General features: G+C 36.8%; 1 protein-coding gene across 3 annotated transcripts; it reads left to right on the top strand.

Moving 5' to 3' along the window:
* Positions 1-26,106: 26,106 nt before the first annotated feature.
* Positions 26,107-33,934, top strand: LOC107951053 (F-box protein At3g07870). Of its 3 annotated transcripts, none has more exons than XR_005906668.1 (3): positions 26,107-26,439; positions 28,997-29,593; positions 30,755-33,934. XR_005906668.1 is itself a non-coding variant. In XM_041084096.1 (3 exons), the coding sequence occupies exons 2-3, from the start codon at positions 32,406-32,408 to the stop codon at positions 33,685-33,687; spliced, it is 435 nt and encodes a 144-aa protein (XP_040940030.1). In that variant the 5' UTR covers positions 26,134-26,439; positions 31,666-32,405; the 3' UTR covers positions 33,688-33,934. The 3 variants fall into 3 exon arrangements, 2 of the variants coding, with proteins under 2 accessions (XP_040940030.1, XP_040940029.1); XM_041084096.1 differs by lacking the exon at positions 28,997-29,593 and having other exon boundaries at positions 26,134-26,439; positions 31,666-32,826; positions 33,674-33,934; XM_041084095.1 differs by lacking the exon at positions 28,997-29,593 and having other exon boundaries at positions 26,134-26,439; positions 30,755-32,826; positions 33,674-33,934.
* Positions 33,935-72,089: the final 38,155 nt, after the last annotated feature.

The raw sequence follows: 72,089 nt of genomic DNA, 5'->3' as shown, positions 1-72,089 counted from the left end.
CTTATTTTGAAATCAATTATCGTTTTTGAAAACACGCCCTAAAGCTATCCAATTCCAACAGTTAAATATAAGTATTACCTACCTTAATAAAACATATTAAAACCATCCAAAAATAATTAAGCGGCCTTATTACAATTTAAAAAAAATGGAAACCTTAAACATAAAATAAATGTCCAGTTCACCGGAAGAGAGTCAAACTTGCAGAACGTGTGGCCACTCCGAATCCCTCACAGCTCCAAGCCCACTATGGTTGGGGATTACCTGCGTGGATGAAAATAAATGGGTGAGTTTGGGGAAACTCAGTGTGTAAATTAACCCAACCATAGCCTATATCGGCTCAACCACAGAAACAGAATAAGATGGCCTTAGCCCAGAACAGAATTCAGAATAAAGCCCATAGGCCCATAACAGAACAGAACAGATATCACAAGTTTATGCAGTACCCAACCCATATCCAACCACATGCACCCCCATACCAACCTTTCACCATGTGGGGAGACTACTCGACCCACCCAACCGTTACACGCCACAGAGATATGCAGCATGGCTGCCAAAATAGATAATGTGACAGAGTCACCAGAACAGATAATCGTGGCAGAGCCACCAGAACAGATATATGTGGCAGAGACACTAGATCAGATATATGTGGCAGAGCCACTAGATCAGATAATTGCGGGCATAGCCACCAGGACGCTTCCTCCATAATATAACCGATCTCCCCATGCAACAAATATACAGTCATGGCATACATCATACAGAATTAAATCATCATGCTTTTCAGTCAAAAGTAACCCTAGGGGTATAATGGTAATTTTGCACCTAAGGGTATATCAATAATTTCCATACATAGGGGTATTTAAGTAATTCAACTATTCTTAGGGTTTTCATGCATAGCATAGCCATTTACGTACGACCAGAAACACTTACCGCATTTTCTTACCGAATTGGGCCCGTTGGCCCACTATCCCGACTTTGGCCCATTAAGCCCAAAAATATCGAAACGCACAGAACCGTGCATTCTACAGTCTTATCACTTTAATCTACCATATACATCAACTATTAATCTCACGAGCATTCGCACACTCGCATGTTCTCAAAATACCGGCTTTTCGGTATTTCGGTTTTTTGGTTTTTCCCAACTAGTCTATAAGAGGGCTTAAGTTACACACCTGTTTGCGATGATATGCTGACGAGATCCACACACGTACTGCCTACAATTGAATTACTAACACGTTAATCTAACTTAGCGAAAACGAACTACGTAATAACCCCTTACCACATTCGGCCAAAAGCACCTTAGGCACTAGCGATCCTACCTTCGCCGAAGTTAGCGATTATGTCTAGATCCAGTCGTTCCGTTTGTCCAAGCCTTCGATCAGCAGCCTTTAGATCCTACTATTATCAAAATAAAATAGTTATAGCATCCCTTAGAGCTACATGCCCAAATCGACAACCCCTAACCTTTAGGGGTTTCGGCTTTTCTAAAACCCGAAATAAGGATTAAGTTAAAAAAACTTACCACCGTTTCCCCCCAGTCAATGATTCCAATTGACTCCTACTCGATTTTGATGCAGATCTACCCCTCAAATGATAACAAAATTCGAGCCTTTAGTGATCATAAAATTCGGCTATGACCCTATGGCTATGCATTTTCGGCTTTTTGTAACAGTGAAGAAAAGTTGAGGTTTTGTAGTGGCTTTGTCGACAGAAACTTGGGGTTCAGAGGACAAGAGAATCGGTCAAGAAAATGAGGGAAAAATAAGAGGGTTTTGCCTAGAAGAAAACGGCACAAAGGAAGTCAGGCCTTTAGGATTTCGGCTTTTTGAGGCAATCGACTATAGGCTTAAAACAATGGTAAGAAAGTAGTGTAGGGTAGAGTGGTAGAAGGATTCGGCTATGGAGAAAAGAAGAGGAGAAAGTAGATGGAGAGAAAAAGAAAAGAAGAGAAGAGGAGGAAGGATGGTCAGAAAAACGTCACAACTTACCCCTACTGCCGAACTTATACTGGCACTTAACCTAGTCGAAATTGCCCCCCCAAAGCACCCCTTGGCCGGCCAACTCTTGCTCCTCAAAAGTCCACCATTCAGCCAACACTGTTCTCCCTAATCAGCTCCTAAACCCTCTCCCTTATTAGCTCCTAAATCCTCTCCCTTATCAGCTCCTAAATCTTCTCCCTTATCAGCTTCTAAATCCTCTCCTGACAGACTTTCACTTCAGTTCCACTGCTTACCTTTTCTGTACATAAAAATTAATATCACTAATTTGCTTACCTTGCGACTCGAACCTTAGCTCTCCTTGGTCATCCACACGCCACCTCTAAAGTCCCCCCAAGTGGCGTCACATGCCAACTTACCACAGGCTTCCTTGTGTTTTATTTTACCCTGTTAATACCTAAAAGCCCAGTTAACTAGAACCTCTTTTCTTATGGAACTAGAGTTAACTAAAATTACCGAGTTTTAACTTACGCTTGGGCCTTCTAGAGGCCCCCTAACATAATTAAACCTACACGCACACGGACAGAACACAGGAATTTTAAATTTGCCAACATACACAGAATTCCCGAAAATTAGGGCGTTACAACTCTACCCTCCTTAAAGAAATTTCGTTCTCGAAATTTACCTGATCCAAACAGATGAGGGTATTATTGTTGCATCGCCTCTTCTGGCTCCCACGTAGCTTCCTCTCTGCCATGATTACACCAAAGCACTTTCACCAATAGGACAGATTTCCTTCTGAGAACCTTAACATCTCGTGCCAATATCTGCACAGGCTTTTCCTCAAAAGTCAAATCAGCCTGAACATCAATTTCTGCAACTGGCACAACATGAGCAGGGTCAGAACGATAACGCCTTAACATGGAGACGTAAAAAACATCGTGAATCCTGTCTAACTCTGGAAGCAATTCCAATTGATAAGCTACTAGGCCTACTCGCTTCAAAATCCAATAAGGCCCAATGAACCGCGGACTCAACTTGCCCTTCTTAGCAAACCGCAATATCTTCTTCCAAGGAGAAACCTTTAAGAAGACCATATCACCTACTGAGTACTCAATCTCCTTACGCTTCAAATCTGCATATGACTTTTGCCTATCAGATGCTTCTTTTAACCGATCCCTAATTATTCTGACCTTATCCTCAGTATCAGCTACCAATTCTGGTCCAAGAACTTGTCGCTCTCCTAGTTCAGTCTAACAACTAGGGGTACGACACCTTTGTCCATATAGTGCTTCATATGGTGCCATTCGAATACTCGCCTAGTAACTGTTATTGTATGCAAATTCTGCCAACGGCAAGTAATCCTCCCAACTACCTCGAAAGTCAATCATGCATCCCCTCAACATGTCCTCCAGAATCTGAATAACCCTTTCCGACTAACCATCAGTTTGGGGATGGAAAGCCATACTAAAGTTCAATCGCATCCCCAACGCCTCATGCAATCTTTGCCAAAACCAAGATGTGAATCTGGGATCACGGTCAGAGATAATCGAAATTAGGACTCCATGAAGTCGCACAATCTCTGCCACATACAGCTTGGCTAACTTTTGAAGTGAGAAGTCAGTACGTACAGGTATAAAATAGGCTGATTTAGTCAACCTATCCACAATCACCCACACCGAGTCTTTCTTCGATGGTGATAAGGGCAGCCCACTCACAAAGTCCATGGTTACCCTCTCCCACTTCCAAAGTGGTATCTTCACCGGCTGTAACAGTCCAGAAGGTAATTGATGCTCAGCTTTCACTTCCTGGCATGTCAGACATTTTCCTACAAACTCCGTTACTTCTCGTTTAAATCCAGGCCACCAATACAATTCTAGCAAGTCGTGATACAACTTATTCCCTCCAGGATGCATGGCACAAAGTCCCCCATGAGCTTCCTTCAATATTGCTTGCCTCAAGTAAGAGTCCTTCGGAACACAAATTCTTCCTCGGAAACACAGAACTCCTTTGCCATTTAACCCAATCTCAGAAGTTTCCCCTTCCTTAACTTGTTGAAGACGAGCGACCAATGACTCATGTTCAACTGCTTTTCCTTAATCTGATCCACCCAGGTTGGCCTTACTTGCAACTCAGCCAACAGACTTCCATTATCATACAGACTCAGACGAGCAAACATTGCTCTCAGCTCAGATACAGTTCTATGACTTAGAGCGTCGGCTACCACATTAGCCTTGCCTGAGTGATACTCGATCGAATAGTCATAATCCTTAAGCAACTCAATCCATCTCCTTTGCCTAAGGTTCAACTCCTTCTGAGTCAACAAATACTTATAACTCTTGTGGTCTATGTATATAATACACCTCTCTCTGTACAAGTAATGCCTCCAAATCTTAAGTGTAAATATCCTTGCCGCCAACTCCAAATCATGAGTAGGATAGTTCCCCTCGTGAGGCTTAAGCTGTCGTGATGCATATGCAACTACCTTACCCTCTTGCATTAACACATAGCCCAAACCTACATGTGATGCGTCACTATACACAGTAAAATCCTTCCCAGACTACGGCTGATTTAACACAGGTGCTTCCGTCAGAACTTCCTTCAATTTCTCAAAAGCTTCTTGCTGCTTCTCAGTCCATACAAACAGTACTCCTTTTCTTATGAGTTTTGTTAGAGGTGCTGCTATCACAGAAAAACCTTCCACAAACCTTTTGTAGTACCCTGCCAATCCTAGGAAACTCCGTATTTCTGAGACTGACCTAGGCGGCTTCCACTCCAAAATCGCTTCAATCTTTCGAGGGTCCACCTTAATCCCCTCGGCAGAGACAACATGACCTAAGAAGGTTACCTCCCTCAACCAGAATTCACACTTACTGAACTTCGCATAAAGTTTCTTCTCCCTTAACACTTGCAGCACTATACGAAGATACTCATCATGCTTCGCTTCCGTTTCAGAATATACCAGGATATTGTCAATAAAGACGACTACGAACTGATCCAAAAATGGTTAGAACACACAATTCATCAGGTCCATAAACGCTGCAGGAGCATTCGTCAATCCAAATGGCATAACCAGAAACTCGTAATGGTCATACCGAGTCCTGAATGCCGTCTTATGGATATCTGCCTCCTTGACCCTTAACTGATGATATCCAGATCGAAGGTCGATCTTGGAAAATACAAAAGCTCCTCTAAGCTGGTCGAACAGATCGTCAATCCTTGGCAGTGGATACTTATTCTTAATCGTCAGTTTGTTCAACTGGCAATAATCAATGCACATCCGCATCGTACCATCCTTCTTTTTCACGAATAGCACCGGTGCTCCCTATGGAGACACACTTGGCCTAATGAAGCCCCTATCCAACAACTCCAGAATTTGTGCCTTTAACTCCACTAACTCCTTCGGTTCCATCCTATACGGTGAGATGGACACGGGCGCCGTTCCAGGCAACAAGTCGATTCCAAACTCAACTTCTCGGTTCGGAGGCAACCCTGGAAGCTCCTCTGGAAAAACATCTTGGAACTCCTTTACGGTCCTAACCTTATCCACTGTTAGTCCATCCTCTTCCAACTGACTTACAAATGCCAAATAGGCCTCACAACCCTTCCGAATCCACTTTTCGGCTCTTAATGCCGACACCAGATTGGACAAATAATCCCTTCGTTCACCTATCACCACAACCTCCTCATCCTTTGTGGTCCTTAACACCATTCGTTTAGTAGCACAATCCAAAGTTGCCTTATGCTTAACAAGCCAGTCCATTCCCAGAATGAGGTCAAATTCCCCGAATGGTAACTCCATCAGATCTCCAGGGAAAGTCCTACCTTGAGTTTCTAAGGGTACATCCCTATACAGTTTGTCTACCCTAACCGAGTGACCCAAAGGACTTAGCACAGATACCCCACTCACAATCTTCTCAGAGTGCACACCCAACGACCCAGATATGACACATGAAACATAGGAATGAGTAGATCCAATATCCACCAAAGTAGTATACGGCATGCTAGAAACCAAAAACGTACCAGTTATGACGTCAAGTGCGTCGCCCTCCTCTCGAGGATGAGTTGTATACACCAACGATGGCTGTCGAGCTTCAGCATTTCCAGCACCCCTGCCAGGTGCCCCTCGACCTCGATCATTTCTATTTCCATTTCCGCCCCTACCTTACCCACGTCCTCTTGGTGGTTGTGGTCCACCTCTCATGGGTTGAGCAACCCTCTATACAGCAACCTGAGCCTGATCAGCTCTCTGAGGATAGTCCTTAACTCTATGCTCTATAGATCCGCATCGAAAACAAGCACCGGAACGTTTCCTACACTCGCCCAAATGTACCTTACCACAGTCTCCACAGATTGGTGGTCTAACCACATTCATCGGCACTGCTCGAACTGGTTCCTCCACTCTTGCTCTTTTAACATTCCTATTAGCACCACCCGAGGGTCTTGAATCCCTCCGAAAACAGTTCCGATCCTTCTCCCAATTCTGCTTTTCAGCCCGCTTAACCTCCTCAGCTATCTTTGCCTTCTCCACCAAGACCACAAAGTCCCGCTCCCTCTGCGGAGCAATCAACACCCGAAGGTCATCCCTAAGACCATCCTCGAAGCGCACACTTCGCTCATATTCTGTAGTGACTATGCCCACGGCATACCGGCTCAGCCTTAGAAACTCGGCCTCATACTCAGCAAGTATTTTACCTTCTTGTACCAGATTCAAGAATTTCTTTCTGCGAGCGTCCACATAACTTGCCCCAACGTACTTCCCTTTAAAGGTCGTCTTAAACAGTTCCCAAGTTACCGTATCAACTCGGGTCCCTTTTCTCACAGTGAGCCACCACTGATAAGCCTCGTCCCGTAACAACGATACGGCTCCCTTCAGCTTCTGCTCCACAGAACAGTCCAAGTCGTCCATAATCTGTTCTGTGGCCTCTAACCAATATTCCGCCACATTCGAGGCTACATCAGACACACCCTTAAAGATTTCCGCTCCGTTAGCCCGAAGTCATTCAAAAATAGATCCCCAAATTCCGTTACCCGTACTTGCCACGGCAACCCTTTCCAGAACACGAAGCATTGCCTGTGATAGGGCATCATCCCCGGCACCGCAGTTATGAGACTCCACCTCTGTTGCTGGTGGTACCGGTGCATCTGCCACCGGCATATGTCTCGAAGATGAAGGTCTCGCTTGAGCACTTCCTCAGCCCAGTCCACGGCCTCTTCCACGAGCGGCTCTTGTACTCATATCGTATTATCTGATTACGAATTTTATGCATTAATTCAAAATTCCATTGCTTATTACGGATGTTTTATGAATCAGACAGTAATTCAAAGTTTGTTTTCTAAGAATCGAAGTCTAGCTACAGTTTCAGTCTCTTATCAAATTTTCCTATGGTTTCAGTATCATCCTATCTAGAGTATCCTAGTAGGGTTTCAGTACAGACAGATAATTCAGGAAAATATTCAAAAAAGTTCAGAGTAATACTTACAGGCTTGGGCCAGAGGTTCAGAATGCCACCTTCTGAAAAACGAGTTTTTTTTTCAAAATCTTTATTTTTGTAAGCCCATTCCACAGCCGAGTTGTTGCAACTTGGCTCTGATATCACTAAATGTAACACCTCAAAACCGGCCCAAATGTTATGGCCGGATCCGACATGCCACATCGAAGTGTTCAAAACATTTCAGGTTGTTGTTCTATAAAAACTTACTTGGTGTTTTAAAAGATAATTTCAATGCAGGTTAAAGTGAATGGAAGCTGTGCACCAGGTAGGAAACCGAAAAAGAGGAGGTGAGTCCATCGGACTGCTTAAGTACCAAGCTCCCTTCGGATCCAATCCGAGACATGCACACCACCATTACCACACCTTAACGTCACGTATATTTCCAGGAAACCAACTTGATTAAGTTCTTTTTAGGAAAAGTGATTAATTTTGGAAAAAATATTTTCATTGCGGAAGCTTTACTTGATGTCGTGTTATTTTGAAATCAATTACTGTTTTTGAAAACACGCCCTAAAGCTATCCAATTCCAACAGTTAAATATAAGTATTACCTACCTTAATAAAACATATTAAAACCATCCAAAAATAATTAAGCGACCTTATTACAATTTAAAAAAAACTGAAACCTTAAACGTAAAATAAATGTCCAGTTCACTGGAAGAGAGTCAAACTTGCAAAACGTGTAGCCACTCTGAATCCCTCACAGCTCCAAGCCCACTATGGTTGGGGATTACCTACGTGGATGAAAATAAAAGGGTGAGTTTGGGGAAACTCAGTTTGTAAATTAACCCAACCATAGCCTATATCGGCTCAACCACAGAAACAAAAAAAGTTGGCCTTAGCCTAGAATAGAATTCAAAATAAAGCCCATAGGCCCATAACAGAATAGAACAGATATCACAAGTTTATGCAGTACCCAACCCATATCCAACCACATGCACCCCCATACCAACCTTTCACCATGTGGGGAGACTGCTCGACCCACCCAACTGCTACACGCCACAGAGATATGCAGCATGGCTGCCAGAACAGATAATCGTGGCAGAGCCACCAGAACAGATATATGTGGCAGAGCCACTAGATCAGATATATGTGGCAGAGCCACTAGATCAGATAATTGTGGCATAGCCACCAGGATGCTTCCTCCATAATATAACCGATGTCCCCATGCAACAGATATATAGTCATGGCATACATCATACAAAATTAAATCATCATGCTTTTCAGTCAAAAGTAACCCTAGGGGTATAATGGTAATTTTGCACCTAAGGGTATATCAGTAATTTCCATACATAGGGATATTTAAGTAATTCAACTATTCTTAGGGTTTTCATGCATAGCATAGCCATTTACGTACGACCAGAAACACTTACCGCATTTTCTTACCGAATTGGGCCCGTTGACCCACTATCCCAACTTTGGCCCATTAAGCCCAAAAACATCGAAATGCACAAAATCGCGCACTCTACAATCTTATCACTTTCATCTAACATATACATCAACTATTAATCTCATGAGCATTCGCACACCCGCATGTTCTCAGAATACCGACTTTTCGGCATTTCGGCTTTTCGGCTTTTGCCGATCTAGTCTATAAAAGGGCGTCAGTTACACACCTATTTGCCATGATATGCTGACGAGATCCACACATGTACTGCCTACAATTGAATTACTAACACGTTAATCTAACTTATCAAAAATGAACTACGTAATAACCCCTTACCACATTCGGCCAAAATCACCTTAGGCACTAGCGATCCTACCTTTGCCGAAGTTAGCGATTATATCTAGATCCAGTCATTCCGCTTGTCCAAGCCTTCGATCAGTAGCCTTTAGATCCCACTATTATCAAAATAAAACTGTTATAACATCCCTTAGAGCTACATGCCCAAATCGACAACCCCCCTAACCTTTAGGGGTTTCGACTTTTCTAAAACCCGAAATAAGGATTAAGTTAAAAAACTTACCATCGTTTCCCCCCAGTCAATGATTCCAATTGACTCCTACTCGATTCTGATGCAGATCTACCCCTCAAATGATAACAAAATTCAAGCCTTTAGTGATCTTAAAATTCGGCTTAGGGCTATGCATTTTCGGCTTTTTGTAACAGTGAAGAAAAGTTGAGGTTTTGTAGTGGCTTTGTCAACAGAAACTTGGGGTTCAAAGGACAAGAGAATCGGTCAAGAAAATGAGGGAAAAATAAGGGTTTTGCCTAGAAGAAAACGGCACAAAAGAAATCAGGCCTTCGAGATTTCGGCTTTTTGAGGCAATCGACTATAGGCTTAAAACAATGGTAAGAAAGTAGTTAGGGTAGAGTGGTAGAAGGATTCAGCTATGGAGAAAAGAAGAGGAGAAAGTAGATGGAGAGAAAAAGAAAAGAAGAGAAGAGGAAGAAGGATGGTCAGAAAAACGGCACAATTTACCCTTACTGCTGAACTTATACTGGCACTTAACCTCGCCGAAATTTCCCCCCTAAAGCACCCCTTGGCCGGGCAACTCTTGCTCCTCAAAAGTCCACCATTCGGCCAACACTGTTCTCCCTAATCAGCTCCTAAATCCTCTCCCTTATCAGCTCCTAAATCCTCTCCCTTATTAGCTCCTAAATCCTCTCCCTTATCAGCTCCTAAATCCTCTCCTGACAGACTTTCACTTCAGTTCCACTGCTTACCTTTTCTGTACATAAAAATTAATATCACTAATTTTCTTACCTTGCGACTCGAACCTTAGCTCTCCTTGGTCATCCACACGCCACCTCTAAAGCCCCCCAAGTGGCGTCACATGCCAACTTACCACAGGCTTCCTTATGTTTTATTTTACCCCGTTAATACCTAAAAGCCCAGTTAACCAGAACCCCTTTTCTTATAGAACTAGAATTAACTAAAATTACCGAGTTTTAACTTACGCTTGGGCCTTCTAGAAGCCCCCTAACATAATTAAACCTACACCCACACAGACAGAACACAGAAATTTTAAATTTGCCAACATACACAGAATTCCTAAAAATTGGGGCGTTACAGTGTTGCAACCTCTGGTAGCTTGATTCACTATACCCGATCCTCCCACACAAATAACACACCAGAGGAATTTGTTTATAGCTAAACGAAACATCAAAATACTCTTCACCTCTTTTTCGAATCTTTTTCTCATGCATAAATGGTTCACGAATATAAAGATGAACCACAATCCTCATATAGTTATTCATGAAATTACAATGACCACTGGCCTCATGCTCGAGGAATTCACTCATAATAATCCCCAAACTTTTAGCTGAATTTTCTGAAGCAAAACCCATCTGAAGATTATGGATCTAAACCATAAATCCTCATGCATAAACTCAACCTGCTCTAGATATTCTCCTTTTTTTCTGGTTTATGAATCAATAACAAAACCCATCCGAAGATCATACTCTTGTTGATGTATTTTGAGTTTGATATTAAAAATCAAATATACCTTTTGTGTGTCAGTTGTTTTCGGCCTTCGGTAATAGCTACTAATTGTTTTAAGTTTAGTTTTTTTTTTACTGTTGTAAGTTTTCTTTTACTTTATGTTTTACTTATTTTTGCTCTAGTGTTAGGTAGTTGTGAAATATTTTTCTTAATAAAAAGGTTGTGTGTGTGTGAAGTGAAGAGATAGTTCTCTCCATTATTTTCTAAATTTGGCTTTCTTCTCTCTTCTTCTCTTCCTCTCTTTGTAACAAAAATTACACTAAAAATGGTTAATAGAGCTTCTTCTTGAGGGTTGTGAGGTTCTATTGCTATTTTTTAGTGATTTTAATGGCTTCTTCTAAAGGTCTTTCAACATCTATTCCTATTTTCACATGAACTCATTATCATGTTTGGCAGTTAAGATGAAAGTTTATTTGCTATCTATTGGCTTGTAGAAACTAATGAAAATCCATCAGCATTGAGACAAAATCCCACCATCACTCAACTCAAGGCTTATGATAAAAAAAATCTAGAAAGAGGATAAAGCTTTAACATGTATTCACTCCAGGTTAGTAGATCACATTTTCATAAGCGGTGTTCGGGATAAACTCAAGAAAACTTATGAGGGAGGTGATAAAGTGAAGAAAACACAACTTTTAACTCTAAAAAGAAAGTTTATAATGCTGCAAATGAAATAGGATGAGTTGATTAATGATTATTCAACCAGGTTGATGGTTATTGTAAACCAAATTAGACTTTACGGTAAAGAGCTACTTGATGAAAAGGTGGTTGAAAAAGTCATGATCAATGTTCCTCAAAGATTTGAAGATTAAATTTCAACTACTGATCTTGTCAGCAAGCTAGAAGTGCAAGAACAATATGTGAGCCCATGAGGCAAGTAAATGTGCTTTTCTTCCTGCTCACAAAGTAGTAAAGTTCAACAACTCCAGGAAGAAATTTGGAAGCTCAAGCAAGGGCAAATTTATTGTTTCTTCCACCAGTGGTTAGAATGGAAAGTTTCCACCATGTCCTATTTGTAAGAGAATAAATCATGTTAAAAAGGATTGTTGATTCAAGGAAAAAGACAAGTCCAAATTCCAATGTATTTTTTGCAAAAAGTCTGGACATACTAAAAAGTTTTATTGGGTTAAGAAGAAACAAGCAAAAAGGCAAGATCAAGCAAGTAAATGCAATTGAAGAAAACCAAGAGAAAAGTAAGCATCTGTTTATGGTTTCTCATGTTGTTAAACCATCTCATAACTCTATTTGGCTTGTGGATAGTGGGTGTACTAGTCATATAACACCTGTGGATGCATACTTTAACTCACTTGACAAGTCCTTTAAGTCAAATGTGAAGTTGAGAAATCGTGCTATGGTTCAGATTCAAGGAAAAGGTTCAATTTCTGTAAATACTCTACAAGGTAAAAGGACAATCTATAATGTTATTTTTATTCTTGATTTGAATCAATTTTTTTTAGTATTCCTCAAATGATTAAAAATGGTTTTAGTGTTCAATTTAAGGGTAATGTGTGACAGCCCAATTTTGGGCCTAGTTGGAACAATGGTTTCAGAACCACTATTTCGAGGCCGGAAAAAATTATTTTGATGTTATTTTATGTGATATAGCATGTTTATAAAGGTGCATAAAAATTTTGATATATTAATTTTAGTGATTTCTAGTCCAATTTCGAAAAAGGACTAAATCGCGTAAAAGGTAAAAGTTGTGTTTTAATGCCTAAATGTGTTAAATGGCTAGAGCACTAAAATTGGGGGCCTTTAAAAGGAAATTAGACCCATTTTAAGTGTAGTGGCCGGCCATGGGACAAGGAATTTCAAATGGTCAACTTGTTAGGTGGGTGATGTCACTTTATGTAATTAAATAATGCCTAACCTAGCTATTTCTTTTCTTTCTTTTCATTCTTCCTCTTATCACCGATTTTTCCAGCCAAGAAAATGGTTTTGAAGCTTTGAATTTTCAGCAAATAAATTCCCTTGGTAGTAAGTGAATTTTAATGTCTTTCTTGATAATTTTTGCACTTTTGGAACCCCTAAAGCATGAGCTTTCAAATGAGGGGACTATTTTGCAAAATGATTAAGAGTCTAGGGTTTTTCCATGAAAGAATATGTGTTGTTTTCTGAGTTTTTATGGAAGAATATAAGTCTTAGATGTGTTATAAACAACTTTCATGAAGGAAGTTTGCTTGAAAACACCTAAATGGGCTATTTTGTAAAGTTTGTAAAATAGGTGTAAATGTGTGAAATAATTGAATTTTTGAGTTGCTATAGTTATGAAAATGGTTTTTATAGGCTTAATGAGTAAGAAAATATGATAAAAATCATTTTACGAGCCTAGGGGCAATTTGGTAATTTTGGCAAAGTATAGGGGCAAAATAAAAAATTTTACCAAAATGTGTCATTGGACTAATTTGATTAGCATATTGTGTTAATAAGTTAAATGTGATGTTATAGATGATGAAAAATACGATCAGGCTTAGAACGAGGAAAAACGAGAAATTGATGTTTAGACCTCTTTTACCAATTTGTGTCGAGGTAAGTTCGTATGACTAAATAAGTATGTTATCCATGTTATCGTTAATATACTTGAAAATCTATCTTGCCATGATTGTATTAAATTTTATGTTGATGATATTGCATATAAAAAAAAAGGAGATGTCAAATGTAAATAACCTTTATGTGTTGATTGAATGTGTGGTGATTTAATGGAATATGATATTCCATTGAAACGAGTAAGTCATATGTAAATAATATAACTACATCATTATTACACGTATTTGGATTGATATAGCATAAATTGCTTGATTGTGGAAATGATTATGTATGATAAGAATTGATGTAGAGGAACCTCCTGGTTGAACCTTAGGAATAAACGGATATTCATGCCATGACATTGGGCGATGTGTGTGTGCTAGTGTAAGACATGTCTGGGACATGCATCTGCCACATTATGAGAGTCAGTGTAAGACCATGTATGGGACATGGCATCGGCATTGAGACGAGAACCAGTGTAAGACATGTCTGGGACATGCATTGGCTACGAGATGTGTCAGTGTAAAGACCATGTCTGGGACATGGCATCGGCATAGGTATGTGAGAGCTAGGGTAAGACCATGTCTGGGACATGGCATCGGCATTATACCCTATGTTTGAGGCTTAGTGAATATTCGATAGCTTTCCAAATGGTTCAACGGTGAGAGTTACGGTTTAAGTTAAATGAGAAAGGTTATGACCATATTGTGAGTGGTACAGGTACTTACATGAAATTGATAAGATGTAAATTCAATTCATGTTATATGATTAGTAAGGAATGAAAATGAGTATGTTGAGTAACACAGGTATGTATGCCAAGCTCATGGGAAATAATTTTAGTTTATAATGCACATTTGGTGAAGATGCAAATAGGTAATTCATGCCTATGAGAATTATTTTGTGATGACCTTGTGATCATAGGTCTATACTTATGATGTATGAATATGTAGCCTTACCAATGTGGTGGAAATGAATTAATATGGTGTGATAAACTTAGTATCTTTAATTTACACTAAAATAGTTTTGGATAGCAACCATAGTTTGATTTTGAAAATCCACTAAAAATAGTGGAAAATGAGTTAGAGGCTGAATAAAATACGGAATTAAATCTTATTGATTCTAGGTTCTTATAAAAGAAACCTTGTAAGTAAAATAATTTCTTATAATGAGATATTTGAAGTTGTGTGAGACAGAGTCAGAATGACTTTGAAATCCCCTATTCTAATTTGAGAAAATCATTATAAATTGTACAAAAATATTTATGGGTTATAATTGATATTTTTATAATCCTTAATAAGTCTATTTTCAAGAGAAATATACAGGAACATTATTCGAGTCCTGTGCTATGAGATAATTGAACTTTAGTGCAGAAGGGTCAGAACTATCATACAGTGAATCAAGGGTAACTTTGAGGAATAAACTGTACTATTTGGCTAAACCAAAAATTCTGAAAATTTTATGGTAGAATGGTATATGAGTCTAGTTTCAAGGAAAATTAACAAAACTTAATTTGAAGTTTCTTAGCTCCAGATATAAATATTTTATTGACTATTGTACAAGAAGACAACTTATCATGAACTTGAGAATATGATGGGAACATTGATAAAACATGTTAATAAGTTGCTTATTGTTTTCATATGAACTTAATAAGCATAAAGCTTACCCTCCCTTCCTTTCCCATGTTCTCTAGTGTTGCCAGGTTAGCTCAGGTTAGAGTTTGTCGGAGATATTATCACACTGTCAAGCTATCACTATTGATGTAAGTGATTTCAAGTACTTTGAGTCTATGGCATGTATAGGAGTTTTAAATATTTGAGTATATGATATTGCTTTAGCCAAATGTATTGGCTTATTTTGATTATGGGGTTGGTAAACCTATTTATTTATGAAGAGTCTTTAATGGCTTGGTATGAATGGCACGTGGATGTGATGAAAATGAGGTTTGATGACATGTTGATAGCTATAGCATTAATATGGTAATGATGAAGGTAAAATCTATGATATTGGTTGCATGTGAAATTGTCATCGTCATGACATGTTAGGAATGTTTAAGTACCAAATTTTCCCATGTTGTATGTTATTGTATAAGTATGCATGCATGTGTTGTGAGGGTGACAAAATGGCTTGGAAAATAGCATTGTATTTGTCCGTACGGGTAGACACACGGGCGTATGTCTAGGCCGTGTGTAACACACGGTCCTCCCCATGGGCATGTTGTCCAGCTGTGTGTCCTCTCCACCTAAGTTTTTCAAGTCAGTATGCATGGTAGTAAGCACACGAGCGTATGGAGCCTTAAAGCATGAAATTTTTCCAAGTTTTTCTTAAGTTCTCGGTTTAGTCCCGAACCGTCTCTAATGCATGTTTTGGGCCTCGCAAGCCCGTTTAAGGGAAAAATGTATGTGAAATGAAAAGTTTTAAATTGATCAAAATTTTACGGCCCGATTTTATATAGTTGGTTGAATTTAAGTCCGGTAGCACCTCGAACCCTGTCCCAGCATTGGATACGAGCGAGGGGTGTTACATATTGTCTGTAACATATTTGATGGTTGTGGTTCTAAGTTTACTGATCTAAAAAAGAAAAATAATGGTTTTTATTTAAAGCTTGATATTTATTGTGAATGTGTGTGCTTTCCTAAGGATAATGTCAATCCTCTTTGGCATAAAAGGATGGGGCATTTTAATCTTAGAACCTTGAAATATATGCAGTCAAATGGTTTTGTAACAAATTTACTTGAACTGAATGTAAGTGATGATAAATGTGATAGTTGTTAGCTTGGGAAGTCACATAGGTTGTGATTTCCTCATGATGGTGTAAAGAGAGTAACTATGAAATTAGATTTAGTTCAACCTAATTTGTGTGGTCCAATGTAAACTTCTTCTATGAATGGTAGCAAATATTTTGTGTTGTTTATAGATGATTTGACAAGGATGTGTTAGGTGTATTTCTTGAAATCTAAGATGAATGTATTATCAACATTTAAAGAATTCAAGAAACTCATTGGAAATCAGTGTGATTGTAAGTTGAAGGCTTTAAGAACGGATAATGGTGGAGAGTATGTGTCCAAGGAGTTCAATGATTTTTGCAAAGACTCTAGGATTCAACATTAGCTCACTGTTCCTCACACTCTTCAATAGAATGGAGTTTGTGAATAGAGAAATAGAACTACTTTGGAGATGTCAAGATGTATTTTATTTGAAAAACATCTTCCAAATTTGTTCTGGGCAGAAGTTGTATCAACATATGTGTACTTTTAGAACAAGTTAGCAACTAAGGTTGTGGATGGGAAAACTTCTCTTGAAGTTTGGTCTAGGTTTAAGCCTTCTGTGAAACACCTTAAAGTATTTGGTTCTATTTGTTTCAGCCATTTACCTGCTAATATGATAACCAAGTTAGATGAAAGGGCTTGGAAAGGAATCTTTTTTGATTATTCTTCTCAATCCAAAGGGTAAAAAAACTATGGTGAGTAGAAATGTCATCTTTGATGAAGATTCTTATTGGAGTTCTAAGAAGAATAATGTGCAAAAGCATGATTGTGGGCTAATGCCTGAAGAAGATGATATAATTGATGATGTTGAACATGGTGTGACTAGTAATGAATTTGGTGTAGCTAATACAACTGATGTTATGGTTATCAAAACTAAATCCTTAGTAAATGTGTATGAGAGGTGCAATTTTTTCTTTGCTAAACCAACAAGTTTTGATAAAGTAGCAAAGGTACCTAAATGGATTGATGCAATGAAGGTAGAAATTTTTACAATTGAGACAAATGATACCTGGTTCTTAACTAATCTACCTAGTGGTAAACATGTTATGGGCATGAAGCGGGTGTATAAGACTAAGTTCAATTTTGATGGAATTCTGTTCAAGCATACGGCTAGGTTAGTCGTAAAAGGTTATGCACGGATAGGTGGAGTTGACTATGGTGAAATTTTTTCGCCAGTTGCTAGACACGATACCATCAAATTACTTATTACTATTGTAGGTCAATTAGGCTGGAATGTTTTTCATTTGGATGTAAAATCAACCTTCTTTAGTAGAGAGCTTGAAGAAGATATCTATGTCAACCTAAAGGTTTTGTGGTTTTTGGAAAGGAACATCAAGTGTACAAGCTTAAAAAGGCTCTTTATAGCCTAAAACAGGCACCAAAGGCATGGTATTGCAGAATTTATTCTTATTTGCAGAAGTTTGGTTTTCAAATGAGCATTAATGAAGCTACTTTACATCTTAAGAAAGGTATGAATGTTGACTTGTTTGTTGTTTCTCTTTACGTTAATGGTTTGTTGGTGATAGGAAGTAATGATGAAGATCTTTCAGAATTCAAATTAAGTATGCAAAAAAGAATTCGATACGTCTAATCTTGGCTTGATAAGCTACTTTCTTGGGATGGAAATTAATCAAAGGATGGCTGGTATCTTCATTTCACAACAAAAGTATGCCTTGGATGTCATAAGGAAATTTAAGCTAGAATTTTGCAAATGAGTTAACTCACCAATGCCTCTAAACTTAAAGTTGTCAGAGAATGATGGTGAGAAACCTTGTGATCCTTCTATTTACAAAATCATAGTTAGAAGCTTACTTTACTTGACTACGAAGTTATCAAGGTTTATGAGTTCACCTACTAATGTTCATTTGGGAGTTGCCAAGAGGGTTCTCAAGTATGTGAAGGGTACAACAAGTGAAGGGTTGAATTGTTTAAAAGTAAGAAGTGTGAAGCTGACTAGGTTTTCTGACGGTGATCGAGTAGGGAGTTTGGATAACATGAAGAGTACATCTGAGGTATGTTTTTAACCTTGGCTCAAGTGCAATCTGTTGGAGTTCCAAGAAGCAACAAGTTGTGGCTCAATCAAATGCAAAAGTAGAATATATTGACGTTGCTGCTGCAAACCAAACAATTTGTTTGAGAAATTTGCTTTCTGGTCTTGGTTTTGAGCAAGAAAGTGTCACTATTCTTTTGTGTGACAATAAGTCATCTATTTCCATTACTAAAAATCCAGATAAGCATGGTAGAACAAAGCACATCAATGTGAAGTTTCATGCTATTCATGAGGTTGAGAAAAATTTGCTAATCCAAATGGAAATTTTTTTTTTTGAGATGCAAGTTGTTGATTTGATGACAATGTCTCTTTCAAGGAATAAAATTTCTTTTCTCAAGCATGGGCTTGGTATGTCCAATATCAGCCTCAAGGTGGAGTGTTGATGTATTTTGATTTTGATATTGGAGATCAAATATATGTTTTGTGTGCCAGTTATTTTAGGCCTTCAGTAGTAACTATCCGGTAGCATTTTATATGTTTCGGATCTATTTACTTACTTTTGAAGGACATTTAAACGTTCATTTTCAAAAATATAGTGGCAAAAAAGTAGCTCTTTCTATTCAATAAAACTATGGGGTAAAGAAGAGCAAAAAATAATTAACAGAAATTTTCGTTTATTTCCTTTATTAACATTAACAATGAATAACAACGAGCAGCCATATACAATTGGTGGAAAACAAGAAGCTCTTATTACTATTACGAATTTTGGCTACAAGAAGGCTTTTTCTTATCCTCATGAATCAGATAATACTATGCTATTTCCTATGCTTATATTGCTTCTATTTACTTTATTTGTTGGAGCTATAGCAATTCCTTTTAATCAAGAAGGAATGCATTTGGATATATTATCAAAATTATTAACTCCATCTATAAATCTTTTACATCAAAATTCAAATGATTTTGAGGATTCGTATCAATTTTTTAAAAATGCAACTTTTTCAGTGAGTATAGCTTGTTCCGGAATATTTACAGCATTCCTTTTATATAAACCTTTTTATTCATCTGTACAAAATTTAAACTTACTAAATTCATTTGTGAAAAGGGGTCCTAAAAGAATTTTATTGGATAAAATGATATATTTGATATATGATTCGCCATATAATCGTGGTTACATAGATATGTTTTATTCAATATCCTTAACAAAAGATATAAGAGGATTGGCCGAACTAACTCATGTTTTTGATAGGCGAGTAATCGATGGAATTACAAATGGAGTAGGCATTACAAGTTTTTTTGTGAGAGAAAGTGTAAAATATCTAGGGGGAAGTCGCATCTCGTTTTATCTATTATTGTATTTAGTTTATGCATTCATTTTTTAGTAATTTCCTACTTTATTTTATTTTAATTTTATGCAATTTATATATTAATATTAAATTTATAGATTTTTATTTTTTTATTTATTTTTTTTAGAATATTAAAAAATTATTATATAATTCGAATATCAATTCGAATAATAATAAAATTTAATATTTAATTAAAATTAAAAAAATTAAATATTAAATATTTTGTCCGACCATAACGACCGAATTGATTATCGTCATGTATAAGGATATTAGATTCCCTGGTATAAAAGATTTTAAAATCATCATTAACCTCCCTTTTTTCTTTTCTATTTCTGGATTATTATATGATGATTTTTGAACTTTCCATATACATATATAGAAATAGAAAAAGATAGACTAGAACCGACATCTCTTATGTCATGTAAATGACAATATAAAAATGGAATTGGGGTCTGGATGGAATATAATGAAATAGAGCCACTTTGAGGTTCCCTATGAAATGAGGCATGGAACGGAGCCACTATGAAGAAGTTCCGGGGGTTACGAAGGAAACTTCGAGTTCATATTGGTCATGGGTTGAGAACGATAATTAAACTCTATGAGATCTAATCTCCTGTTGTTCCTCAGTAGCTCAGCGGTAGATCGGTCGGCTGTTAACTGACTGGTCGTAGGTTCGAATCCTACTTGAGGAGATTTGATTCATTCTGAATTAAAGAATTCAGAATGTCAGAATGAAAGGGTTCGCTTTGACCGTTAAGAGCAGGTAACCCGTTCCCTGTGTCTTTGTTTCTATTGCATTCTATCTCATCGTATCATATTCTATTCTGCGATATTTGAGAATCACCGTCAATACCTCGATGTAGGTGTCCGAGATAATCCTTTGTTCCATAGTCCCGGGTATTTACAACCAGCCAATTAAGAATTCTCAGATGTACTAGTACTAGCAAATGCCTCAAAGATGCAGTCATCGATTCTCTTAAGAGGCCATAATTACCGCGAGCAAACACATTAATTTAATGACGAGGAGCGCATTTTTTCTATGCTACTAATACTTGTCCTTGCTCTGCTATTCTGCCCAAGCCTGGCTGAAGAAGAGTTACGGGGCGTAAAACAAAAAAAAATATGCTTATTTTATTTTGTTTTGGCTGGTAATACTATATATAAATATAAAATAGAAAAGTAAATATACGATAAATAATAAATAAAAGGCCACTCCATTTCGGCAAAAGACCCACGCCCAAGTTCCATAGCTTTGGGTCCACTATCCCGATCATGATTTTCCTACCCCCAGAGGGAAAGGTCCTTCCCTTTTGGGCTGGTTGTGGGCGAGGAAGGATTGGAACCCCCGACACCGTGGTTCGTAGCCACATGCTCTAATCCTCTGAGCTACAGGCCCCACCTCGTCTCCACTGGATCTGTTCCCAAGAGTACCTTAAAAAAAAGGAACATTTCCTCTCCTCATCCATTTCGAGTTAAGAAGATGTGAAAGTGCCTTTCTCTCTATAAGAATTGTGCGTTCTGATGTGTGAAGTGGGAGAGAGGGGATTTCATAATTGGGTTTTGAATAAGAACCTTTTCATTTTTCATTCTTATCACTTTTTCATATTGAAAAAGTAATAAGAATGAGAGGTGTTAAGCTTTTTATCATCCTGGCGTCGAGCTATTTTGCCGCAGGACCTCTCCTACAGTATCGTCAATGCAGTAGAGTTTAACCACCAAGTTCGGGATGGATTGGTGTTGTTCCTCTACGCCTAGGACACCAGAATATCGAACCATGAACGAAGAAAGGCGTGCGAGAAAAGGAAAAGCATATTGGCTAGTGATTATGAGGCCCCAATTCTTGACTGGAGGGGACACCAAAGGCCTCCGCCCTTCCATCCCATGGATAGATAGAGAGGGAGGGCAGAGCTTTTGGTTTTTTCATGTTGTCAAAGAGTTGAACAATGGATTTTTCGTGTTGTCAAAGAGTTGAACAATGAAAATAGATGGTGAGTGCCTGATCGAATTGATCGGGTCATATAGGAACAAGGTTCAAGTCTATCGGTCTGTTAGGATGCCTCAGCTACAGTGATGTGCACCACCTGTGTCCGCGTTCCCGAAGGCACCCCTCTCTTTCAAGAGGATTCGCGGCATGTCAAGCCCTGGTAAGGTTCTTCGCTTTGCATCGAATTAAATCACATGCTCCACCGCTTGTGCGGGCCCCCGTCAATTCCATTGAGTTTCATTCTTGCGAACATACTCCCCAGGCGGGATACTTAACGCGTTATTGTTTCAAGTTTAGTTTTTTTTTTCTGCTGTAAGTTTTCTTTGAGTTTATGTTTTACATTTTTTTTATACTCTAGTGTTAGGCAGTTGTAAAACCTTTTTTAAATAAAAAGGTTGTGTGTGTGTGAAGGTGAAGAGACAGTCTTTTCTATTATTTTCTAAATTTGTTTTTCTTCTCTCCTTTTCTCTTCCTCTCTTTGTAACAATAATTACACCAACATCTATAACTCCCTATCCTCCTTTTCTTGTAAAGACAAGTTATGAAACTCCACATCCATATCAGCAAACCTTATAGAATCAAAACAAAAAAAAATCTTGCATAAAGAAAAGCAAAACTAAAACAAAGACAAACCTTGCACAAAGAGTAGAAATACCCATGCACATAAACATGAGAACCTTACACCCTATAAATCTCGCAGAGCAAACTAGGGCAAGACACCATTTTTGAAATAACTTTATTATTTATATATTGTTTTTTAATATATATATATATAATTTTCGCATGTTTGAAAGTTAGTTGTATATATATTTTGGCATATTGTGCATGTTTGTAATACTTACATGACTTTCATATTTTTACATAATTTGTTATACAGATTCAAATTTATAGAAAAAAAAAACATATATATTCAAATTGTATTGCGTTATGTAAATCTTAACACATGATATTTGTCATGTTCATATATTTTTTATGGCACCATGAACATATGTTTAATTATTTTACATTCTTTTATTAAGTCTTAAATTATGTCATATATCCTATAGCCTTTCATGATAATTTAATTTTAATTTTAAATTCATTTAGCTAAAATTTCATAATAACATTATATATATTATTAAATGCCTAAATAAAGCATAATCCCCCAATCCTTGAAGTAGAGATAATACGCATTCGAATTCACATCCTTCAAGCTGTAATAATAATGATATCAGTCGAGCTAAAACTCAATTATCTATACTTATCATTTATTAATATAAATAAAATATTTAAAACTTTAATTTATTTTCTCGAAGAAAAGTGAGAGTATATTCTGATTAATAAAAAAATTAGAAATAAATTATGTTTTTAGGCACCAATGAAATAAAGTAATGCCATTAATTTTTACGCACATAAAAGTTTTGAATTAATAAAAAAGGAACATTGAACAACTCTCTTAAGGTTTATTGGAAAAATCATCACCAGTCAAATTTCAATTCTAAAAAGGTACAATTCTATTTTTATACTATTGATCCATAGCTTTAATATCTTTCCATATTATGATGTTCTTGATATATGATTTATACACTACTGAAAGCATGCATTCCTTTTTTTTTGTTTTGAATTGTTTTGAGATTCAAATGTCCCTTTTAATAGAATTTTCTCTAGAATTTCATGCGAAGAAAAGGAGAACACTAATATATGTTTTTTCTTTTTCTTTTTTTCTTTTTGAAGTTTATACCTAGTTTAATATCTCATTGTTTAGTAGTATTTCACTCCTCTCATTATTTTGAAGACATGGTAATATAGGAACTTTTAATTTTCTATTCATTATTTTCGGATGATTTTTTAACTATATTTTATAAAAAATTAATATTTGGAAATTCTTATTCTAAAATATATTTATATAATAATCAATTAAAGGTTTATAGTCTATATTTCCACCTTGAGCTTAGTTTAGCTTTGTAGGAGAGTTCAAAAATTTTAGTTTGGGAAATTATGGTAAAAAGAAGAGTAGTAACTTTTAAAATCAATTCATATTACAATTACAAATAAAATAGATTTTTATGTACTAATAATATTTTTATACACCACTCAATCACCAATAGTAGTTGAATATGTATTAATAATATTTTTATACATAATTTTTATTTGAATTATCAATATGTGTTGTATATATTTTATTTTCAATCTTATATTAGTAATTGATCACATAAAAAATATAGAGTTATGGCAAGCGGTCATTCAGAGGAGGTGAGATTATTATTGATAACAATTCCCTTGAAGAAGAAACAAAAATTGGGATTGAACAACAAGATGAGATTGATTTTAATTCAACTGAAGACATTAATGGGAAGCTAACTCAAAAATTTTGTGCCTGTGGTGGATCATTATCATTAGAACCATGCAAACGAATGCAATTTGATGACCTGGAAGATGCCGAGACATGTTATAAGGTATATTCAATATGAACTAGTTTTAGTATACGAAAGAATCACACTCGTTTGTCTCGCATTAATAAATCTTTAATTGGTGTAGATTACACTTGTTCTAGAGAAGGATCGATAAAAAGATTGTAAAAAAAGTGATGCAAAATGTATGAAATGTTAAGAAACAAGAATTGGTTGCAAAGAGATGATGGTTTGAAGAAAGTTGAAGGCAAGCAGATTGTAAGTAAGTTTGTAGATAAATACAATGGCAAACTTCTTACACCTATAAGTGCAAGTTTTCTTCGTGGGCAGAAAAAATAACAACAACCAAAAAGAATTTGATCAATACATTGAATGAAGTTGGTGTATCAACTCAAAAAATTGTATTAGTTTTAAGTCAAGAATGTAGCAGCCATTACAATATTGGTTGTACGTCGACTAATATCACAAATTATTTAGGAAATAAAAGAAAGAAGCTTCTTAAAAAAAGGGATGCACAAAGGTTGTATAAGTATTTCAAAGAATGTCAGACAAAAGATCCTGGTTTCATTTATGCAATTCAAGTTGATGAAAAGTGGTCACATGGGAAATTGTTTTTGAGTGTATGCGAGATCGAGAATGGCATACCAATATTTTGGAAATGTTGTCAGTTTTGATGCTACATATCTTACAAATCGGTATAGTATGCCTTTTGTACCATTCACTGTATTAACCATCATAATCAATCAATAATGTCTGGATGTGCTTTTGTAACAAACCGCCTGGCAGATATTATATCAAGTTATTGTTTGATGTGTAGTTGTTTACACTAAGAGTAGAAAACAAGTAAGTTAGTGGAGTATTTGTTTTTGGCGGTGTGTGCGGCTTATTCTAATTTTATTACAATTTTTTTTTGAAAGATTTACAGTTTCCTATCATTTCAACTAAATCAGTTTTCTAAAAGGGTTTATGTTACAATTTCTCCTTCTATAAATGCTTTATTACTTCCTTTGTCGCATATCAAATTTTTATAGTGTAAACACATTTAGATATACAATATATATGATATATTATGATATGATATGATATGTACATATGATATATGTATATATTGGTGAATGTACTTGAGAGGTCCCTCTATTATAAGGGCATTATCAAATTAGTTCATCTATTATTAAATGAATCAATTTAATCATTGTACTGTTAAAAAGAACCAAATAAGGCTTAATTGGAATGAAATTAACATTTATTGTTTAAAAAATATCATTTAATGTTTAATATAGTTAAGATTTTTAAAGCTTTTATGATTTTATAAATGAAATCTTTTGTTTGGAATTAAAAACAAATAATTTTCAAGATATGTTTTAGACAGCAAACGTTAACAATATTACAATTTGGATTTATTTGATTTTTTTAATAATATAAAAATTAAATTAATTTATTTAATAATAGAATGACTAATTTGATCTAATTCTTATAATACAAGGACCACTTAAATTCTTTAATCCTATATATATACTATTATTCATTTTAATATATTTTATATTTTAATATGCATAATTTATTACATTCATCATAATAACACTAATTCTTATACATTTTTATGTTAATATACCTTAAAAGCTTATGCCAATAACAATTATAGTGCATTTAGTATTATTAGTTTAATATATTTATATATTTAAATTTCGTTTTACTTATAAATTAATCTAATTTTTTTAATACCGTATTAATTTTATGTGTTATTATAATTAGTTAATTTTAAATTATATATTTTATTATTTAATATATATTGTTTTAAAACATACATCTATAATATTCTCGAGCACACCCACGTGATAAAATTTTTAATACTTATATATATCATATTTATACTCGTAAGAAAGAAAATTATTAAACGTAACTAGTCTCGGAAAAAAACAAATTTCAGTGATTGCATTGCCGTCACCTTTTTCATTTCCATACATAGTGTAACAGTCCTTATACAAATAATAATTCCGGAGTATCTACCGGTAGAAGAATCTGGTAGAAGATTGAAAACTTTTCTACATACATGTACCCGAAAATCCTTATCTATTATTATACTTACATTGAAGTAATAGGTTTATTATTATTTATTTTAAGATTTAAAGTAATCAATTTATAATTCAACAACAAATGATTTGCATTATTTGAATTCTTATTGATAAAAAAAAAAAGAGATAAATATAGCCGATAAAATTTATATTATATCTCAAATCATAAATCCTTTCATTTTCAATAGGCAATTATGGATAGCATTGTCCTTTAATTTCCATGGATATATTGGGATAATGATGTGCTGACAAACCTACAACCCCAAAACCATGTCCGATATCCATCGTCCCTCATTTCCCCTTATATTTTCCATTTGATTTCATCTTCTTTTCCTTCAACCAATTCCCTTTCTTTCCTTATCTTCTTTTCCTTTAGTATGTAAAAGCTTGAACCAAAGTGAATCAAATAAGTTCCTTTTCTTGGCTTCTACAGCTTTTTCTCACTATATCCTTGAAACCCAGTATTCTTTGTGCTGTTGGAGAGCAAATTTTAAGGTATAATTTCATTAACTTTTAATTTTTCTACAAATTTATTGATTATCCAAGTTTTCTTCATCAATATTTCTATACTTGAAAGCCTATTGCTTGAATAAATTTTTGTATGAAAAATAAAGCTTTCTATTTATTGCAAAAATAAGGGAAAAAAAACAGAAGAATAGCATTATTGGGGAAAAAATTAGCAATAAAGTGGGCATAAAGTTGGAAAGGGATGATATTGAAAATTTGAGATGCTGTCGAGGGTGTTTTGGTGAATTTACATGAAGGCGGTTTGGTGAATAGGACGTATTAGGACAAAAGTAGGATTTATATGTTTATTTATTTTATTAAAATCTGTTGGTAAATAATAGGAAAATATGATGATGGTAGTAACACGTGTCATGATGCGGAAGCTTATGGAGCAATAATACGACAAAGAGATATTAAAATAATTAAGTGGGAAATTATTTCATGTAGCTTAACTTTATTGGCTCTTTTTTCTTAGCGCGCTTTGCTTTATGAGTTGCTTATTTGATAAGATCAGAATTTTGGAATTTTTCAACCAATTCCTTGAATTTTATTAGAAAACGTAGTTTGAAATTGATGGATGCTATTTTATTCCGACATTCTTTTTATTTTGTTATTATTTTTTGAAGTATGTTTGTTTACTTGTCATATTCTTGGATATGAATATTAGGAAAATTTTATAACTGAGTATGGGAGTTCAAGATAAAATTAGATTTTTGTACACTAGCATTGTAACTGAATAAATATATTTATTAAAAGTTTTTATGAAAATAACAAAGTGCACTAATGCAAGTAATTCTTAGCATATCAATTATGCTAGTTTGATAAATATTATTTATAATATTAAGCATGTTTTGATATATGAATGAACAATAAATTAATTCAATCGGTAATATTTAGTTATTTTTATGATTTAGTTTTAGCAAAGATAGAAAACTTTTTTACTTATTTTGAAGAGGTTTTTTTTTTTAACAAAAGCGTCTGCTTATCTCTCTAATTTTAAGTTTAAAATTGTATTAATTATTTTTTTATGTCTAATTATTGTAATACAAATGTAATAAATGAGAAAAGAATTTTTCTCATGTTATTACACATACTTCTTTAGGGGGAACGCGTAAGAGTCCGCAAAATATTAGTTAAATCGATTATACCGAATAAATCAAAAAAATTTAGTTAAGTCGATTTTCAGTCTAGTCAGTTACATATTTCAATTTAAATGGATAATTTGGTTGTTTTTGGTTTTGACAATCTAAATTGAATAAATCAATTTTTTTAAATATTAAAAAATATTTTTATAATTATACCCGCCCATTGTAAAATAAAATCCAGCCCAAGTACCCAACCTAAAAAACCCAAACATAAAAACATAAAAAATAAAATTCAAGCTCAAATTAATAATTTATAATTTCAATTTTATAATTTATAAACTTTAATTTATATAATGCATAATAATTTAAATTTTTAAAAAATTTAAAAGGTAAAAAACCTCAAAATCGATAAACTGAACCGATGAAATTCGATTTGGTTATTTCGGTTACCCCTTAAATTTCCGTCTAATTATTTTGATTATCCTTTAAAATTCGGTTATTACAATTAAGAAGCTGAGAACACGTGGTAGTATTTCAACTTTGCTTGTAAAAAGAAAATTCACCTCTAGTGTATCAAATTTTAAACTTTTCTACATAGGTAGACAAGTATACTTCTATTAACTTAATTATATTTAACCATTTACTATCCATTTTTTTTAAAATAAAATAAATATTTAAAATATAGTAAATTATTATTAGTTAAGGTTAATGGTCTAATCTAATGAACCTATTTTTAAATATGGTTATGAAAAAAAATGAGTTAAAAAAAATCAAAATTAGTGATCTTTTCCAAAATTAATAAAACCAAAATCTCTTGTACTAATTGATCAAAATCTTAAAAATAAAAAAATGGATCGTCATATACTGATATTAACTGGTATTGTTGGGAACATAGATTGAAATGAGATGATAATGACATCCTTTTTGGTACTAACAGGGACGTGGATTCTATTACCTAGTTAGGTTGATATTGACAAAGGGGGTTAACTATGATAGATTGTTATGGTTAATTTGGGATAGTTAGCAGTAGAGCATAGGTTAGAGGAGTGTATTATGTTTTGGAGGATCAACTCAAAATTTTGATGAAAACAATTTGGGAACTGAGTCGGATTATCAGTATTTGGAATCAGGGAATCAGGATTCTTTACTTACATTACTGTACTTTGTTTTCCATTCTCATTGTCCGACTCTATTTTACACAAAATATACATAATTTTACATTAGTCGTTCAATCATGAATGTTGTGTCTGTTATTTTTAGGGGCTCATGGAAAATTTTTTATGGGATGGTCAGTATATTGATCATATAGAAGTTCTATGATAATTGTTGTCAATATGTCATTGAGATGAATGCAGTTAAAAATACTTGACTTTATATATATATATGCTTTATGATGATGCGTTTCTGAATGTTAAGTTGTAATTTGATGAAAACTCAGTTTTTCAAACCATTTTTTTTAGTTCTTCAGGCTAATCTCTGGAACCCCGATTTTGCTAGCAGAAACAACCGACTCAGCGATTTATAATCCTATCCATCGCTGAGAACCGCTTTTCATAGTTATTCTTGCCGATTTCCAGAGCCTTTAGAAACACTGGAATTGCCGCTTTATAATAAAATTCGGCAGGCTAAGCCTTGAGTGAACATTAGCATGACTGATAGTCAAAAAACAAAAATGGAGAAGCCCGTAATAGTCCGATTTACATATTTATCTATAATAACCATGGCTATTTGGCATATTATGATAAATACATTTTTTCCTTTTTTATTATTCCAAAGAAAAAAGAGGAAGGAAAGCAATTTGAGTACTTTTAGCATGTCTTAAGCGTGAGTGAACATGAAACATTTGGATATATAATCTATCCATTTGAGAAGTTAAGGACTTCTGGAGTTTGTTGAACTTCCATTGATATTTGGGGAAATGATAAAATTTCGGAGACGGTAGTCTTAGCATGCAAAAATATAACAACCTTCAAGTTCATGAGTTCGCACAGTTTTCGTTTTTATGGATAGCCTTGTTTCAGTCAGAGGGAATCAAAAGCTTGAAGGAGATAATGCAGGTAAATTTGGTTAAGAGCCTCTGGTTTCTTCTATTTCTTAGCTTGGTTGTGCGTTGAACGGATTCGGTATTGAAATCAATCTAACTTGCTTTGTTAAAGGGACTGAATAGAACTTACATTTTTGCATAAGCTTAATTACCTAATGAAGTTGAGTATTAAACATAGATTTTCAGCTACCGTAGCTGACCAAAGTGCCTATATCTTAATGTGTTTTTAAGACTCCAAATCTAAGTAACGTAGATATTTTTGCTCTTGTGACATGAATTGTAAAGCACTATCTCATTGAGCCTTCAACCTTGTTATTGGTATATTTATATGATTTATGTTTGATGCATTTGTAATGAACCAGATGATAGTACATCACTAGAAATGAAGTTATCTAGATCTATTTAATTTTTTTTGATGATGTGCTTCCCATTTAAAAAATAAACCCTATTTATAATATGATATTCAAGCAATGGTAAAGAATGAAGTGTAAACATTGAGAGGAACAGTAAAAGTACCATAGAGGTCCCTGTACTAAGAGTTAAATTGTATTTTACTCCTTATATTAAAAAAATGGACAAATTAATTCCTATACATTAAATTAAAGAGAAAATTAGTCTATTTTATTAAAAATTTCATCTATTTGTACTGTTAAAAATTGATATGCCTAATAAAATAACCAGACATTGGCATGTGCCGTGCCACCTGTATGTCATGTGAACGTATACATTACAGTTTTTTAACAGGTGAAATAGATAAATCTTTTAATAGAAGGATCAATTTACTCTTTGATCTAATGTAAAGGGGCTAATTTACTCATTTTTTTAGTATAGAGGATAAAATGCAATATGACTCTTAGTATATGGGTCTCCATATTACTTTTACATGAGAAGAACATGTCAAACAAATAATAATGCAAGGAAAATAAGTGCAAGGAAAATAAGTGCAAGATGATTTCTTGCTCAGGCAGTGCCAAGGAAAATAATAATGCAAGGGTCCTAATATGCATGCATGAGGTTTGAACCGGCAACTTTTGACTATGAGAACTAGACTTGAGCACAACACATTTAATAGATATGGAAACAGTACAATGACTAGTTTAATATATATATGTATCTATTTGTGTTTAGGATTTTATCACATTTAATAATTTATGTTTTGTTTATGTTTACACAGCTAACATGAAAGAAAGAAAAAGAAAAACACGAGGCACTACACGCATGCACGGATTTTGCCTGATATGGTTTAGGCATCCATTGGAAACTTGAATTACAACCCTGAATCAACTTTAGCAATAGCAAAAGTCTAGCACCTGGATTGTTTGAAATGCTCATTAAAATGCCTTTTGAAAGAAAGAAAAGAATATGACGAGTCAAGATTTCTTAGGATTCTATGCTTAAAGTATATGCCTCAACCCCTAGAGAAGGCAGTTGGAACAAAACTCAGCAATCAAGGTAAAAGATCTAACAAGATAATCAGTTTCAAAATTGATGGTAATAACTTGAGTTTGGTAAGATTCCTGCCTAAAAAGTATTACTATTCTTATCCTAAACCATATATTAAAATTCTCCCAAGGATTGTTATGGCAGATGGTTACTGATGCAGGTATGTTGTTCTTGAAAAATCAGGGTTTTCGGCAACTGTATCAACTTTAGGCATCCATTGGAAACTTGAATTACAACCCTGAATCAACTTTAGCAATAGCAAAAGTCTAGCATCTGGATTGTTTGAAATGCTCATTAAAATGCCTTTTGAAAGAAAGAAAAGAATATGATGAGTCAAGATTTCTTAGGAATCTATGCTTAAAGTATATGCCTCAACCCCTAGAGAAGGCAATTGGAACAAAGCTCAGCCATCAAGGTAAAAGATCTAACAAGATAATCAGTTTCAAAATTGATGGTAATAACTTGAGTTTGGTAAGATTCCTGCCTAAAAAGTATTACTATTCTTATCCTAAACCATATATTAAAATTCTCCCAAGGATTGTTATGGCAGATGGTTACTGATGCAGGTATATTGTTCTTGAAAAATCAGGTTTTTCGGCAACTGTATAAACATTGGTTTTTGATGATTATGTTCATATGCAGGGTGTGGGTTATCTATTTACTGTAGGAAGGGAGAAGAATAAAAGTTTAGTATGGAGGTCATTGGTGATCTGCCAAGAGAATTGTTCCTCGAAATCCTCTTACGGTTGCCAGTAGAATCTTTGATGCGGTGTAAGTGTGTTTGCAAATACTGGTACGCTCTCATTAGTAATCCTAAATTCATTGAATTGCACCTTAAGTACAACTGCAACAACAATGTATGCGTCCTTCTCAAGCGCTGCCTGCTGACATGCTTAGGAGAGAGAGAAAACATGTTGTCGTTGGTCTGCAGCAGTGGTTTTTCTTTCATAAATTTAGATGTGGATTTGTCTCTGTATAAGAAGGAACCATGCTAATATGCGATATTGCTATCGTCAGAGATATAGTTCTATGTACCCTGCAACTAGGGAGTCCATGGTCCTCCCGAATCTTGTCTCCCTTGTTATTCGTCAATCTCAAACTTGATCCCGCAAACCAGTGCATTGGGATTTGGTTATGATGCTAGAACTCATCACTGCAAAGTTGTTAGGATTGTTTCGTACTGGGAGGAGCGAAGCGGGAGTGGCTTACCCCACCATTCCAGGGTAGAAGTATACTCTTTGGCAACTGGTTCTTGGAAAGAACTCAATGTTAAGGTCCCTGCTCATGTCTGGTATTCTCCATGTTTCGAGACATACTTCAATGGAGCGTTTCATTGGTATGCTATTGATGATAACAGAAATGAGGTCATCCTTTCATTCCACATGGGAAATGAAGAGTTCCAAGTAATACCAATGCCAAGTGCCCTCTCCTTGTATGATTATGCAATGTGCAGGAGCCTTTTTGTGTGGAATGGACGCATTGCTCTAGTAATCTATCCGAGAAAGGCGATTGAAAAATCGTTTCAGATATACGTGATGAAGGAATACGGAGTGAGGGAATCCTGGACAAAGATATTGACAATTGGACCTCTTACAAAAGTGGAAATGCCATTGGCTTTTTGGAAAAATGATGAGATTCTCATGGAAGGCTCTGACGGTCTGGTTGTTTCTTACAACCTTAAGACCCAAGAACTCAAGGATCTTCCGATTTATGGGGTTCCGAAGTCATTCGCAACTCTTGTATACATAAACAGCCTTGTTTCAGTCAAAGGAGGAAATCGAATGCTTGATGGAGATAATAGAGGTGAAAATGTTTCAACTCTGGTTACATTTTTCTTTTCATCTTTGCAGATAATTAGAACAGACTGCCTTTTTTTGAAATTTCTTCTTTTGCTGCATTTTCCCTGCCTATTCAGATAATAGAGTATATATACACTATATGTCATCGAGCATTTGTCACCCAACACTTGGATTAGAGACCTTTTCTTCCTTCTCTATCATGTTGCCATCTTTGGGCTTAGTTTGGTTAATTCATTCAGTCATATATATATATAAACATATCCTAATGGCATTCAGGATGGGTTCCCCAAAGATATATCTAGTTCATTACATGGAAACCTGTAGTTTCTGGTGAAGGTATTCTTTCAGCTAATTTTCATATTATGTTTTTAAGAATTTGTGGTAATATTGTGGCATGCTAAACTTCGATGGTGGTCCCTCCCTCCCTACTAGGAGTTAAATTTTATTTTGCTTTTTTTACTAAAAGAAAAGGGTAAATTAATTTTTTTTATGTTAGTTCAAAGAGCACAGCAGTCTTTTCTGTTAAAAATTTCATCTATTAGTACTGTTGGAATCTAACATGACTAATAGAATAACCAAACAGTGATGTATAGCTTATCATGTTGACATATAAAGATTAATTTTTAATCGTAAAAATAGATGAAATTTTTAGTAGGATTAATTTGTTTTTTTGATGTAAGTACAAAAATTAGTTTGTTCATTTTTTGAATAAAGGGAACAAAATGTATTAGATTTTTAGTAAGGGGCTTTTATAGTATCTGCACCATGTTCTGTTCACTAGAAACTTGTGCTGTAGAAGGTATCAACCAGGTTTGACATTTGTCATTCTAATCCAAAACTCTGTGTGTTAGATTTTGATTGGTGAAACACCTGCCTCTGGACCTGCATAACCTTCATCAGTTTAAAAGATGATGAACACGGGGCGATGAAGATCAATAAATAAATAAAACCAAAAAAGGAAAAGGAGAGAAATTATTATCAATATATTTGTGTATATATTACAGTATTATATGATAAATGTACAAAAGGTTGCTGTTGTAAATATTGGTTTATCAGAAGCTTTGTGCTTGTAAAATAAAGATTTTAAGATCAATAAAGGGTGATTTCTGGAAGTATTTCTGGTTTGGTAGATCCAAGGATGGACAATGATACGTTTCATATAGATGTCGAAAACACCTATATACTTGGTGTAACAGTTTCACATCGTATTTAATTAATTTTTTGATTATAAAGCACATAACATATTGTTTATCATCAAGGTTATTTTAGTCGGTATTATATATATTATATGAAGGGATATCATATCTATTTATTAATCAATTTACTTAAAAAATGTCGTTTTTTTTAAATTACGGAAATAGGTTAAATTTTGAAATATTTATGGGAATAGGTCGATTTAGGTAAAATGCTTTCAATTGGAACTATTTTCAATGTTTTTAGGGGAAATTCAAAAAAAATGTTTTTAGTTGGAAGCACTTTCTGCATGTCACCAGTAAAACATTTCTAACTGGAAGCATTTTTCTAGATTTTCATTGAAACACTTTTAACTAAAAGCGTTTTTTTCCTATGTTATATTAGGTTTTCTAGTTGTTTAGGGTTTTTTAGTGTATTAAGGTTTAAGGTTAGGGTTTTGGGTTTTAAACTAAAATTTTTTAACATAATAATTGTAATTATCGAGGTTCGATATTTAAAATATTTATATTCACGCCAATCAATATATTCGAATTTTATTTTGCAAATCGATTAAAAATCGAAACTATTCAATTTGGATGCAGAACTAATTTTAAATGCTTATCTGGTGCATTATTTTTGACAAGTTGGGTTCTGAAAATATATCCCAAGAACTTTGGAATATCTGAAATGATTTTGAAAAAATACTCTGGATAGTGGGGGATGAAATTTGTAGAGAAAAAACGCTCTAAGCAAGATGCACTGTTAGCAAAGAATTAGAAGTGTGTCTCGATTGAAGCGCTTTGGCTGAGATGGCATTGAAAACGCTTCCAGCTAAACGTGGTTTTAATACTTCTGTTGATAGCTTGTCCTGCTTGGAGCGTTTTTTCTTTGCAAATTTCAACCTCCCAATATTCAGAGAATTTTTTCAGAATCAAATAAGATTCGGGTTATAAATGTAACATATTTTAGTTTTAGGTGGCATAAGTCGAAGAAATAAAATTAGAAAAAGTTTAGAAGAATAGAAGTTCACAAGGAAGGCATAAGTTGGAGCAGTGATACTATTTGTATCAAAGTAAGCATTAGTATTGATTTTTCATGTTAATATTTATTTGAAGCATTAAGTTTTTTGCATAATGTTTTTATTTTGAACTTCTCTCGACAAATAATTTGGTTAAAAATGAGTGGACAGATTAATGCTATTATTTATTACGACGGTAAGATCCGGACATCGAGAACAGCATGATTTTTTTATCGGAGAACACGGTACGGTTGGCTTTTAACCAGAACATAAAGTTACCAAAATTTCTGAAGAATTAGGTGAAAAATCGTCGGATACAGTCAAATGAGAGTATTGTTTATTAAGTATCAATTTTTTCCTTCGGTTGATCTCGTGACGCTTTCGATATCAAAGGTGCTAGGGGATTGGAGGTGATAGTGCAGACGCACATCGAGAATGGATCATCATTTCTCAAGTTATATATGAAATTTTCAAGGTCAGTGTAACAGCCCAAAATTTACCCTAGTCGGGAAGTGGTTTCGGGACCACAAAACCGAGTTATGAAGATAATTAATTGTTATATTCTATGTTTATTATGTGTGTACATGCATATGTGGAAGTTTCATGCCTTAATTTTGCCAATTGCATGAGGAATTATTAAATAGGGATCAACATGAGACATGGTGAAAAATGATAGGTTAATTTTAAAGGGGCTTATTAGTGCATATCAACACAAAGGTGGACTTGCATGTCAAATTGCCCAATTTTCCTTATAGTGGCCGGCCAAGGTGGGTTGATGATGGGCAAAATATTTGTTGAAATTGATATTGGGTTATGGGATTTAATAAATAAAAGAAAAGAATGAAAATGTGATGAAAAAAAAGGGGCTTCATTCTTGTCTTCTTGGCCGAATTGAAGGAAGGAATAGGGGCAAAGAACTTTCGGCCATTTGAATGTTTAATAAGGTTAGTATATTGTGTTAAAGTTGTGAAATTTTAGCTTGTTTTAGGTTAATTATCATGGTTCTTACTTAGACCATGCTAATTCTTTTTTAAAAAACTTTGATGGATGGATGGACCATTCGGCTATGGCTATTAAAGAAGTAATTTGATTATTTCCTTTAAGTTTTAATGGATAAAGAAACAAAAGGTTGTTGATGGAAGAAGTTAATGTGTTAAGAGATTATATGAAACTTATTCATGTTTATATTGTTATATGCATTGAAAATGGTTGATGATTTTGGAAGTGATTAGATTGAATCGGCCATGGTATATCCATAAACCCGATTTATGCTTGTTATGTGGTGGAAATTAAGGGTTAAATGTATGAAATTTGATGTATATTAACTATAGGTAATCACATACGTAAGGTCAAATTTAATTTGGTATATTCGGCCATATAGGTGTATATGTTTGTGATACTATTTTTGTTAACTCTTGATAACCGATTAAGGGAGTAATATTGGCTTATAAGGTTGAGTTGATTCATGATGTTGTATATTAGAATAAAAAATACTCAAGACTAGGTTACCATAATAGCGATAATGCATTCGGCCTTGAAGCATTAATCGAATATGGTTAAGGTTTTGATATTTTGAACAAGGATAATTGTGAAATGGAGTGAAAACCGTTAAATTATACATAAGTATCCAGCAAGAAAATTAAACTACTAAATGTGTTTATTATAGATCAAGACATCAAAGGGAGAGAATCAAGCAAAGGCAAAGAAAAGATCATCGAGTAGCCGAGTTGGAACCGTCTTACCCAACATAAAGTAAGTCATTAAGCATATAGTTGGTATTAATTCAAATGGTCATAACGTTTATGTAATGATGCTGAATGGAATGAATAAATATATATATATGCATGTACGTATGTGGTGATGAAAGTGTTGAATGAAAAGAAAAGAGGTGAGATGTATTGAGTTGTTGATCTCGGCACTAAATGTGCGGGTATAAACATTTATGACCATGAGATTGGCGCTAAGTGTGCGGGTTTAAATTGTGCAGCACTAAGTGTGCGAATTGAATATGTAGCACTAAGTGTGCGAGTTTGATGATGTAGCACTAAGTGTGCGAGTTGACTATGTAGCACTAAGTGTGCGAGTATGATTATGTAGCACTAAGTGTGCGAGTTGATTATATAGCACTGAGTGTGCGGACTTAATAAATATTCTTGAATCATTATGGACACTAAGTGTGCGACACTATTGAGTCGATCACGGATAGCGGATCGGGTAAGTATCTTGAGTTCATGGCTAATAGGTGCTATGTTTATATTTGGAGTTGAGCTTGGTAAGTTGAACCTATGTGACAAATATACTTGAAGTCACGTACATAAGATTTATCGTGGAATGGGTGAAAGGCCGTTTAGTTGTATGATTGTAATGAAAATAAAATGATTTATGAAAATGCCTTGAATATTCTATTGATGAGTATATGGAATGTGAATGCATGATTTGGTATGAGATTGAACCGATAGGTCGGAGGAACTATGGTATGGTTCGGTATGGATGGAGTAACTAGCCTCGTTCCATTTTGTTTCCTCTTGTGATAATGTTATTAATGGATGGTAGTGTATTGCTTATGACTTACTGAGTTATAAACTCACTCGGTGTTTCCTTGTCACCTATTCTAGGTTTCTTGGACTCATCTCCTTTTGCGTGGTCGGGCCGTCATCGAAGTCATCACACCGGATAGCAAGTTTTGGTACTTTCTTCTTAGTTGGCTTAGGAGAACATTTCGGCATGTATAGGCTATTATGTTGTGTTTGAACTTTGGTATGTAATCTTTTAGCCATGCGAAAATGGCATAAATGTTCGGTTGGGTTTGGATTCATAACGTTAGGTCGCAAATCTTGATAATTCGACCTTTTTATGCCATACGTCATGGTTGATTATTTTGGTGTTAAAATTCATGATATGGCAATAGTGTAGTAGGGGAAGTTTGACAATGATTAGCCTTCGGCATGGTTAGTCATGATCATAATTTGTGATATGCATGATGAATTATTAGTTAGATCAAGGAGTAAACACGAAGTGGGCATAGTTGCTTTCGTAACAGATGCTGGCAGCAGCAGTGACATGAGATTGAAAAATCACTAAAAATAGTAGGAGTGGAATTAATTGATGAATAAATTATGTAATCGAAGTTCGATGAGTCTATTTTCATATAGAAGTAACGAAAGGATCATATGGACAGTATGTTAAGAGATAATCAGGTTCTCGTGGGACAGGGCCAGAACGGTTTCTGGATTCCCTGCTCCGACTTCGGAAATTCATTATAAATTAACCAGAGATAATTAGGAGTCATACCATATATGTATAGATTCCTCTCTGAGTCTAGTTTCTATAGAAACAAACGGCATTAGTATGGAAGTTCTGTACAGGGAGATATCCAGGTCGTAATGCGCAAAGGTCAGTGTAGTCAACCCCAGTAACATGGGAGACTTTGACTAATAAACTGTACTAATTGGCCCGACCAAAAATTCTAGAAAAAAATATGTAGATGGGAATATGAGTCTAGTTTCAGGGAAAATTCACGGAACTGGATTTTGAGTTCCAGAGCTCAAGATATGATTTTTAAAGAGACTAGTACGCAGATTGACAGCTTGTCTGGAAAAATTTTAATAAGTGGTTTGAAGTCTGTTAACACCTCGTGTTCGACTCCGGCGATGGCCTCGGGTTCGGGGTGTTACATTTGATTGGTATCAGAGCTATGGTTTAGTCGGTTCTAGGACTACCATAGCACGTATGAGTCTAGCTATACATGCCGAATGTTAATGTTTAACTGTGTGATGACTTCTGACGGTTAAAATTTATGTTTTGATTAGCAAATGGATCCCGGTGTAGAAAGAATCTTAGCGGATGACGTTGAAAGTGTAGCGGCTGCTCCTGCACAAGGGACACCGCCTATTGAACCTCAGTCATCTGCGAATAATCAAGGTGAGGGGGCTAAACAAGCCTTCTTTACCATGATGAATGAGTGGGTCGCGCAGTATGCCCGAACCAATCCGGCTGTCCAACAATTCCCGAATTTGAATAATCCACCCCCGGAGCCAGTAATGCCATCAGTTACTGATCCTGTGAGGCTGAGTAAGCCACCTGTAGACTTGATTAGGAAGCGCGGGGCTGAGGAGTTCAGGGCCATAGTTACTGATGATGCTGAAAGGGCCGAGTTCTGGCTTGATAACACCGTTCGGGTGTTCGATGAACTGTCATGCACACCTGATGAATGTCTAAAGTGTGCTGTATCTTTGTTGCGAGACTCAGCCTACTATTGGTGGAGGACCTTGATTTCCATAGTCCCGAACGAATGAGTAACTTGGGACTTCTTTCAGACGGAATTTCGAAAGAAATATATTAGCCAACGGTTCATTGATCAAAAGCGTAAGGAATTCTTGGAACTCAAGCAAGGCCGTATGACAGTATCTGAATACGAACATGAATTCGTGAGACTCAGTAGGTATGCCCAGGAGTGTGTAGCTGATGAGGTTGCTATGTGCAAAAGATTCGAAGAAGGATTGAATGAAGATTTAAAGCTACTAATGGGTATTTTGGAAATAAAAGAATTCGTAACACTAGTCGAACGAGCCTGCAAGGCAGAAGAACTTGGAAAGGAGAAGAAGAAGGCTGAATTTGAAGCTAGAGACTATCGTAAAAGATCGATGGGTAAAGCTCCGTTCTCAGCTGTAAAGAAGTTCAAGGAGGACACTAATAAGTCGAGGACAACTGCGGGAATTTCCATCAGAGCAAAACCATCGACGGGCTCCCGAGCTACTTCGGTAGCTAGTGTGGGCAATAATCGTCTAGAGAAACCTGAATGTCCCCAATGCGGAAGACGACACCTAGGTGAATGTTGGGGTAAGTCTACTAACAGGGCCTGTTACGGATGCGGTTCGAAGGACCACTTCATTAGAGATTGCACGGAGCTTGATGAGAAGAATAAGATTCAAGGTGCAAGACCTAGTGGAGTGACAACTAGAGATAGACCACCGAGAATTTTGGGAGGTAGGGGTGGTAGTCAGAGAGGGGCCTCTGATACGGCTGTTCGAGCCGAGAACCGTACTCCTGCTAGAGCTTATGCCATCCGCGCACGAGAGGAGGCATCCTCCCCTGACGTCATCACTGGTACCTTCACTCTCTTTGATAATAATGTGATTGCATTGATTGACCCTGGCTCTACTCATTCATATTATGCGAAACCTTAGCATCCAGTAAGACTCTACCTGTTGAGTCTACAGAGTTCGTAATTCGAGTGTCAAACCTTTGGGTCAATGCGTATTTGTTGATAAAGTGTGTAAGAGATGCCCTCTAATAATCCGAGAATCCTGTTTTCGGGCCGATTTGATGCTTTTGCCGTTTGACGAATTTGATGTTATTCTTGGTTTGGATTGGTTGACCGCGCATGATGCGGTTGTGAATTGCAAAAGCAAGACTATTGATTTAAGGTGCGCAAATAACGAGATAATCCGAGTTGAGTCTGCGGACTTAAGGGGGTTGCCAGCTGTAATATCAGCAATGTTGGCCCAGAAATATGTGAGAAAAGGGTGCGAAGCATACCTTGCGTATGTACTTGATGACAAAGAGTTAGAAAAGAAACCCGAATCTGTGCCGGTGGTTTGTGAATACCCGGATGTTTTTCCTGAAGAGTTACCGGGTTTGCCACCTGTTCGGGAGATAAAGTTTGGTATTGAGCTTGTACCTGGAACTACGCCAATTTCGATAGCTCCGTATCGTATGGCACTAACCGAGTTAAAAGAGTTGAAAGCTCAGTTGCAAGAATTGACGGATAGAGGTTTCGCTCGACCAAGTTTCTCACCTTGGGGTGCACCAGTATTGTTCGTGAAAAAGAAGGACGGAACCATGAGGTTGTGCATTGACTATCGTCAACTGAATAAAGTGACGATAAAGAACAAATATCCGTTGCCGCGCATCGATGATTTGTTCGACCAACTGAAGGGAGCCTCAGTGTTCTCAAAAATAGATTTGAGATCGGGCTATTATCAGTTGCGAATTCGAGATTCGGACATACCCAAAACTGCTTTCAGAACGAGGTACGGTCACTACGAGTTCTTAGTGATGCCGTTTGGGCTCACTAATGCCCCTGCAGTATTTATGGATTTGATGAATCGGATCTTCAGACCATATTTGGATCGGTTCGTAGTTGTGTTCATTGATGACATCTTGGTCTATTCAAGAGATGAGATCGAACATGCTGAACACTTGAGATTAATGTTGCAAGTTTTGCGGGATAAGAAGTTATATGCTAAGTTCAGTAAGTGTGAGTTCTGGTTAAGAGAGGTTAGCTTCTTGGGTCATGTGGTATCCGCATCGGGTATTCGAGTTGACCCGAACAAAATCTCAGCCATACTTAACTGGAAACCTCCGAGAAATATTACTGAGGTTCGGAGCTTTTTGGGACTCGCCGGTTATTACCGACGATTTGTCAAAGGTTTCTCGATGATAGCCACACCAATGACGAAGCTACTTCAAAAGGATGCTAAGTTCGAATGGACGGAGAAATGTCAGAAAGGCTTCGATCAACTAAAAACTCATTTGACTGAAGCTCCAATTTTAGTGCAACCCGAATCAGGCAAAGAGTTTGTCATTTATAGTGACGCATCCCGACTCGGGTTGGGTTGCGTATTGATGCAAGAAGGTCGAGTTGTGGCCTATGCGTCGAGACAATTGAAGCCACACGAGAGAAATTATCCCACCCATGATCTCGAGCTAGCCGCCATCGTATTTGCTTTGAAAATATGGCGACATTATTTGTTTGGCGAAAAGTGCCATGTATTTTCGGATCACAAAAGTCTCAAATATTTGATGATTCAAAGAGACCTAAATCTGCGACAAAGACGTTGGCTTGAGTTGTTGAAAGATTACGAGCTTGCCATTGATTACCACCCGGGAAAGGCTAATGTGGTTGCGGACGCCTTAAGCCGGAAATCGCTGTTTGCTTTACGAGCGATGAATGTGCACTTGTCTGTTCTACCCGACAATGTGTTAGTAGCTGAATTAAAAGCCAAACCATTATTGATTCATCAAATTCGTGAAGCCCAGAAAGTTGATGATGAATTGGTTGCAAAACGGGCTGAGTGTGTTCCGAACAAGGAATCGGAGTTTCAAATGGATGATGATGATTGTTTGAGGTTCAGAAGTCATTTGTGTGTTCCAAGGAATTCGGAACTTATTTCGATGATTTTGAATGAGGCTCATAGTGGCCGAATGTCTATCCACCCGGGTAGTACTAAAATGTACAACGATCTGAAACGTCAATTTTGGTGGCCGGGCATGAAACGAGACATTTCGGAATTTGTTTTAAGGTGTTTAATATGTCAACAAGTGAAAGCGGAACATCAAGTGCCTTCGGGATTACTTCAGCCAATCATGATACCTGAATGGAAATGGGATCGAGTCACGATGGATTTTGTATCTGGGTTACCATTGTCGACGAGTAAGAAAGATGCGATTTGGGTTGTTGTCGATAGACTGACTAAGTCGGCTCACTTTATCCCTGTATGTACAGATTTTTCATTGGATAAACTAGCCGAATTGTATGTTTCTCAGATTGTGAGATTACATGGAGTACCTATTTCTATCGTGTCGGATAGAGATCCGAGATTCACCTCGCGATTTTGGAAGAAATTGCAAGAAGCTTTGGGTACCAAGCTGCATTTTAGCACCGCTTTTCATCCCCAAACCGATGGTCAATCCGAGCGGATAATTCAGATACTCGAGGATATGCTGAGATGCTGCATCCTTGAGTTTAGTGGTTCATGGGAACGGTATGTACCTTTGATTGAATTCGCTTACAACAATAGTTTTCAATCAAGTATTAAGATGGCACCTTACGAGGCTTTGTACGGTCGTAAATGCCGTACACCATTGTTTTGGACCGAGCTCGGTGAAAGTAAAGTTTTCGGAGTTGATTTGATTAAAGATGCCGAACAAAAAGTAAAGGTAATCCGCGAAAGTCTGAAGGCAGCCACAGATCGTCAGAAATCGTATGTGGATCTGAAACGAAAGGACATTGAATATCAGGTGGGGGATAAAGTGTTCCTTAAAGTTTCGCCTTGGAAAAAGGTACTTAGGTTTGGCCGTAAGGGCAAGTTGAGCCCGAGATTCATTGGGCCGTACGAAATCTTCGAACGAGTGGGGCCAGTTGCGTATAGATTGATTTTGCCCCCTGAGCTTGAAAAGATTCACGATGTCTTTCATGTTTCGATGCTTCAACGTTATCGATCTGATCCATCGCATATAATTAGCCCATCAGAGGTTGAAATTCAAGCCGATATGAGTTATGAAGAAGAACCGATACGTATCCTAGCTCGTGAAGTGAAGGAGTTGCGAAACAAAAGGGTTCCGTTAGTGAAGGTGTTATGGCTCAAACATGGGATCGAGGAAGCTACTTGGGAAACCGAGAGCTCGATGAAAGAACGATACCCAAACCTATTTACCGGTAAGATTTTCGGGGACGAAAATTTCTTAAGTGGGGGAGAGTTGTAACAGCCCAAAATTTACCCTAGTCGGGAAGTGGTTTCGGGACCACAAAACCGAGTTATGAAGATAATTAATTGTTATATTCTATGTTTATTATGTGTCTACATGCATATGTGGAAGTTTCATGCCTTAATTTTGCCAATTGCATGAGGAATTATTAAATAGGGATCAACATGAGACATGGTGAAAAATGATAGGTTAATTTTAAAGGGGCTTATTAGTGCATGTCAACACAAAGGTGGACTTGCATGTCAAATTGCCCAATTTTCCTTATAGTGGCCGGCCAAGGTGGGTTGATGATGGGCAAAATATTTGTTGAAATTGATATTGGGTTATGGGATTTAATAAATAAAAGAAAAGAATGAAAATGTGATGAAAAAAAAAAGGGGCTTCATTCTTGTCTTCTTGGCCGAATTGAAGGAAGGAATAGGGGCAAAGAACTTTCGGCCATTTGAATGTTTAATAAGGTTAGTATATTGTGTTAAAGTTGTGAAATTTTAGCTTGTTTTAGGTTAATTATCATGGTTCTTACTTAGACCATGCTAATTCTTTTTTAAAAAACTTTGATGGATGGATGGACCATTCGGCTATGGCTATTAAAGAAGGAATTTGATTATTTCCTTTAAGTTTTGATGGATAAAGAAACAAAAGGTTGTTGATGGAAGAAGTTAATGTGTTAAGAGATTATATGAAACTTATTCATGTTTATATATGTTATATGCATTGAAAATGGTTGATGATTTTGGAAGTGATTAGATTGAATCGGCCATGGTATATCCATAAACCCGATTTATGCTTGTTATGTGGTGGAAATTAAGGGTTAAATGTATGAAATTTGATGTATATTAACTATAGGTAATCACATACGTAAGGTCAAATTTAATTTGGTATATTCGGCCATATAGGTGTATATGTTTGTGATACTATTTTTGTTAACTCTTGATAACCGATTAGGGGAGTAATATTGGCTTATAAGGTTGAGTTGATTCATGATGTTGTATATTAGAATAAAAAATACTCAAGACTAGGTTACCATAATAGCGATAATGCATTCGGCCTTGAAGCATTAATCGAATATGGTTAAGGTTTTGATATTTTGAACAAGGATAATTGTGAAATGGAGTGAAAACCGTTAAATTATACATAAGTATCCAGCAAGAAAATTAAACTACTAAATGTGTTTATTATAGATCAAGACATCAAAGGGAGAGAATCAAGCAAAGGCAAAGAAAAGATCATCGAGTAGCCGAGTTGGAACCGTCTTACCCAACATAAAGTAAGTCATTAAGCATATAGTTGGTATTAATTCAAATGGTCATAACGTTTATGTAATGATGCTGAATGGAATGAATAAATATATATATATGCATGTACGTATGTGGTGATGAAAGTGTTGAATGAAAAGAAAAGAGGTGAGCTGTATTGAGTTGTTGATCTTGGCACTAAATGTGCGGGTATAAACATTTATGACCATGAGATTGGCGCTAAGTGTGCGGGTTTAAATTGTGCAGCACTAAGTGTGCGAATTGAATATGTAGCACTAAGTGTGCGAGTTTGACTATGTAGCACTAAGTGTGCGAGTTGACTATGTAGCACTAAGTGTGCGAGTATGATTATGTAGCACTAAGTGTGCGAGTTGATTATATAGCACTGAGTGTGCGGACTTAATAAATATTCTTGAATCATTATGGACACTAAGTGTGCGACACTATTGAGTCGATCACGGATAGCGGATCGGGTAAGTATCTTGAGTTCATGGCTAATAGGTGCTATGTTTATATTTGGAGTTGAGCTTGGTAAGTTGAACCTATGTGACAAATATACTTGAAGTCACGTACATAAGATTTATCGTGGAATGGGTGAAAGGCCGTTTAGTTGTATGATTGTAACGAAAATAAAATGATTTATGAAAATGCCTCGAATATTCTATTGATGAGTATATGGAATGTGAATGCATGATTTGGTATGAGATTGAACCGATAGGTCGGAGGAACTATGGTATGGTTCGGTATGGATGGAGTAACTAGCCTCGTTCCATTTTGTTTCCTCTTGTGATAATGTTATTAATGGATGGTAGTGTATTGCTTATGACTTACTGAGTTATAAACTCACTCGGTGTTTCCTTGTCACCTATTCTAGGTTTCTTGGACTCATCTCCTTTTGCGTGGTCGGGCCGTCATCGAAGTCATCACACCGGATAGCAAGTTTTGGTACTTTCTTCTTAGTTGGCTTAGGAGAACATTTCGGCATGTACAGGCTATTATGTTGTGTTTGAACTTTGGTATGTAATCTTTTAGCCATGCGAAAATGGCATAAATGTTCGGTTGGGTTTGGATTCATAACGTTAGGTCGCAAATCTTGATAATTCGACCTTTTTATGCCATACGTCATGGTTGATTATTTTGGTGTTAAAATTCATGATATGGCAATAGTGTAGTAGGGGGAAGTTTGACAATGATTAGCCTTTGGCATGGTTAGTCATGATCATAATTTGTGATATGCATGATGAATTATTAGTTAGATCAAGGAGTAAACACGAAGTGGGCATAGTTGCTTTCGTAACAGATGCTGGCAGCAGCAGTGACATGAGATTGAAAAATCACTAAAATAGTAGGAGTGGAATTAATTGATGAATAAATTATGTAATCGAAGTTCGATGAGTCTATTTTCATATAGAAGTAACGAAAGGATCATATGGACAGTATGTTAAGAGATAATCAGGTTCTCGTGGGACAGGGCCAGAACGGTTTCTGGATTCCCTGCTCCGACTTCGGAAATTCATTATAAATTAACCAGAGATAATTAGGAGTCATACCATATATGTATAGATTCCTCTCTGAGTCTAGTTTCTATAGAAACAAACGGCATTAGTATGGAAGTTCTGTACAGGGAGATATCCAGGTCGTAATGCGCAAAGGTCAGTGTAGTCGACCCCAGTAACATGGGAGACTTTGACTAATAAACTGTACTAATTGGCCTGACCAAAAATTCTAGAAAAAATATGTAGATGGAAATATGAGTCTAGTTTCAGGGAAAATTCACGGAACTGGATTTTGAGTTCCAGAGCTCAAGATATGATTTTTAAAGAGACTAGTACGCAGATTGACAGCTTGTCTGGAAAAATTTTAATAAGTGGTTTGAAGTCTGTTAACACCTCGTGTTCGACTCCAGCGACGGCCTCGGGTTCGGGGTGTTACAGTCAGATGAAGGCATTCGGTTGTCAACATCTGTTCCTGTTCGAGAGGCCAGAACGGTTGAAAATGTCGATAGTTTAACCTTTTTGTTAGAAAGTTTATGATATCCCATTATGATATTCCCATTATGTAAGGAAAGAGGGTAGCAGCTAAGGAATAGAGCAGAAACATAAGGAAGAAGGAGAAGCATTCAACCCTAGGCTTCGTAAGATATTGTAGCACTGGAGTTGAGGGTTGGATTGATAAAAGCTTCCTGAAGTTCTTCCTTCATCATCTTAGATGATTCCTGTGAATTCTAACTGTGGAAATATGTTGTTGAATGACACTTTAATTTTTTATTTTAATTTCCAACTCATGAGCTAATCTCGTCGAGTTGGATTTACTAGATGAATCTTTAGTTCCTTTAATGGCCAAGCATTATCTTGACTAGATTTACTGTTTCATTTGATTTGCACTATTTTAAAAATGTATGCATGCAATTTCTAGACATAGATAAATGTATGGTATGTACACAAACTTGGTTTAAATCTGAAAAGGTTAAATGAGTTGGATTGTGATAGAATGACACAAGCGAGTATTCGATAAAATACTCGTAGCACTTTAGCCATAGAGCTACGCTTTGTACAGACAAAGGAAGAAATAGTGCAAGGTATCCTTCTTAGGGCTTGTAGACATGCAAAGCCTTAGGTAGGGTAGCTTGAAGGCTGACTTCTGAAAGAAGTAAGATTACTTTAGATTTAATCTGAATAGTAGATTGGTTAAGATTTTTGCCATGGCATTATCGTGTTATAAGGAAACCTTCCCATTCAACAGCGTAGATCCGCTCAACTTTGTCTCCGTATCTTTGCCACAACATTTGAAGTTAGTTATTTGATTTTAATATTGCATACATGATTATTCCTGTACAAATTGTTATTTTGTTTTGCCACAGCCTGATTCATTAGTTTATAGTAATAGCTTAACCGAATTAACCATATTTGATCCTTGAGGAGATTATCTTACTTACTATTTTATTATTTGATTAGACGTGTACACTTGCATATATGCATATTATATTCACACGCGCCGTTGTCAAGGATTGGCAATTTGGTGAAATTTGGTTTTGCTATTTTCTTATATAATTCCATTAGTTTTATTTAACTTTGTTGTTTTTAATTTTTAAAGGTTTGCTATTAGTGTATAAGTAGAGGCATTCCTACTAACGAAGAGTATCCTTTTAACCCAGAGATTGAGAGAACTTTGAGAATGAGAAGAGAATTACAAGATATAGTTAGGATTGGAAATGATTTAGGTAGGGAAGATCCCTTACATTTGAATGGTCGGGATTTTGTTTTGCCTATCCCTCGTGTGGTGAATGATAGAGACAAACCCATTTAAGAGCATGTTGTGCCAATTTTTGAAGGTCTGAATTAATGAATAGTCATGCCACATATTCAAGTTCAGCAGTTTGAGTTGAAACCAGTAATATTTCAAAAGCTACAAACGGTATGAATTTTAGTGGATTGCCTACAAAAGATCTACGATTGCACTTAAGACTTTTCTTGAAAGTCTATGACTTATTTAGGCAACAGGGTGTTCCTAAAAACATCCTGCAACTTAAACTGTTTCCATATTCATTAAGAGATCGTGCCAGAGCATGGTTGAACACTTTGCCTTTAGGGACGTTGGCATATTGGAATAATCTTTGCCAAAAGTGTTTGCTATGGTATAATCCTTCAAATATGAATGCCAAGTTAAGGAATGATATCACATCTTTTCGGTAATTAGATGACAAGACGTTGTATGAAGCTTGGGAGCGATTCAAGGAATTACTTAGGAAGAGTTTGATGCATGGGTTCCAACACGAGACACAGAAATGTTTTATAATGGATTAATTGCGCATACAAGGATGGTAGTTGATACGTCTATGAATGCTTTGCTGTATAAATCATATAATGAAGTGTATGAGATTTTGGAATAGGGTGCCAAAAATAATTATCAATACCCTACTACGAGAGTGGGGAATGATAGAAGAGTTGTTAGCACAATAGAGCTTGATGCAATCACTTCATTAACAACTAAGGTATCATCTTTAGCTAATATGATCAAAACATTAAAGAGATCAACTATAGTTCAAAAGATGAAAACAACTGAGCTATTGCAACACCCCTTACCCATATTCGACGCCGGAACAGGGTACGAGGTGTTATCGGACATAAACTCACACAATCATACAAAATCGAGACATGAATTTCTGCCCAAATTTAAAACTTTTCATTCCCATGCATATCATCCCTTATATAGGCCCACGAGGCCCAAAACATAGATTGGGTGTGGTTCGGGACTAAATCGAGAACTTTTGGAACTTTAACTACAATTAAAAAATTTTCATGCTTTGGAGAGTCACACACCCATGAGGTAGGCTGTGTGGTCATACACACTCCCGTGTGGCTTGAAACACGTTCGTGTCTTTAGCCTGTGTAACTCTCTGTTTATGACGTCATGCACAACTTGGGGTCACACGGCCAAGTAACACATCCGTGTCTCGTCGCCGTGTCCTTCACATGGCTGAGACACACGGCCGTGTGGCCAAGAAAATGGCTATTTACCAAGCCATTTGCCACCCTTATTTGCACACTCAAATACACCCTTTCAATGGAACTTAATATGACACAATTAAGCTACCAACACAACCATAATCAAGACTTAAACATATCAAAACAATTATTTACTATTCATAATAAAACTATCCACTTGAGTCATAGTCACTAAATTATTTATATCTTGAGCTGTAGAATTCTAAATTAAGATCCACTTGATTTTCTCGAAACTAGACTCAAATATCTTCTTACCATAAAATTTTTAGAATCTATGGTTTAGCAAATAAGTACAGTTAATTCTTCAAATTTGTCCCTATTCTGCTAATTGATAGTTTCGACCTTTCTTCACTAAAGATTAATTGTCTCTTAGTACGGGATTCGGATGATGTTTCCGTTTGTCTTTCTTGAAAATAGACTCATTAAGAACTTAAACATATAAATTTGAACCCACAAGTATTTTTATACAATTTTTAATGATTTTCCAAATTCAGAACAAGGGAACCCGAAATCATTCTGACTTTATCTCACAAAAATTCAAATATCTCATAAAATGAAATTCTTTTGCTTACACCGTTTATTCTATGCAAAACTAAACTCAATAGGATTTAATATTCAACCTCGAATTTGATTTCCACAATTTTTTGTAATTTTTCAAAGTTATATTACTGCTGCTGTCCAAAACTGGTTTAATGCTAATTTTACTGTTTCATGATTTCTTTGTATTAACTTTCATTTAGACATACCAAACACCAAAGCATATCCAAAACTAGCCATTCCAATAGCTAGTTATTATCGAATATTTACGTGGCATTCATTGGCCAATATAAGCCAATTTACATGGCTACACGTTACATCAAAACTTTAACCATCACAAGCTAATATATTTAGCCAAATAGTAATGATTCATACACCAAATGACTAAGTCCTTATACATGCCATAAACTTAAGAGGTTTGTATTCACTTTTACCTCACAATGGTAGCTTGATAGTGTGATAACATCTTCAGCGATCTCAAACTCGAGCTAGCTTATTAACCCCATGAGACATGGGAAAGGAAAGGGGAGTAAGCTTCAAAGCTTAGTAAGTTCATATGCAAACAAGAACAACTATTAGCATTTATTTACTTTATCCATCCATGATGATACTATTATTACAATTTGCATTAAATCCCATGATTACCACTTACTCATTCATAATGCTTACTCTTTTATCTTACACACACTAATTATATTATCTTGTCATTAGGCTAGCAACCATAATCTCCTCATTATAGCATATCACATTATTAACAAGTTATTTCAATTTGCTTAACAACACGCACATCATTTACGAGTAATCATAATTTCAACATATAGCTTAAAAATCTTTCACATATCTATTGAATCACAACTTAAGTATATACATCGTACTATATCCGAAATCAATTAGCTCATAAGCTAACACATGATTATTTTCAAATCTTATCATACATCCATTTATCATAATTGTAGATCAATAGTCACATGACTATCAATATTTCACAAGCATAACTTTCTGGTTTGCATTCTTACCACATATTCATAGTATACTGAGACCTTTACTTATGGGTTATAAGTACATACATATACTAACTTGTAGCACAGTCTCATATTTCCTCATCATTGACTTACTTGTCACATAATTTATTGATTTATGCGTTGAACAGTTGGAATACTATCGGATACACTGAAAGCTTGCACATAGTGTCTCATACGTAGCCACTTGCTACCTCATATCACATATCACACATTGCTCGCTCTCAAGCTAATCATGTGCCTGCTCACACAAGCTGACAATCAAGATGTAAATACACGGGCTGCTCATACAAGCTAATAGGTACACGCAACACATACCGGGCTACCCAGCCACCGGTAGAACGTACAAGACCAGCTCCCGGATTTACATAGTCACATATACACATAATCTCATAAGTTCATAATCACATAGATCCTAGTGACATGTCACTTGTATCCTAAACTATTCCTAAGGTTCAAACGGGATTTTCTCGATGTCTCATATTTGTCGAACTCGTTCACATGTCATTCTCATTGACCATGTTAACACTCATTATAATAATTAAACATAGAAATTCATACATTAATTAAACATTAAAACATGATACAACATTGTATTATTTACACATGAACTTACCTCGACACCAAAAATGGCAAAGAGGGACCTAATCGTCAATTACTCATTTTTCCTCGTTCTAGGCTTGAATCTCATTTTCTTTGATCTATAATATCACATTTAGCTTATTTATTAGTCAGATTATTCATTGTGACCCAAAAATTATTTTATGGAAAAATTATGTTTTTGCCTCAAAATTTTATCATATTTAGACATTTGCCTATAGGCTCGTAAAATGATTTCCATTCAATTTATTCATACTTTAAGCCTAGCTGAACCATTTTCATAACTATAATAGCCAAAAAATTTCACTAGAAGACACTTTTATTACGTATTTTGTAACTTTTACGAGTTAGTCCTTTTAAGTATTTTCACCGAAAATCACTTAGCAAAAGTTGTTTCTCCAACTATAAACATGCATAATCTACCATTAAATATCAAAATGCATAAATTTCTAACATGGGTCAAACCCTAGACCTTCATCATAACTCAAATAAATGGTAGAAATAGGTAGATTTTGTTATGAGGATTTTAAAAATGTAAAAATCATTAAAAACGGGGCTAGAACGGATTTACAATCGAGCTTGGAAGCTTGAAAAACCCTAGCCATGGTTTCTTCATGTAAAACTCGGCTAAGGAAGAAGATAGACAAGGAATTTTGGCTTTTATTTTGTTTTTAATTCATTTTAATTACTAAATGACCAAAATGTCCTTAACTTAAAAATATTCTATTTCACCTATTTCATGTCTATTTTTTTCCAAAAAATTAACCAATGGTATAATTACCATTTAAGGACCTCCAATTTAAAATTTTATAGCAATTAGACACCTCTAGCTTCTAGAACTCAAGTTTTGCACTTTTTACAATTTAATTCTTTTGACTAAATTGAGTGCCTAAACATCGAAAATTTCAAACGAAATTTCTACAAGATTATTTCGTGAAATTGTACACCACAAAAATACAATAAAAATAAATTTTTATCGTCAAATTTGTGGTCCCGAAACTACTATTCTGACTAGGCCCAAAATCGAGCTGTTACAACTTTCCTCACTGTAGGATTTTTGTCCCCAAAAATCTTACCAAAAGACGAAAATCTTACCAGAAGAAATTTCTTTCAAATCTCATGAACCACTTTCACTAATTTCCCAGAATCACAAATCATATCAACCGCGCATATCTCTTTCTAATCACCTTGAACTTTAACACAAAGTGTCAGAGCATATCGTCAAAGTTTTGAATTACTCTCTTAGACTTACCACTAATTTACAAATGTATTACCATGCCAAGATGCAATTGCATACTCATAATTTCCTGTAGCTTTTTCCAAAATTGGGATATAGTCGTCAGATCTCAATCCAAAATAGTGGCGATTGGCACTTTATGAGAGCTAACAACCTCAAAAGTGTAACAGTCCGATTTAGACCCTAATCAGAATAGTAGTTTTGGGATCACAAATTCGAGTCAGAAAAATGTTTAAATATTATTTTTTGTGTTTTATGATGTGTGAATTAGCATGTGTGAAAGTCTCGTATGAAAATTTGAATGTTTGTGTGCTTAATTTAGAGAAAGGACCTAATCGCGTAAAATGTAAAAGTTGCCTGCTATATGTTAAAAGTGCCTAATTAATTTGGATTTATTTATGAGAGGTCCTGATGTGGCAATTATTCCATTTACATGGTTAATGGACATATGTGGCCTTATTAGAAATGATTTTTATATGTATTAATAAATGGCAAATTTGGTATTTGATTAATAATATAAGTTAAATAAAAAAAAGCTTAAAATAAACTCATTTTCTCATGTTCATCAACCAAAAATCATACATAAAAGAAAAGAAAAAGATAGCTAGGGTTCGGTCATTGAATTTCTTGATTAAGGTATGGATTTTGTTCGGTTTTTGATTGTTTTTACGTTCTTGTAATTGTTGCTTTGTATATTATCAAAATCATGCCTTAATTTTTTATTTTGTTGATAATTTTGAAATATTCCATGGATAAATTCATGAGCTTTGTGATGTTATATGTTGAAATATGAAAGTTTCATGTTGGGTTTACATGTTTTGTCTTTGGATTTTTGGGCTAAATTGTAAAAATGTTATTTCAAGGGACTAAAATGTGAAATAAATGAAATGTGTGGACTTGTATAAGAGCTATGAAAATTCGGCTAAGCTTTTGTATAAGCAAACTTTGTGTACTTTTGATTTTGTGAATCAGGACTAAAGTGTCGAAATGTGAAAATCTGAGGGCTAGTTTGCAATTTGCCTTAATTGTGTGTATATGAATTGGTTTGAATGATTTAGTGAATAAAAGGGTTAATTTTGAATACATATAGATCAAGAAAAGAAGAATTCGAATTTAGACCTAGGGAAGTCGAAGGTTATTGAGTAAACAATCCAAATTGACAACTCCGAGTACGAGGTAAGTTTGTACGTAAAACATGATGTTATAAGTATGTTTTGATGCTTAGTTTATACATAGATTGTATATACATTTAGTTTGGATGAATATGATGATAAATCAATGGTATTTGGTACTAAGTGTACGATTTAAACTAGCTTCGGCTATATGAGGCACTAAGTGTGTGATACTGAGATAGCTTCGGTTAATTGAGAAAGCACTAAGTGTGAAAAATTATTATAGCTTCGGCTAATCTTTAAAGAACTAAGTTTGTGGATGTTTAAAGCATTGGTAATCTTCAAAAAGTCTTAAAATATCCGAAGAATAGGTGAGAATGAAAATGAATGAATACGGGAATGTTCAGGTAAGTTTAATACCTATGTGATAGATGGTATTATGCATATAAAGTTTATTGAATTGGTGTAAACATATGGATGATGTTGGCATGAAATTGATAGATGAGTTGAGAATTTATAAGTACTTATGTGTTGATGTTTCATATTTTATATACAGCTGATGATTATGGTACGAACTTACTAAGCTTTTGAAAGCTTACTTTGTGTATGTGTTTGCATTATTTTATAGATATCAAAGCTACTGTGAGCTGGGGGATCGTCAAGGATTATCACCACACTATCAAATCTAATTTTGGTACTTTGAAAATGTATATATTAAAGTATGGCATGTATAGACTAGAAGTTGTGGGATTATGTTTTGTGATGTATATATATTTAGCCATGTGATATGGCTTGGTATGGTTGTGGATGTGTCATGGTTTTGGTATAAGATATGTGATGCAATATAATATATTTGATATATTTTAGTTGAACAAAAGAAATGGTAAATTTTGGTAAGTTTTGGCTAGTTTTAGCATGAAATTGAATGATGTATAGAAAGAAATGTTTTGACAAGCTTCTGACTTATGTTTTGATATAGATAGGTAAGGCTTATGAGTATGTATTTGATTGGAATTGATATGTCACGAGTGACTTATGTTTTGGTTTGGAATTTGGCTGAATTGGCTGTGCATATATGCTTATTTCTTTGCTAGTAAGTTGACCCAAATTGGGGTGGCAAAATGGCTATTCAAATGGCCTATTTTTATCCATACGGGCAGAGGCACGGGCGTGTGTCTCAGCCATGTGCGACACACGGTCACGTTTCAGGGTTGTGTGTCCCTTGGGGTACCCTACGAATTAAAGGCAGTATACCCTCCAGTTTTGACACGGCCTAGACATACGGGCGTGTCTATTGGTCGTGTGTGGCACACGAGTTAGCACACGGGCTTGTGGTCAGCCGTGTGACCCAAGTCAGTAGCCTCCCTAATTTTCACACGGCCCAACACAAGGGCGTGTCTTGTGGCCGTGTGGACAAGTCAGTATGTATGTCCTGTTTTGACACGGTCTAGACATACGGGCATGTCTAAAGCCATGTGAGGCACACGACCTGTTCACATGAGTGTGTGACCTGTACAACTTTGAAAAAAATGTTTAAGTTTAAAAAAATTTTGTATGCATTTGGTTTAGTCTCGACCCCTTTCTAAAGCATGTTTAAGGTCCCGTTGACCTATGTAAGGGACTCTGTAATGATATATGAATATGTTTGAATGATGCTTGTGAAATTATTTGTGAAATGTTCCGATTTGTCTGGTAATGCCTCTTAACCTTAGTTTGGTGGCGGATATGGGTTAGGGGTGTTACAAGAAGCATATAACTTGACCGATCTTTCAAATGAGAAACCCTATCACCAAAACATCCATTTTAAATAACTACAAATTTTTATTACTCTCAGAATTAACCAACGAGCTATTACTGAGCCTCGTACAAAATTTTGTTGCATAAGCTCTGAATTCTTCGGTACACAAATCCTATCTCGGAATAGTAATAACATCAATCAGGTTCAACCTGAAGTTCAGAATCGAAATTCGATCCTCGTTGTACACATTTAGGTTATCACTCACTAACACAATTCTAAAATTCTCAAACTTGCAAAGAAAACATCATTTTAGCTTTTTTTTGTTAAAAAATAAAAGCAGACCATCATCAAATAAGATCAACCCCGTAACCAGAACTCACAAAAATAAATAAATAAAGATTTTCCATTTAGGCATCTGTAACTATAACTGCTTTCTCATAGATTAATCAATAACTACTCACGATTTTTCAATAGCTCAAGTCTGTAACACTATCTTAACTTCAGATCTTTCTATGACATTCGATACTTTAATTCTTAAAATCAGGAAACATGTGGCACCTTTCTTCAAATAAATAATATCACTAAATTCTCAATACAAACATAAAAATGACCGTCTTTAAATCACTTGTCGAACAGTTCTTTTTAATGTGACATTAACCGTATGAAAACATGAACCATCACTTTACATTCTAGTAATAAAACACATTCCAATCCATTCAATAGTGCATCACTGAAAAATCATAAATTCATTACTCAATTCAGACTGAAATCAGAACAAGAGTTTCAGTTAATAATACCTTCAACTGTACAACTTTTGAAAACAAAATGTTTAGGTTTAGAAGAATTTTGTATGCATTTTAGTCCCGACCCATTTCTAAAGCATGTTTAAGGTCTCGTTAGCCTAAGTAAGGGACTCTGTAATGATATATGAGTATGTTTGAATGATGCTTGTGAATTTATTTGTGAAACATTTCGATTTGTCCAGTAATGCCTCTTTAACCTTAGTCCGGCAACGGATACGGGTTAGGGGTGTTACATTTAATTGGTATCAAAGTTATGGTTTATTCAGTTCTAGGACTACCATAGTGTATATGAGTATAGCTATACATGCCATATTTATGAATTGTGATAGTGTGATGAATCCTAACATTCAAATGTACTTTTATATAGCAAATGGATCCCGAAAGACCCGTAGCGTTTGAAGTTGAAAGTAATGCGACTGCTCCAACGTAAGGGACGACGCCATCTGATTCTCAACCTGCTACGAGTAGCTGTGATGGTGAGGCTAGACAAACCTTCTATCAGATGATGAATGATTGGTTCACCCAATATATTAAAACCAGTCTGGTTGTACAATAACCTCCACCCCGGCTAATTCTCCTCAAACTCCTGTTATGCCACCAGTGAATCTGGTTTAGTTAAGTAGACCACCAGTTGATAAGATTAGAAAACATGGGGCTAAATAGTTCTGAGCTACAACGAGTGATGATGTTGAAAAAAGCCGAGTTTTGTCTAGAGAACATGATAATAGTGTTTGAAGAAATATCATTAAATCCTGAAGAATGCATAAAATGTGTTGTTTCCCTTCTGACAGATATGATGCACCATTGGTGGAAGACTTTGACATCTGTGGTTCCGAGTGAACGGGTTACTTGGGATTTCTTCCAAGCTGAATTCTGGAAGAAATATATCAGTCAGAGATTTATTGATCAGAAACGTAAAGAGTTTCTTGAGCTTAAAAAAGGCCGTATGTCTGTCACATAATACAAACGGGAATTTGTAAGATTAAATCAATATGCTCGTGAATGTGTATCTACGGAAGCAATAATGTGCAAAAGATTCAAGGATGGCTTAAATGAAGATATTTTTTTGTTAGTCGAAATTCCAGGAATCGAAGAATTTGTAATTGCTTTGATAGATCATTAATACTCTCATTATTCATTTCAAGTCTAAATTCTACCCTCAGTCCAAATGATCGTTTTGCCCCTAACCTTACAAAATTTTACGAATTAGTCCCTAGGCTTGTATAACGAAATACATGCAGTTTCTACCTTACCCAAGCTTCATGGAACACTTTTCCCTCTTATGACAGCCTACATTTTCCATTATTTTCACATTTCTACCGCACATTTTACAACTTTTGCAAAAAAGTCCCTTTAAGGGTTTTTCATGGAAATCACCTAGGAAAACATGTTTAACACATATCCAACTTTCATTTTCCTCCATAATCCATCAAAATACAAGTAAATCATGTAAGGGAAAATTTTTAAACATGAACCCCAACATGAAATATGGGTAGAAATAGAGAGAGTAAGCTACCGGGACTTCAAAAATACAAAAAGCATTAAAAACGAGGCTTGGGAGCACTTACTATTGAGCTTGGAAAGCTTGAAAACCCTAGCTAGGGAAACCCTATAAATTTCGGCAGCATGGAGAAGAAGAATGGCTGATTTTGGTTAATTTTTCCCATTTTATTTCATTTAAATGCCAAATGACCAAAATGCCCTTAAAGTCCTTTCTTTACAATTTTATCCATGCAAGCCCATTTTTGTCCAAAAACTTAGAAATTGGGAAAATTTCTCTCCAAGATCTTCTAATTTATAATCTAAAGCAATTTCATATAATTTTCTTCTAGAATCCAAGTTTTGCAATTTATTCAATTTAGTCCCTAATTTCCAATTGGACATCTTACTCATAGAATTTCTTCATGAAACTTGAACACATGCATATTCTCATATTCTAAACCTCATAATAATCATAAAATAAATATTTTGATGTCGAATTTGTGGTCCAAAAACCACTATTCTAACTAGGCCCTATTTTGGGGTGTTACATTTCTTCCCCCTTTTAGGGACTTTCATCCTCAAAAGTCTTACCAGTAAACAGATTCGAATATTGGCTTATCATGGTTTTGTTCGACTCCCATCTGGCCTCTTCTACACCATGTCGATGCGATAAAACTTTTACTAAAGCCACGTCTTTATTCCTCAACTGTTTAACCTCACGAGCCAATATCTTAACCGGTTCCTCTCCATGGGTCATGTCCAGTCGAATTTCAATTTCAGTCGGTGAAATCACATGAGAGGGGTCTGATTAGTATCGCCTTAACATAGATACATGGAACACATCATGAATCCTCTTCAATTCGGGTGGAAACACCAAGCGATAGGCTAATGATCCAACTCTTTCGGTGATCTCGTATGGTCCGATAAATTGTGGACTCAGTTTGCCTTTCCGACCAAATCTCAACACTTTTTTCCATGGAGATACTTTCAAGAATACTCTATCTCCGACTTGGAACTCAATTTCTTTTCTTTTCAGATCAGCATATGACTTTTGCCTATCCGATGCCGTTTTTAAACAATCTCGTATCACTTTTACTCTTTCTTCAGTTTCCTTAATCAGATCAACCCTGTGAATTCGACTCTTCTTGAGATCTGTCCAGTACAATGGGGTTCGACACTTCCTGCCATATAAGGCCTCATAAGGTGCCATCTTTAAACTGGTTTGAAAACTGTTGTTGTAGGCAAATTCCACCAAGGCAAATATTTTTCCCAACTACCCTGAAATTCGAGGATGTAACATCGCAAGAGAATCTAAATCATCCGCTCAGGCTGACCATCTGTCTGAGGGTGGAAAGCTGTACTAAAGCTCAAGTTAGTACCCAAGGCTTCTTGTAATTTCTTCCAGACTCTTGAAATGAACCGTGGGTCTCTGTCTGAAATAATCGACAATGGTACCCCATGTAATCTCACAATCTTTGACATGTACAAGTCGGCCAACTTATCAAGAGAGTAATCTGTTCTTACCGGAATGAAATGAGTCGACTTCGTCAACTTATCCACTACAACCCATATAGCATCTTCCTTTTTCGGAGTCAATGGCAATCCTGTCACAAAATCCAGGGTAACTCTGTCCCACTTCCATTCGGGGACCATTACAGGTTGTAACAAACCTAAAGGCGCTTGATGTTCAGCTTTAACTTGCTGACATACTAGGCATTTCAATACAAATTCAGAAATATCTCTTTTCATGGCGTTCCACCAGTACATTTTCTTCAAATCGTTGTATATCTTGGTACTTCCCGGGTGAATTGACAAACGACTGCTATATGCTTCTTGCAAAATTTTCTGAATAAGCTCATTGTCTTTGGGTACACAAACCCTATCTCTGAACATTAAACATCCATCGGAACCAATTTGAAAATCTGATTCAACACCCAACTCACATTGAGTTCTTTTAGCTTGAAGGTTACTGTCTTTAGTTGAGCATCATAGATTTCCCGCAGAAATGTTGGCCTAGCTTCAAGCTCTTCCAAGACTGAACTGTCATCAAGTAACGCTAATCGAGCGTCTATGGCTCTTAGTGCAAACAATGATTTCACACTTAACGATCAGCGACCACATTTGCCTTTCCCGAGTGATAGTCAATGATCAGATCATAATCCTTAATTAATTCTAACCATCTCTGCTGTCTCAGATTTAATTATTTTTGAGTCAGCAAATACTTGAAAATCTTGTGGTCTGTGAATGTACGGCAAGTCTCTCCATATAAATAATGCCTCCAAATGTTCAAGGATAAAACAATGGCGGCAAGCTCTAGGTCATGTGTCGGATAGTTCTTCTCGTGTGACTTCAATTACCGTGAAGCATAGGCTATCACCTTCCCATCTTGCATGAGTACACAACCCAATCCATTCAAAGATGCATCACTGTAGGCCACAAATTCTTTTCCCAGCTCAGGCAATATTAAAACAGGGGCTTCGGTCAGCAATGTCTTCAACTTCTCAAAACTTTGCTAACACTTCTTCGTCCATTCAAACTTAACGTCTTTCTGTAGTAACCTCATCGTTAGAGTCACTATCATAGAGAATACTTTCATAAACCTTCAATATTAACCGGCTAAGCCCAAAAAGCTCCTAACCTCGGTTACATTTTTAGGTGGTTTCCATTCGACAATGGCAGAGATCTTACTTGGATCAACTTGGATGCCTTCGCCCGAAATAATATGACCCAAAAATCCAACTTCCTGGAGCCAAAACTCACTCTTGCTAAACTTAGCATACAACTACTTTTCCCGCAAGGTTTGAAACACAATTCTCAAATGCTTCGCATGCTCTGTCTCACCTTTAGAGTAAATCAAGATGCTGTCAATGAACACAACTACAAACTTATCCAAATAGGGCCGAAAGATTCTATTCATTAGGTCTATAAATACGACTGGTGCATTTGTCAGCCCAAATGGCATGACAAGAAATTCATAATGACCATACCTTGTCTTGAAAGCTGTCTTAGGTACATTCGATTCTTTAACTCGCAGCTGATAATAGCCAGACCTCAAGTCTATCTTAGAGAACACAATGGATCCTTTCAACTGATCAAACAAATCACTGATCCTTGGTAAGGGATACTTATTCTTAATAGTCACCTTGTTCAGTTGGTGGTAATCTATACATAACCTCATCGAACCATCTTTCTTCTTTACAAACAGTACGGGGGCACCCCAAGGTGAGAAACTTGGCCTTGCAAATCCTTTATCAGTCAGCTCTTGCAACTAGGCTTTCAACTCTTTCAGCTCGGTTGGTGCCATTTTGTATGGAGCAATAGAAATGGGAACTTTTCCTGGAACCAAGTCAATACCAAACTCTATCTCCCTTTCAGGAGGTAATCCGGGTAATTCTTTCGAGAACACATCTAGATACTCACATACTATCGACAAAGACTCAATCTTTAACTCTATTTCTTTAGTGTTCAGTACAAATGCAAGGCAAGCTTCGTACCCTTTCCTTAAATATCTCCGAGCAACCATTTCCGTGATCACAACCGGTGGCATACCCACTTTTCTTGAATTAATTCGTAGAATTTCACCATCTGGGCATTTCAATTCAATATACTTGCTACCACAGTCCATGATTACATCATGCAAGGCTAACCAACCCATACCAAGTATTACATCAAATTCATCAAATGATAATAACATAAGGTTAGCCGGAAAACAATGACCTTGAATCGTCAAAGGACAATTATTACAAACTTTATCAACCAGGATTGAGTTGCCTAGCGGGTTCGACACTTTAACAATAAATTTCGTAGGCTCAATGGGTATATTCATACTAGATACCAATCTCATGCAAATATATGAATGAGTCGACCCCGGATCAATTAAGGCAATAACACGTATATTAAAAAGAGAAAAGGTACCAGTAATAATGTCAGGAGCAGAGGCTTCCTCTTGAGCGCGTATCACATAAGTTCTTGCCGAAGCTCGAACCTCTAGTTTTGCAGCGTCTTTAGTCGCAACTCGACTACCACTAGCACTCCCAGGGTATCTCGGAGGTCTACCTCATGGAATGGGAGCACTCGACTTTGGGGTTGTTTCCACTTCTTTTTCGACTCGCTCTGGGCAGTCTCTGAGAAAGTGGTCAAGAGAACCACATCTGAAATATGCCCGCTCTTCATTCGGCACTATCCGAAGTGAAATTTGTTACAACTCTTACACTCCGGCTTTTGATCATAAATACTCCCCACACTAGTCACTATCGGGGAGGAAGACTTCTGACTTCGTCATTTAGAGCTTCTTGCTCTACCCGAATATCCTACCGATGAAGTAGAGCGTTCATGTTGGCTCCGTGGTCTTGCTCACAACTCAAGCTTCTCTCTTTTCTTGCTTCCTTTCATTATTAAGCTCCTCGGCCTTCTTGGCCCTATCAGCTAATGCGGCAAACTCCCGTATTTCAAGGATCCTAATTAGAACTAAATTTCCTTATTCAGACCTTCCTCGAAGTGTTTACACATTTCTGACTTAGTTTGGACCCATTCTATTGCATATTGACTTAGCCTTACGAACTCTCTTTCATATTTTGCCACAGTCTTATTCCCTTGTTTTAATTCCAAGAACTCCTTTTGAATCGAGTCTAAAAACCTTTGGCTAATGTATTTCTTTCTAAATTCTGCTTGGAAGAAATCCCAAGTGATATTTTCCTTTGGCACTACCAAGGATACAATCTTCCACCAATGGTATGCAGTATCCTTCAGGAGGGACACAACACACTTTAAACACTCCTCAGGTGTGCACGACAATTCATCTAACACCGTGTAGTGTTCTCGAGCCAAAATTTGGCTCTTTCAGTGTTATAATCAATTTTAGCTCTGAATTCCTCAGCTTCGTACTTTCTAAGCTTGTCTACAGGGGCTTTACCAATTCTTACAGGTGTCATACCTCGTGACACTTCCTCATCAAGTTGGTTAGGGGGCGGGGAGGTCTTAGTATGTTGGGGCGATTCCTCAGGTAATCCCCAAACCATTCGTCCATCATATCAAAGAAAGCAGCTCGGGCCTCTTCCCAGCCTTCAAACATAAGCCTTCTACTACTACTAGACACAACTCGTTGTACGAAAGCTAGAGCACGACTCTCGGCTCCCTCAGACTCATCTTGTGCTTGATTGGAAGACATTCACTATATTTAAAACAATTTAAATAGTTAGGAGATGTCACACTATCAATATTTGTATAATGGCATGTATAGCAAACCTCAATATCCTCTACGGTAGTCCTAGAACTGACTAAATTGTAGCTATAATACCACTAAATGTAACATCCCTCACCCGTATCCAACGCTGGGATAGGGTTCAAGGCGTTACTAAGGATTTACATTTCACAGAAACGTCAAATCGGGTCACTGACTTTCGCCCAAAATTTAAAACTTATCGAACATATACATTTCATCCCTTACATAGACCTTCGAGGCTCAAACATACTTAAGTATAGTTAGGGACAAAACTGGGAACATTTGAAAAAACTTTAAGCACGCTAGGGAACTTCTCTTATTTTGAAAAGTCACACGCCCATGGACAGTGTGGTCTTACACGCCCGTGTGGTTTGAGACACGTCCATGTCCTCAGCTCGTGTGCAATACTGACTTTAAAACACGGCCATGACACACGCTCGTGTGGTCACCCTGTAACACCCCGAACCCGAAACCGTCATCGGGGTCGAACACGAGGTGTTGACTGGCTTTACCCTCTTACAAAATTTATTTTCCAGACACTGCCCAATCTGTGTACTAGTCGTTTTAAAATTCATATCTTGAGTTTCGTAACTCGAAAATCAGTTTCGTAATTTTTCCCAGAAACTAGACTCATGTGCCCATCTATGTATTTTTTTCTAGAATTTTTGGTTGGGCCAATTAGTACAGTTTATTAGTCAAAGTTCCCCAAGTTGCAGGGGTCGACTACACTGACCTTTGCCCATTACGACTGGGATATCTCCCTGCACGGGGCTTCAATACTGTTGCCGTTTGTTTCTATGGAAACTAGACTCAGAGAGGAATCTGCACATATATGGTACGACCCCTAATTATCTCTGGTTAATTTATAATGAATTTCCAAAGTTGGAGCAGGGAATCCAGAAACCGTTCTGGCCCTGTCCCACTAAAATCTGATTATCTCTTAATATACTGCCCATATGATCTTTTCGTTACTTCCTCATGAAAACAGACTCATCGAGCTTCGATTACATAATTTATTCATCAATTAATTCCACTCCTACTATTTTTAGTGATTTTTCAATCTCATGACACTGCTGCTGCCAGCATCTGTTACGAAAGTAACTAGGTCCATTTCATGCCTACCCTCGATCCAACTCAATCGAACATTCGTGCCATTTTCGCATGGCTTAAAGTTTACATGCCATAATTCAAACACAACGTACTAGCTTATACATGCCAAAATGATCTTCTAAGCACACTAAGAAGAAAGTACCAAAACTAGCTATCTGGTGTGATGACTTCGTTGACGGCCCGACCCCGCAAAGATTGATGAGTCCAAGCAACCTATAATGGGTGACAAGGAAACACCGGGTGAGTTTATAACTCAGTAAGTCATAAGCAATGCTCTACTATACATCAATAACATTATCACAAGAGGAATAAAATGGAATGAGACAATTTACTCCATCCATACCGAACCATACCATAGTTCCACCAACCTACCGATTCAATTTCATATCAATTCATGCCTTCACAATTCATATACTCATCAATAGGACATTGAAGCATTTTCATAAATCAATTTATTTTCGTTACAATCAAACCACAAAACGGCCTTTCACCCATCCTACGATAAATTTTTATGTACGTGACTTCAAGTATAGTTGTCACATAGGTTCAACTTACCGAGCTCAACACCAAGTATACGCATAGCACATATTAGCCATGTCCTCAAGACACTTACCCGATCCGCTGTCCGCGATCAGCTCAATAGTGTCGCACACATAGTGTCCATAATGATTCACGAATGTATATTGAGCCTGCACACTCAGTGCTATATAATCAACTCGCACATTTAGTGCCACGTAATCAAATCGCACACTTAGTGCTACATAGTCAAACCCGCACACTTAGTGCCGCATGGTCAATTCGCACACTTAGTGCATCATATTCATTTCGCACACTTAGTGCAACAAAGTAGAATCGCACACTTAGTGCTGTACAATTTAATCCCGCGCACTTAGCACCAATCTCATGGTCATAAATGGTTATCCCGCACATTTAGTGCCGAGATCAACAACTCATTACATCTCACCTCATTTATTTCATTCAACAATTTCATCATCACATACGTACATGCATATATATATGTACATTTATTCATTCCATTCAGCATCAATACACAACATTATGACCATTGAAATAATACCAACTACATGCTTAATGACTTACCTCGTGTTGGGTAAGACGGTTCCAACTCGGCTACTCGATAACCTTTTCTTTGCCTTTGCTCGATTCACCTCCTTTAGCTCCTTGAGCTATATCAATAATTTAACTAGTTTAACCACCTTGCTAAATATTTACAATCCAATCTCACATGTATATGTATGTTAGTATATTCGGCTAATAATCTCATGCAACTACCAAAGCCGAATCAACTAAATATACTTATGTATACACACATATATCATCATCGAAATCACCTAAGCTTAGACATCGATTTTTAATTTCAAGTAAGTTGCCGAATGCAACCTTACTAAATTCTCATGGATTCAATATACCATTACCATGAAATCAACAACCAAATTCATAGACAATTTAGGAAAATCACATTACAATTCTCATATTCAAGCAAAGACCATGGCCGAATGCACATATGACCTCATAACAAAAATATTGAACCTTTGGTTGCCCAATTAGCTTAACATCCATCAAATTTTTAAATCAAGAAGCTCACCTCATCTATAATCAACTCTCAATGCCCTAAGGCATCAAAAACAACATCAAAGAAATACAACCATCCATGGCCGAATGTCCTAGCCGAATTGTTTTAACCATGAGTAACATAACAAGCATAGATCGTGTTTATGGATATACCGTGGCCGATTCAAGCTAATCACCTCCAAAATCATCAACCATTTTCGTTGCATATAACATATATAAACATGAATAAGTTTCATATAATCCCTTAACACATTAATTTCTTTCATCAACAACCTTTTCCTTGAACACTTTCTCATGACCGATTGCTCATGTTATCAACAAGATTCAAAGTTTAAACATGGGCTATTTAAAACATGCATGCATCTCAAAGACAACATCAAACATACCTTAGTCTAACCACCACCATAGCCGATTTTTCTCAAGCCTTTTTCCCCTTCCTTTCTTTCCTCTATTCGGCCAAGGATGTTCAAGAATGAACTCTTTTTTTTTTTTTGTTTTCTTTCTTCCATTCACGGCAACAAGGGGGGGGTGAGACCATGTACTTTTTTTTTTCTCCATCACCCTTCTTTCATTATTTAATCACCATGCTTATTATTTTATTATTCTTAACATGCATCACTAGCATAACATGTTGGAGACATGTTTCCACCTATAGCATGGCCGGCCACTACATATTAGGGAGGGGGAATTTGACATGCAAGTCCCCTTTTTCTTCCACATGCACTAATAGGTCCTCATGCATTGACCTATCACATTTTAAAATTTTCTCATATAAGTCCTATTGACTAAATTCACATGCAATCGACTAAATCGAAGCTTGAAATTTTTACACATTCATGATTACATATTCTAGACAATAAACATCACATTCAAACCTTTCGGTGACTCGGTTTAGCGGTCCCGAAACCACTTCCCGGCTAGGGTCAATTTTGGGCTGTCACAACTCTCCCTCACTTAAGAAATTTTCGTCCTCGAAAATCTTACCAGTAAATAGGTTTGGATATCGTTCCTTCATCGAGCTCTCGGGTTCCCAGGTTGCTTCCTCGATCCCGTGTTTGAGCCACAACACCTTAACCAACGGAACCCTTTTGTTTCGCAACTCTTTCACCTCACGAGCTAGGATACGTATCGGTTCTTCTTCATAACTCATATCGGCTTGAATTTCAACCTCTGATGGGCTAATTATATGCGACGGATCAGATCGATAGCGTCGAAGCATCGAAACATGAAAGACATCGTGAATCTTTTCAAGCTCAGGGGGCAAAATCAATCTATACGCAACTGGCCCCACTCGTTCGGAGATTTCGTACGGCCCAATGAATCTCGGGCTCAACTTGCCCTTACGGCCAAACCTAAGTACCTTTTTCCAAGGCGAAACTTTAAGGAACACTTTATCTCCCACCTGATATTCAATGTCCTTCCGTTTCAGATCCGCATACGATTTCTGACGATCTGTGGCTGCCTTCAAACTTTCACGGATTACTTTTACTTTCTGTTCAGCATCTTTAATCAAATCAACTCCGAAAATTTTACTTTCACCAAGCTCGGTCCAAAACAATGGTGTACGGCATTTACGACCGTACAAAGCCTCGTAAGGTGCCATCTTAATACTTGATTGAAAACTATTGTTGTAAGCGAATTCAATCAAAGGTACATACCGTTCCCATGAACCACTAAACTCAAGGATGCAGCATCTCAGCATATCCTCGAGTATCTGAATTATCCGCTCGGATTGACCATCGGTTTGGGGATGAAAAGCGGTGCTAAAATGCAGCTGGGTACCCAAAGCTTCTTGCAATTTCTTCCAAAATCGCGAGGTGAATCTCGGATCTCTATCCGACACGATAGAAATAGGTACTCCATGTAATCTCACAATCTGAGAAACATACAACTCGGCTAGTTTATCCAATGAGAAATCCGTACGCACGGGGATAAAGTGAGCCGACTTAGTCAGCCTATCAACAACAACCCAAATCGCATCCTTCTTACTTGCGGACAATGGCAGTCCGGACACAAAGTCCATTGTGACTCGGTCCCATTTCCACTCGGGTATCATGATCGGCTGAAGTAACCCTGAAGGCACTTGATGTTCCGCTTTCACTTGCTGACATATTAAACATCTCGAAACAAAGTCGGAGATGTCTCGCTTCATACCATGCCACCAAAATCGACGTTTCAAGTCGTTGTACATTTTCGTGCTCCCCGGGTGAATTGACATTCGGCTACAATGGGCTTCGTTCAGGATCATCGGAATGAGTTCCGAATTCCTTGGAACGCACAAACGACTTCTAAACCTCAAACAACCATCATCATCAATCTGAAACTCCGATTCCTTGTTTGGAACACACTCAGCTCGTTTTGCAACTAATTCATCATCGACTTTCTGAGCTTCATGAATTTGATGAGTCAATAATGGTTTGGCTTTTAATTCAGCTACTAACACATTGTCAGGTAGAACAGACAAGTGTACATTCATCGCTCGCAAAGCAAACAGTGATTTCCGGCTTAAGGCGTCCGCAACCACATTAGCCTTTCCCGGGTGGTAATCAATGACAAGCTCATAATCCTTCAACAATTCAAGCCAACGTCTTTGTCGCAGATTCAAGTCCCGTTGAGTCATCAAATATTTGAGACTTTTGTGATCCGAAAACACATGGCACTTCTCACCAAACAAATAATGTCGCCATATTTTCAATGCAAACACAATGGCGGCTAGTTCGAGATCATGGGTCGGATAATTTCTCTCGTGTGGCTTCAATTGTCTCGACGCATAGGCCACAACTCGACCTTCTTGCATCAATACACAACCCAACCCGAGTAGGGATGCGTCACTATAAACGACAAACTCTTTACCCGATTCGGGTTGCACCAAAATTGGAGCTTTAGTCAGATGAGTTTTCAGTTGATCGAAGCTTTTCTGACATTTCTCCGTCCATTCGAACTTAACATCCTTCTGAAGTAGCTTCGTCATTGGTGTGGCTATCATCGAGAAACCTTTGACAAATCGTCGGTAATAACCGGCGAGCCCTAGAAAGCTCCGGACTTCGGTAACGTTTCTCGGAGGCTTCCAGTTAAGTATGGCTGAAATTTTGCTCGGGTCAACCCGAATACCCGATGCGGATACCACATGACCCAAGAAGCTAACCTCTCTTAGCCAGAACTCACACTTACTGAACTTAGCATATAACTGCTTATCCCGCAAAATTTGCATCACTAGCCTCAGATGCTCAGCATGTTCGGCCTCATCTCTTGAATAGACCAAGATGTCATCAATAAACACAACTACGAACCGATCCAAGTACGGCCTAAAGATCCGATTCATCAAATCCATAAACACCGCAGGGGCATTAGTGAGCCCAAACGGCATCACTAAGAACTCATAGTGACCGTACCTCGTTCTGAAAGCAGTTTTGGGTACGTCCGAATCTCGAATCCGTAACTGATAATAACCCGATCTCAAATCTATCTTTGAAAACACCGATGCTCCCTTTAATTGATCGAACAGATCATCTATACGCGGTAACGGATACTTATTCTTTATCGTCACTTTATTCAGTTGACGATAGTCAATGCACAACCTCATGGTTCCGTCCTTCTTTTTCACGAACAATACTGGTGCACCCCAAGGCGAGAAACTCGGTCGAGCGAAACCTCTATCCGTCAATTCTTGCAACTGAGCTTTCAACTCTTTTAACTCAGTTAGTGCCATACGATACGGAGCGATCGAAATTGGCGTAGTTCCAGGTACAAGCTCAATTCCAAACTCTACTTCCCGAACAGGTGGCAAACCCGGTAACTCTTCAGGAAAAACATCCGGGTATTCACAAACCACCGGCACCGATTCGGGTTTCTTTTCTAACTCCTTGTCATCAAGTACATACGCGAGGTATGCTTCGCACCCTTTCCTTACATATTTCTGGGCCAACATTGCTGATATTACAGCTGGCAACCCCCTTAAGTCCGCAGACTCAACTCGGATTATTTCGTTATTTGCGCACCTCAAATCGATAGTCTTGCTTTTGCAATTCACAACCGCATCATGCGCGGTTAACCAATCCAAACCAAGAATAACATCAAACTCGTCGAACGGCAAAAGCATCAAATCAGCCGGAAAACAGGATTCTCGGATTAATAGAGGGCATCTCTTACACACTTTATCAACAAGTACGCATTGACCCAAAGGGTTTGATACTCGAATTACGAGCTCAGTAGACTCAACAGGTAGAGTCTTACTGGTTGCTAAGGTTTCGCATACATATGAATGAGTAGAACCAGGGTCAATCAATGCAATCACATTAGTATCAAAGAGAGTGAAGGTACCAGTGATGACGTCGGGGGAGGATGCCTCCTCTCGTGCGCGAATGGCATATGCTCTAGCAGGAGCACGGTTCTCGGCGCGATCGGCCGTATCAGAAGCCCCCCTCTGACTACCACCCCTGCCTCCAAAATTCTCGGTGGTCTACCTCTAGATGTCACTCCACTAGGTCTTGCACCTTGAATCTTATTCTTCTCATCCAGCTCCGTGCAATCTCTAATGAAGTGGTCCTTCGAACCGCATCCGTAACAGGCCCTGTTAGTAGACTTGCCCCAACATTCACCTAGGTGTCGTCTTCCACATTGGGGACATTCAGGTTTCTCGTGCCGATTATTGCCCACACTAGCTACCGAAGTAGCTCGGGAGCCCATCGATGGTCTTGCCCTGATGGAAATTCCCGTAGTCGCCCTCGACTTACTAATGTCCTCCCTGAACTTCTTCACAGCTGAGAACGGAGCTTTACCCGTCGATCTTTTACGATAATCTCTAGCTTCAAATTCAGCCTTCCTCTTCTCCTTTCCAAGTTCCTCCGCCTTGCAGGCTCGTTCGACTAGTGTTACGAATTCCTTTATTTCCAGAATACCCATTAGTAGCTTTAAATCTTCGTTCAATCCTTCCTCAAATCTTTTGCACATAGCAACCTCATCAGCTACGCACTCCCGGCATACCTACTAAGTCTTACGAATTCATGTTCGTATTCAGATACAGTCATACGGCCTTGCTTGAGTTCCAAGAACTCCTTACGCTTCTGGTCAATGAACCGTTGGCTAATAAATTTCTTCCGAAATTCCGTTTGAAAGAAGTCCCAAGTTACTCGCTCGTTCGGGACTATGGAAATCAATGTCCTCCACCAATAGTAGGCTGAGTCTCGCAACAAAGATACAGCACATTTTAGACATTCATCGGGTGTGCATGACAATTCATCGAACACCCGAATGGTGTTATCAAGCCAGAACTCGGCCCTTTCGGCATCATCAGTTACTATGGCCTTGAACTCCTCGGCCCCACGCTTCCTAATCAAGTCTACAGGTAGCTTACTCAGCCTCACAGGATCAGCGACTGACGGCCTTACAGGCTCTTGGGGTGGGTTATTCAAATTTGGGAATTGTTGGACAGCCGGGTTGGCTCGGGCATATTGCGCGACCCACTCATTCATCATGGTAAAGAAGGCTTGTTTAGCCCCCTCACCTTGATTATTCGCAGATGACTGGGGTTCAACAGGCGGCGTCCCTTGTGCAGGAGCAGCCGCTACGCTCTCAACGTCATCCGCTAGGGTTCTTTCTTCACCGGGATCCATTTACTAATCAAGACAAAAACATTTCAACCGTCAGAAGTCATCACCCTTTTAAACATTAACATTATGGCATGTATAGCTAGACTCATACGTGCTATGGAAGTCCTAGAACCGACTAAACCATAGCTCTGATACCAATAAAATGTAACACCCCGAACCCGAAACCGTCATCGGGGTCGAACACGAGGTGTTGACTGGCTTTACCCTCTTACAAAATTTATTTTCCAGACACTGCCCAATCTGTGTACTAGTCGTTTTAAAATTCATATCTTGAGTTTCGTAACTCGAAAATCAGTTTCGTAATTTTTCCCAGAAACTAGACTCATGTGCCCATCTATGTATTTTTTTCTAGAATTTTTGGTTGGGCCAATTAGTACAGTTTATTAGTCAAAGTTCCCCAAGTTGCAGGGGTCGACTACACTGACCTTTGCCCATTACGACTGGGATATCTCCCTGCACGGGGCTTCAATACTGTTGCCGTTTGTTTCTATGGAAACTAGACTCAGAGAGGAATCTGCACATATATGGTACGACCCCTAATTATCTCTGGTTAATTTATAATGAATTTCCAAAGTTGGAGCAGGGAATCCAGAAACCGTTCTGGCCCTGTCCCACTAAAATCTGATTATCTCTTAATATACTGCCCATATGATCTTTTCGTTACTTCCTCATGAAAACAGACTCATCGAGCTTCGATTACATAATTTATTCATCAATTAATTCCACTCCTACTATTTTTAGTGATTTTTCAATCTCATGACACT

Source organism: Gossypium hirsutum, chromosome A12 (genome assembly GCF_007990345.1).
Source record: "Gossypium hirsutum isolate 1008001.06 chromosome A12, Gossypium_hirsutum_v2.1, whole genome shotgun sequence".
NCBI lineage: Eukaryota > Viridiplantae > Streptophyta > Magnoliopsida > Malvales > Malvaceae > Gossypium > Gossypium hirsutum.
This window is presented reverse-complemented; position numbering and strand designations above follow the sequence as displayed.

What these genes read in the sequence shown, in the direction of transcription:
- LOC107951053 (XM_041084096.1), top strand. Translation starts at nt 32,406, where the DNA reads ATGGGAAATGAAGAGTTCCAAGTAATACCAATGCCAAGTGCCCTCTCC.